The sequence below is a fragment of the Nerophis lumbriciformis genome, linkage group LG18 (genome assembly GCF_033978685.3).
Source record: "Nerophis lumbriciformis linkage group LG18, RoL_Nlum_v2.1, whole genome shotgun sequence".
In the NCBI taxonomy this organism is placed as follows: Eukaryota; Metazoa; Chordata; class Actinopteri; order Syngnathiformes; family Syngnathidae; genus Nerophis; species Nerophis lumbriciformis.
The window spans coordinates 2,220,732-2,292,820 of record NC_084565.2 but is presented as its reverse complement, the minus strand read 5'-3'; the positions used below and the strand labels follow the sequence as shown (position 1 = coordinate 2,292,820).

The 72,089-nt window shown below is 37.5% G+C and overlaps 1 protein-coding gene across 15 annotated transcripts; it reads left to right on the top strand.

The window, feature by feature from the left end:
• The first annotated feature begins 12,765 nt into the window (after positions 1 to 12,765).
• hs2st1b (heparan sulfate 2-O-sulfotransferase 1b) lies at positions 12,766 to 61,107 on the top strand. 15 transcript variants are annotated; one of them, XR_012050933.1, is made up of 10 exons: positions 12,766 to 13,265; positions 17,878 to 18,125; positions 20,166 to 20,251; positions 20,316 to 20,454; positions 20,516 to 20,613; positions 26,438 to 26,595; positions 54,835 to 56,094; positions 56,542 to 57,031; positions 57,440 to 57,849; positions 60,135 to 61,105. XR_012050933.1 is itself a non-coding variant. In XM_072915057.1 (7 exons), exons 1-7 carry the CDS (start codon positions 13,142 to 13,144, stop codon positions 55,059 to 55,061), a joined length of 1,080 nt encoding a protein of 359 aa, XP_072771158.1. In that variant the 5' UTR covers positions 12,766 to 13,141; the 3' UTR covers positions 55,062 to 56,529. The 15 variants fall into 15 exon arrangements, 1 of the variants encoding a protein (XP_072771158.1); XR_012050936.1 differs by having other exon boundaries at positions 57,440 to 57,767; positions 60,135 to 60,167; XR_012050935.1 differs by lacking the exon at positions 60,135 to 61,105 and adding an exon at positions 57,892 to 58,145 and having other exon boundaries at positions 57,440 to 57,767.
• The last annotated feature ends 10,982 nt before the right edge of the window (positions 61,108 to 72,089 follow it).

Genomic DNA, 72,089 nt, shown 5'->3' with positions numbered 1-72,089 from the left:
TTGATCAAATCCGCCCATAAAATTTTGAGCTATGTTGCTAATTGACCGCTCGACCGACCCACCCATCCCAGTTTTCTGAACGTTTGATTAAAATCCGACCATAAAATTTTGAACTACGTTGCAAACTGGCTGACGAACTAACTGACCGACCGAGCCAACCCACCACTCGACTGACCCACCCAATCCAGTTTTCTGAACTTTTTATCAAAACCCACCCATAACATTTTGAGCTATTTTGCTAACTAACTGACGAACTAACTAACTGACCGACCGAACCCACCGACTGACCAACCGACCGAACCCACCGACTGACCGACCCACCCCAGTTGTTCTGAACGTTTTATCAAATCCGCCCATACACTTTTGAGCTACGTTGCTAACTGACCGCTCGACCAACCCACCCACCCAAGTTTTCTGAAGGTTTTATCAAAACCTGCCCAAAAGATTTTGAGCTATCTTGCTAACTAACTGACAAAATACAGTAACGGACCGATCAAACCCACCGACTGACCGACCCACCCCAGTTGTTCTGAAGGTTTTATCAAGATCCGCCCATAGAATGTTGAGCTTCGTTACTAACTGACCGCTCGACCCACCCACCCACCCCAGTTTTGTGAACGTTTGATTAAAATCCAACCATAACATTTTGAGCTACCATGTAAACTGACTGACAAACTAACGACCGACCGAGCCAACCCACCACTCGACTGACCCACCAAATACAGTTTTCTGAACTTTTTATCAAAACCCACCCATAACATTTTGAGCTATCTTGCTAACTAACTGACGAACTAACTAACTGACCGACCGAACCCACCGACTGACCGACTCACCCCAGTTGTTCTGAACGTTTTATCAAAACCCGCCCATAAAATTTTGAGCTACGTTGCTAACTGACCGCTCGACCGACCCACCCACCCCAGTTTTCTGAACGTTTGATTAAAATTCGACCATAAAATTTTGAGCTACGTTGCAAACTGACTGACGAACTAACTGACCGACCAAGCCAACCCACCACTCGATTGACTCACCCAACCCTGTTTTCTGAACTTTTTATCAAAATCCACCCATAACCTTTTGAGCTATCTTGCTAACTTACTGACGAACTAACTAACTGACCGACCGAACCCACCGACTGATTGACCCACCCCAGTTGTTCTGAACGTTTTATCAAAATCTGCCCATAAAATTTTGAGCTACGTTGCTAACTGACCGCTCGACCGACCCACCCACCCCAGTTTTCTGAACGTTTGATTAAAATTCGACCATAAAATTTTGAGCTACGTTGCAAACTGACTGACGAACAAACTGACCGACCGAGCCAACCCACCACTCAACTTACCTACCCAACCCAGTTTTCTGAACTGTTCATCAAAATCCACCCATAAAATTTTGAGCTATCTTGCTAACTAACTGACTAACTAACTGCCCGGCCGAGCCAACCCACCGACTGACCGACCCACCCAACCCAGTTTTCTGATTTTTTTAAATCAAAATACACCCATAACATTTTGAGCTATCTTGCTAACTAACTGACGAACTAACTAACTGACTGACCGAACCCACCGACTTACCGACGCACCCCAGTTGTTCTGAACGCTTTATCAAAATCCGCCCATAACATTTTGAGCTACGTTGCTAACTGACCGCTCCACCAACCCACCAACCCCAGTTTTCTGAACATTCGATTAAAATCCGACCATAACATTTTGAGCTATGTTGCAAACTGACTGACGAACTAACTGACCGACCGAGCCAACCCACCACTCCACTCACCCACCCAATCCAGTTTTCTGAACTTTTTATCAAAACCCACCCATAACATTTTGAGCTATCTTGCTAACTAACTGACAAACTAACTAACCGACCGACCGAACCCACCGACTGACCGACCGACTGAACCCACCGACTGACCGACCCTCCCCAGTTGTTCTGAACGTTTGATCAAAATCCACCCATACAATTTTGAGCTACGTTGCTAACTGACCACTCGATGGACCCACCCAATCCAGTTTTCTGAACTTTTTATCAAAATCCATCCATAACATTTTGAGCTATCTTGCTAACTAACTGACTAACTAACTAACTGACCGACCGCGCCAACCCACTGACTGACCGACCCACCCAACCCAGTTTTCTGAACTTTTTATCAAAATCCACCCATAACATTTTGAGCTATCTTGCTAACTACGAACTAACTAACTGACCGACCGTACCTACCAACTGACCGACCCACCCCAGTTGTTCTGAAAGTTTTATCAAAATCTACCCATAACATTTTGAGCTACGTTGCTAACTGACCGCTCGACCAACCCACCCACCCCAGTTTTCTGAACGTTTGATTAAAATCCGACCATAAAATTTTGAGCTATGTTGCAAACTGACTGACGAACTAACTGACCGACCGAGCCAACCCACCACTCGACTGACCCACCCAACACAGTTTTCTGAACTGTTATCAAAAGCCACCCATAACATTTTAAACTATCTTGCTAACTAACTGACAAACTAACTAACTGACCGACCGAACCCACCGACTGACCGACCCACCCCAGTTGTTCTGAACGTTTGAGTAAAACCCGACCATAAAAGCTAGCAAGTGAACTGGAAGCTAGCTAGTGAACTGGAAACTAGCTAGTCAGCTGGAAGCTAGCTAGTGAACTGGAAGTTAGCCAGTGAGCTGGAAGCTAGCTAGGGAGCTGAAAGCTAGCTATCCAGCTGGAAGCTAGCTAGTGAGCTGGAAGCTAGCTATGAAGCTGGAAGCTAGCTACGGAGCTGGAAGCTAGCTAGCCAGCTGCAAGCTAGCTAGTCAGCTGGAAGCTAGTTAGTGAGCTGGAAGCTAGCTACGGAGCTGGAAGCTAGCTAGCCAGCTGCAAGCTAGCTAGTCAGCTGGAAGCTAGTTAGTGAGCTGGAAGCTAGCTAGTCAGCTGGAAGCTAGCTAGTGAGCTGGAAGCTAGCTAGTGAACTGGAAGTTAGCCAGTGAGCTGGAAGCTAGCTAGTGAGCTGGAAGATAGCTAGTCAGCTGGAAGCTAGCTAGGGAGCTGAAAGCTAGCTAGTCAGCTGGAAGCTAGCTATGAAGCTGGAAGCTAGCCACGGAGCTGGAAGCTAGCTAGTCAGCTGCAAGCTAGATAGTCAGCTGGAAGCTAGATAGTCAGCTGGAAGCTAGTTAGTGAGCTGGAAGCTAGCTAGTCAGCTGGAAGCTAGCTAGTGAGCTGGAAGCTAGCTAGTGAACTGGAAGTTAGCCAGAGAGCTGGAAGCTAGCCAGTGAGCTGGAAGCTAGCTAGTGAGCTGGAAGATAGCTCGTGAGCTGGAAGATAGCTAGTCAGCTGGAAGCTAGCTAGGGAGCTGAAAGCTAGCTAGTCAGCTGGAAGCTAGCTAGTGAGCTGGAAGCTAGCTAGTAAGCTGGAAGCTAGCTAGTAAGCTGGAAGCTAGTTAGTCAGCTGCAAGCTAGCTAGTCAGCTGGAAGCTAGTTAGTGAGCTGGAAGCTAGCTAGTCAGCTGGAAGCTAGCTAGTGAGCTGGAAGCTAGCTAGTTAACTGGAAGTTAGCCAGTGAGCTGGAAGCTAGCTAGTGAGCTGGAAGATAGCTTGTGAGCTGGAAGCTAGCTCGTGAGCTGGAAGCTAGCTAGTCAGCTGGAAGCTAGCTAGGGAGCTGAAAGCTAGCTAGTCAGCTGGAAGCTAGCTAGTGAGCTGGAAGCTAGCTAGTAAGCTGGAAGCTAGCTAGTAAGCTGGAAGCTAGTTAGTCAGCTGCAAGCTAACTAGTCAGCTGGAAGCTAGTTAGTGAGCTGGAAGCAAGCTAGTCAGCTGGAAGCTAGCTAGGGAGCTGAAAGCTAGCTAGTGAGCTGAAAGCTAGCTAGTGAGCTGCAATCTAGCTAGTCAGCTGGAAGCTAGTTAGTGAGCTGCAAGCTAGCTAGTCAGCTGGAAGCTAGTCAGCTGGAAGCTAGTTAGTGAGCTGCAAGCTAGCTAGTCAGCTGGACGCTAGTTAGTCAGCTGGAAGCTAGCTAGTGAGCTGGAAGATAGCTAGTCAGCTGGAAGCTAGCTAGGGAGCTGAAAGCTAGCTAGTCAGCTGGAAGCTAGCTATGAAGCTGGAAGCTAGCCACAGAGCTGGAAGTTAGCTAGTCAGCTGCAAGCTAGCTAGTCAGCTGGAAGCTAGTTAGTGAGCTGGAAGCTAGCTAGTCAGCTGGAAGCTAGCTAGTGAGCTGGAAGCTAGCTAGTGAACTGGAAGTTAGCCAGTGAGCTGGAAGCTAGCTAGTGAGCTGGAAGATAGCTCGTGAGCTGGAAGCTAGCTAGTCAGCTGGAAGCTAGCTAGGGAGCTGAAAGCTAGCTAGTCAGCTGGAAGCTAGCTAGTGAGCTGGAAGCTAGCTAGTAAGCTGGAAGCTAGCTAGTAAGCTGGAAGATAGTTAGTCAGCTGCAAGCTAGCTAGTCAGCTGGAAGCTAGTTAGTGAGCTGGAAGCTAGCTAGTCAGCTGGAAGCTAGCTAGTGAGCTGGAAGCTAGCTAGTGAGCTGGAAGATAGCTCGTGAGCTGGAAGCTAGCTCGTGAGCTGGAAGCTAGCTAGTCAGCTGGAAGCTAGCTAGGGAGCTGAAAGCTAGCTAGTCAGCTGGAAGCTAGCTAGTGAGCTGGAAGCTAGCTAGTAAGCTGGAAGCTAGCTAGTCAGCTGGAAGCTAGTTAGTCAGCTGCAAGCTAGCTAGTCAGCTGGAAGCTAGTTAGTGAGCTGGAAGCTAGCTAGTCAGCTGGAAGCTAGCTAGTGAGCTGGAAGCCAGCTAGTGAACTGGAAGTTAGCCAGTGAGCTGGAAGCTAGCTCGTGAGCTGGAAGCTAGCTCGTGAGCTGGAAGCTAGCTAGTCAGCTGGAAGCTAGCTAGGGAGCTGAAAGCTAGCTAGTCAGCTGGAAGCTAGCTAGTGAGCTGGAAGCTAGCTAGTAAGCTGGAAGCTAGTTAGTCAGCTGCAAGCTAACTAGTCAGCTGGAAGCTAATTAGTGAGCTGGAAGCTAGCTAGTCAGCTGGAAGCTAGCTAGGGAGCTGAAAGCTAGCTAGTGAGCTGGAAGCTAGCTAGTGAGCTGCAATCTAGCTAGTCAGCTGGAAGCTAGTTAGTGAGCTGCAAGCTAGCTAGTCAGCTGGAAGCTAGTCAGCTGGAAGCTAGTTAGTGAGCTGCAAGCTAGCTAGTCAGCTGGACGCTAGTTAGTCAGCTGGAAGCTAGTTAGTGAGGTGGAAGCTAGCTAGTCAGCTGGAAGCTAGTCAGCTGGAAGCTAGTTAGTGAGCTGGAAGATAGCTAGTCAGCTGGACGCTAGTTAGTCAGCTGGAAGCTAGTTAGTGAGGTGGAAGCTAGCTAGTGAGCTGGAAGCTAGCTAGTGAGCTGGAAGCTAGCTAGCTAGCGGCTTCTCAATCATTCCCACTTCTGTTTACCTTTTATTCCAAACTGCTCCACTTCCTGTGCGTTACTCTCGATCACAAGAGTTGAACAATAAAAATGTGTTCTCAGGGGTCGCTACGGTGGATGTAAACAGAGCGCGTGGCAGCGGGAATCAAATGATAATTGAATACGTGGTGAGTGCTATCGTGCCAGAGATGATCAAAGCATCTCGGGACAAACAAGTGTGTTAAATATTGTGTTGTTTATCCTATTAGTGTTATCGTGAGAAAAGGCAGTGGTCACGGGTTTACCCGCGCTACGTTCCACGTTATCTGCCGCCCTCCGGCGCCGCGCCGCCACTGAAATAATTGCCACCTTGTTTCTGGACAATTGATTCCGTCGAGCGCCCTCAGATCGTCGTGCCGTTTTATTCCCCGTCATGAAGGCTCTGGGTCAGCTGCTAAAGTGCGAGTGTGACGAGGCTCCCACTCCGGGCCCCCAGGGAGGGTCTTTATTCCCACCGGGGGAGGGGTCTTTACTTCCCAGGGAGGGTCTTTACTTCCACAGGGAAGGGCTTAAAAGGCTTGAAATAATGTGCGCGAAATCACAATTCTTGACGCCACAATTAACGTGAGTATGACGTGTGCAAGGACAAGTGATTCCTGCCTTCTTTTCATTAGTCTCGCCATTTTGGAGTAGGTAAATACGTGGAAAGTAACTGTAACTTCAAGTAATGTAACTGCAAGTAATGGAACTATAAGTAATGTCACTGCAAGTAATGGAACTGCAAGTAATGGAACTTCAAGTAATGGAACTTCAAGTAATGTAACTGCAAGTAATGTAACTGCAAGTAACTGGAGCTACAAGTAATGGAACTACAAGTAATGGAACTGCAAGTAATGCAACTGCAAGTAACTGGAACTACAAGTAATGGAACTGTAAGTAATGGAACTGCAAGTAACTGGAACTACAAGTAATGTAACTGCAAGTAATGTAACTGCAAGTAACTGGAGCTACAAGTAATGGAGCTACAAGTAATGGAACTGCAAGTAATGGAACTGCAAGTAATGCAACTGCAAGTAACTGGAACTACAAGTAATGGAACTGTAAGTAATGGAACTGCAAGTAACTGGAACTACAAGTAATGTAACTGCAAGTAATGTAACTGCAAGTAACTGGAACTACAAGTAATGGAACTTCAAGTAATGTAACTGCAAGTAATGTAACTGCAAGTAACTGGAACTACAAGTAATGGAACTGCAAGTAACTGGAACTACAAGTAATGGAACTGTAAGTAATGGAACTGCAAGTAGCTGGAACTACAAGTAATGTAACTGCAAGTAATGTAACTGCAAGTAACTGGAACTACAAGTAATGGAACTACAAGTAATGGAACTGCAAGTAATGTGACTGCAAGTAACTGGAACTACAAGTAATGGAACTGCAAGTAATGCAACTGCAAGTAACTGGAACTACAAGTAATGGAACTGCAAGTAATGGAACTGCAAGTAACTGGAACTACAAGTAATGGAACTGCAAGTAATGGAACTGCAAATAATGGAACTGCAAGTAACTGGAACTATAAGTAATGTCACTGCAAGTAATGGAACTGCAAGTAACTGGAACTGCAAGTAATGGAACTTCAAGTAATGGAACTGCAAGTAACTGGAACTACAAGTAATGGAACTGCAATTAATGGAACTGCAAGTAACTGGAACTACAAGTAATGGAACTGCAAGTAATGTAACTGCAAGTAACTGGAACTACAAGTAATGGAACTGCAAGTAATGCAACTGCAAGTAACTGGAACTACAAGTAATGGAACTGCAAGTAACTGGAACTACAAGTAATGGAACTACAAGTAATGTAACTGCAAGTAACTGGAACTGCAAGTAATGGAACTGCAAGTAATGCAACTGCAAGTAACTGGAACTACAAGTAATGGAACTGCAAGTAATGGAACTGCAAGTAACTGGAACTACAAGTAATGGAACTGCAAGTAATGGAACTGCAAATAATGGAACTGCAAGTAACTGGAACTATAAGTAATGTCACTGCAAGTAATGGAACTGCAAGTAACTGGAACTGCAAGTAATGGAACTTCAAGTAATGGAACTGCAAGTAACTGGAACTACAAGTAATGGAACTGCAATTAATGGAACTGCAAGTAACTGGAACTACAAGTAATGGAACTGCAAGTAATGTAACTGCAAGTAACTGGAACTACAAGTAATGGAACTGCAAGTAATGCAACTGCAAGTAACTGGAACTACAAGTAATGGAACTGCAAGTAACTGGAACTACAAGTAATGGAACTGCAAGTAATGGAACTGCAAATAATGGAACTGCAAGTAACTGGAACTATAAGTAATGTCACTGCAAGTAATGAAACTGCAAGTAACTGGAACTGCAAGTAATGGAACTTCAAGTAATGTAACTGCAAGTAACTGGTACTACAAGTAATGTAACTGCAAGTAACTAACTACAAGTAATGTAACTGTAAGTAATGGAACTGCAAGTAACTGGAACTACAAGTAATGGAACTGCAAGTAACTGGAACTATAAGTAATGTAACTGCAAGTAATGTAACTGCAAGTAACTGGAACTACAAGTAATGGAACTGCAAGTAATGGAACTTCAAGTAATGGAACTTCAAGTAAAGGAACTTCAAGTAATGGAACTGAAAGTAAAGGAACTTCAAGTAATGGAACTGAAAGTAATGTAACTGCAAGTAACTGGAACTACAAGTAATGGAACTGCAAGTAATGCAACTGCAAGTAACTGGAACTACAAGTAATGGAACTGCAAGTAATGGAACTTCAAGTAATGGAACTTCAAGTAAAGGAACTTCAAGTTATGGAACTGAAAGTAATGGAACGACAAGTAATGGAACTGCAAGTAATGCAACTGCAAGTACCTGGAACTACAAGTAATGGAACTGCAAGTAATGGAACTGCAAGTAACTGGAACTATAAGTAATGTCACTGCAAGTAATGGAACTTCAAGTATTGTAACTGTAACTAATGTAACTGCAAGTAACTGGAACTACAAGTAATGGAATTGCAAGTAATGGAACTTCAAGTAATGGAACTTCAAGTACCGTAAAGGAACTTCAAGTTATGGAACTGAAAGTAATGGAACTACAAGTAATGGAACTGCAAATAATGGAACTGCAAGTAACTGGAACTATAAGTAATGTCACTACAAGTAATGGAACTTCATGTATTGTAACTGTAAGTAATGTAACTGCAAGTAACTGGAACTACAAGTAATGAAACTGCCAGTAATGGAATTACAAGTAATGTAACTGCAAGTAATGTAACTGCAAGTAACTTGAACTACAAACGTACAAGTAATGTAACTGCAAGTAATGTAACTGCAAGTAATGTCACTGCAAGTAACTGGAACTGCAAGTAATGGAACTGCAAGTAATGTAACTACAATTAACTGGAACTACAATTAACTGGAACTACAAGTAATGTAACTGCAAGTAACTGGAACTGCAAGTCATGTAACTGGAAATGTGTTGTGACTGCGGGGTGTGGCTGTGTTGTAAAGTTGTACCATGTACCGTTACTAATTAAGTACGTAAAGCATTTAAAAAATACCATATTGCCTTTAAAAAAATACACACAGAGCACTTGCAAGCAGAAACAGTGTGGAGACGGATGAGGGAGAATGGACGTATTTTGTTCTTAAAACTAACAATAAAGTTGAAACTATAAACCACTATCCCATTTATTCTTCTCTTCTTTGATATTTTACATTAGTTTTGGATGATACCACACATTTAGGTATGGATGCGATACCAAGTAGTTACAGGATCATACATTGGTCATATTCAAAGTCCTCATGTGTCCAGGGACATATTTACTGACTTTATAAACATAATATAATAATAATAATAATAATAATAATAATAATAAAAGATTTTGTAATGATAAAAAATATCGATGTAATCATAGTAGTATCGACTAGATACGCTCCTGTACTTGGTATCATTACAGTGGATGTCAGGTGTAGATCCACCCATGGCGTTTGTTTACATTGTGACGCCGGTGAGCTAGAGTAGTGAAGCATGTTTAGCTATTCCTCGTCCTCCAGTGATAATGATACATGTAAGAAACTCACTTTATTTGTTGCCATGGAGGCCGGGATTAGTGATTTAGAAGTAGCTAAAACACTGTGGATGGACGTGAGCCGCTAACTAGCTAGCCATGTCTTAATGCACCTCTTCCTGAGGGCGTTTCAGCATTATATTTTCACCTCTAGGAGACAGGTCTGGACTACAGGCAGGCCAGTCTAGTACCCACACTCTCTTACACTGTTGTAACACGTGGCTTGGCATCGTCTTGCTGAAATAAGCAGGGGCGTCCATGATAACGTTGCTTGGATTGCTCCAAAACCTGTATATACCTTTCAACATTAATGGCGCCTTCACAGATGTGTAAGTTACCCATGTCTTGGGCACTAATACACCCCCATACCATCACACATGCTGCCTTTTACACTTTGTGCCTAGAACAGTCCGGATGGTTCTTTTCCTCTTTGGTCCGAATGACACGATGTCCACAGTTTGCAAAAACAATTTGAAATGTGGACTCGTCAGACCACAGAACACTTTTCCATTTTGTATCAGTCCATCTTAGATGAGCTCGGGCCCAGCGAAGCGTTTCTGGGTGTTGTTGATAAATGGCTTTGGCTTTGCATAGTAAAGTTTTAACTTGCACTTACAGATGTAGCGACCAACTGTAGTTACTGACAGTGGTTTTCTGAAGTGTTCCTGAGCCCATGTGGTGATATCCTTTACACACTGATGTGGCCTTTTGATGCAATACCGCCTGAGGGGTCCAAGGTGCGTAATATCATGGCTTACATGCAGTTATTTCCCCAGATTCTCCGAACCTTTTGATGATATCACAGAGCGGAGATGGTGAAATCCCTAAATTCCTTGCGACAGCTAGTCTATTATACAGCATTATTCACATGTGAATAACATAAATACAGTCTATTATACAGCATTATTCACATGTGAATAACATAAATACAGTCTATTATACAATATTATTCACATGTGAATAACATAAATACAGTCTATTATACAATATTATTCACATGTGAATAATATAAATACAGTCTATTATACAGCATTGTTCACATGTGAATAACATAAATACAGTATATTATACAATATTTTTCACATGTGAATAACATAAATACAGTTTGTTATACAGCATTATTCACATGTGAATATATAAATACAGTCTATTATACAGCATTATTCGCATGTGAATAACATAAATGCAATCTATTATACAGCATTATTCACATGTGAATAACATAAATACAGTCTATTATACAGCATTATTCACATGTCAATAACATAAATACAGTCTATTATACAATATTATTCACATGTGAATAACATAAATACAGTCTATTATACAATATTATTCACATGTGAATAATATAAATACAGTCTATTATACAATATTATTCACATGTGAATAACATAAATACAGTCTGTTATACAGCATTATTCACATGTGAATAATATAAATACAGTCTATTATACAGCATTGTTCACATGTGAATAACATAAATACAGTATATTATACAATATTTTTCACATGTGAATAACATAAATACAGTCTGTTATACAGCATTATTCACATGTGAATATATAAATACAGTCTATTATACAGCATTATTCACATGTGAATAACATAAATACAGTCTATTATACAATATTATTCACATGTGAATAACATAAATACAGTCTATTATACAATATTATTCACATGTGAATAACATAAATACAGTCTGTTATACAGCATTATTCACATGTGAATAATATAAATACAGTCTATTATACAGCATTGTTCACATGTGAATAACATAAATACAGTATATTATACAATATTTTTCACATGTGAATAACATAAATACAGTCTGTTATACAGCATTATTCACATGTGAATATATAAATACAGTCTATTATACAGCATTATTCGCATGTGAATAACATAAATACAGTCTATTATACAGCATTATTCGCATGTGAATAACATAAATACAGTCTATTATACAGCATTATTCACATGTTTAGAATATAAATACAGTCTATTATACAGCATTATTCACATGTGAATAATATAAATACAGTCTATTATACAGCATTATTCACATGTGAATAACATAAATACAGTATATTATACAATATTATTCACATGTGAATAACATAAATACAGTCTGTTGTACAGCATTATTCACATGTGAATAATATACATACAGTCTATTATACAGCATTATTCACATGTGAATAATATAAATACAGTCTATTATACAGCATTATTCACATGAGAATAACATAAATACAGTCTATTATACAGCATTATTCACATGTGAATAATATAAATACAGTATATTATACAGCATTATTTGCATGTGAATAACATAAATACAGTCTATTATACAGCATTATTCACATGTTTAGAATATAAATACAGTCTATTATATAGCATTATTCACATGTGAATAATATGAATACAGTCTATTATACAGCATTATTCACATGTGAATAACATAAATACAGTGTATTATACAATATTATTCACATGTGAATAACATAAATACAGTCTGTTGTACAGCATTATTCACATGTGAATATATAAATACAGTCTATTATACAGCATTATTCACATGTGAATAACATAAATACAGTCTATTATACAGCATTATTCACATGTGAATAACATAAATACATTACACATTTACAGTACATGTACTGTACATGTATTATTTATCCATCCATCCATCCATCCATTAATATAATGAATGCATTGCATGCTGTACAACGTTTTGCAGATTGGCGACCACATCTTTGAAACTGTGGCGCCATCTAGTGGCAGAAAATGCAAGCGCGTCTGCGAGTCCTCAAAACACTCGCCTTTGTCAAATAAATAGCGCAAAAATCATTGAACAACGTTTTGTTTTTAAACATTAATGTAGTTATTTGCATTGGTGTCGGCCTCAAAAGTGAATGAAATAAGTGAGTCATTCCTTTTTTCAGATATGCCAACGTGTCCATACATTCTCAAAAGGTTGGTGTAATTTATATTGAATATTGTGAATATTTAAATATGTGTGGTGCAGAAAGGAAAATAAAAGTTATATTTCGTGATCGACTTTTTTTTGGACTGTGCATGTGAGCTGTGTGCTTGGTATTTGTATGTATTTTTATCTATTTATCTGAGTACCATGATCTTATGTTTTTTTTAATGTGTTATTATGAATTTGCACTAAATAATTTTGCTCGCAATTTCGTTGTACAATGACAATAAAGATGTATTCTATTCTATTCTATTCCATTTTTCTCTCCAGTAAGTGGCGCTCTGCAGCTCCGACACGGCATCTTCTGCCTCTATTGCGCACGAAGAAGAACAATGCGGAAATGACGTCACGTCAGGTTAACGCGAGCTGGCTAACAACAAACAAACGCGTGAATTCTACAAACAAATATCGTGTGTACTCGCTTTTCTTCACTTTAGAGTCCAGCTCATTTAGTTTGGACACACTTTTGTTTACTTTAAGTAGTTGACTGAGCCCAGAAAGTGCTCATTCGCGCCCTGTATTTGTGGAGTTTAGCATGAGTTAGCATGGAAGCTAACAAGTTTAAAGTCACGGAGTTTTTGGTGATGACGTCATGTAGAAGTTTTTAATCCTGTCGTGGTCTGAAGGAATCCGTTCGGGTTGACTTAAGGTTCTGAGCCTCTTCTTGCCTGTCGGCGACGCTTGATGGGGTTCCTCAGGGTCATGATGCCGCTCAAGTTTCAGCTTTTGGCTTTTTTGACGTTCGGAGTCACGATGCTCTTCATCGAGAACCAGATCCAAAGACTGGACGAGTCCAGAGCAAAGTTAGGTAAGATGATCAACTCTGAAGTCGTTTGCTTTAACTTACTTTTGCGTCCGCCAGTCTGCAAGTATTTATTGCAGACTGCTTTTGATGTTGTTCAGTGACAGCTGACCCAACTTAGGCTAGTGCTAAAAGCAGACTAGACATAGTGGATCTAACATAATAGTGTGAGAGTCCAGTCCATAGTGGATCTAACATAATAGTGAGAGTCCAGTCCATAGTGGATCTAACATAATAATGTGAGAGTCCAGTCCATAGTGGATCTAACATAATAGTGAGAGTCCAGTCCATAGTGGATCTAATATGAGCTAGTGTGAGAGTCCAGTCCATAGTGGATCTAACATAATAGTGAGAGTCCAGTCCATAGTGGATCTAACATAATAGTGAGAGTCCAGTCCATAGTGGATCTAACATGAGCTAGTGTGAGAGTCCAGTCCATAGTGGATCTAACATAATAGTGTGAGAGTCCAGTCCATAGTGGATCTAACATAATAGTGAGAGTCCAGTCCATAGTGGATCTAACATAATAGTGAGAGTCCAGTCCATAGTGGATCTGACATGAGCTAGTGTGAGAGTCCAGTCCATAGTGGATCTAACATAATAGTGTGAGAGTCCAGTCCATAGTGGATCTAACATAATAGTGTGAGAGTCCAGTCCATAGTGGATCTAACATAAAAGTTTGAGAGTCCAGTCCATAGTGGATCTAACATAATAGTGTGAGAGTCCAGTCCATAGTGGATCTAACATAATAGTGTGAGAGTCCAGTCCATAGTGGATCTAACATAATAGTGTGAGAGTCCAGTCCATAGTGGATCTAACATGATAGTGTGAGAGTCCAGTCCTTAGTGGATCGAACATAATAGTGTGAGAGTCCAGTCCATAGCGGATCTAACATAATAGTGAGAGTCCAGTCCATAGCGGATCTAACATAATAGTGTGAGAGTCCAGTCCATAGTGAATCAAACATAAAAGTGTGAGAGTCCAGTCCATAGTGAATCAAACATAAAAGTGTGAGAGTCCAGTCCATAGTGGATCTAACATGAGATAGTGTGAGAGTCCAGTCCATAGTGGATCTAACATGAGCCAGTGTGAGAGTCCAGTCCATAGTGGATCTAACATAATAGTGTGAGAGTCCAGTCCATAGTGGATCTAACATAAAAGTGTGAGAGTCCAGTCCATAGTGGATCTAACATAATAATGTGAGAGTCCAGTCCATAGTGGATCTAACATAATAGTGAGAGTCCAGTCCATAGTGGATCTAACATAATAGTGTGAGAGTCCAGTCCATAGTGGATCTAACATAATAGTGTGAGAGTCCAGTCCATAGTGGATCTAACATGATAGTGTGAGAGTCCAGTCCTTAGTGGATCGAACATAATAGTGTGAGAGTCCAGTCCATAGCGGATCTAACATAATAGTGAGAGTCCAGTCCATAGCGGATCTAACATAATAGTGTGAGAGTCCAGTCCATAGTGGATCTAACATAATAATGTGAGAGTCCAGTCCATAGTGGATCTAACATAATAGTGAGAGTCCAGTCCATAGTGGATCTAATATGAGCTAGTGTGAGAGTCCAGTCCATAGTGGATCTAACATAATAGTGTGAGAGTCCAGTCCATAGTGAATCAAACATAAAAGTGTAAGAGTCCAGTCCATAGTGGATCTAACATGAGATAGTGTGAGAGTCCAGTCCATAGTGGATCTAACATGAGCCAGTGTGAGAGTCCAGTCCATAGTGGATCTAACATAATAGTGTGAGAGTCCAGTCCATAGTGGATCTAACATAAAAGTGTGAGAGTCCAGTCCATAGTGGATCTAACATAATAATGTGAGAGTCCAGTCCATAGTGGATCTAACATAATAGTGAGAGTCCAGTCCATAGTGGATCTAACATAATAGTGTGAGAGTCCGGTCCATAGCGGATCTAACATAATAGTGAGAGTCCAGTCCATAGTGAATGTAACATAATAGTGAGAGTCCAGTCCATAGTGAATCAAACATAAAAGTGTGAGAGTCCAGTCCATAGTGGATCTAACATGAGATAGTGTGAGAGTCCAGTCCATAGGGGATCTAACATAATAGTGAGAGTCCAGTCCATAGTGGATCTAACATAATAGTGTGAGAGTCCAGTCCATAGTGGATCTAACATAAAAGTTTGAGAGTCCAGTCCATAGTGGATCTAACATAATAGTGTGAGAGTCCAGTCCATAGTGGATCTAACATAATAGTGTGAGAGTCCAGTCCATAGTGGATCTAACATAAAAGTTTGAGAGTCCAGTCCATAGTGGATCTAACATAAAAGTTTGAGAGTCCAGTCCATAGTGGATCTAACATAAAAGTGTGAGAGTCCAGTCCATGGTGGATCTAACATAATAATGTGAGAGTCCAGTCCATAGTGGATCTAACATAATAGTGAGAGTCCAGTCCATAGTGGATCTAACATAATAGTGTGAGAGTCCGGTCCATAGCGGATCTAACATAATAGTGAGAGTCCAGTCCATAGTGAATGTAACATAATAGTGTGAGAGTCCAGTCCATAGTGAATCAAACATAAAAGTGTGAGAGTCCAGTCCATAGTGGATCTAACATGAGATAGTGTGAGAGTCCAGTCCATAGTGGATCTAACATGAGTTAGTGTGAGAGTCCAGTCCATAGTGGATCTAACATAATAGTGTGAGAGTCCAGTCCATAGTGGATCTAACATAATAGTGTGAGAGTCCAGTCCATAGTGGATCTAACATAATAGTGTGAGAGTCCAGTCCATAGTGGATCTAACATGATAGTGTGAGAGTCCAGTCCTTAGTGGATCGAACATAATAGTGTGAGAGTCCAGTCCATAGCGGATCTAACATAATAGTGTGAGAGTCCAGTCCATAGTGAATCAAACATAAAAGTGTGAGAGTCCAGTCCATAGTGGATCTAACATGAGATAGTGTGAGAGTCCAGTCCATAGTGGATCTAACATGAGCTAGTGTGAGAGTCCAGTCCATAGTGGATCTAACATAATAGTGTGAGAGTCCAGTCCATAGTGGATCTAACATAAAAGTGTGAGAGTCCAGTCCATAGTGGATCTAACATAATAATGTGAGAGTCTAGTCCATAGTGGATCTAACATAATAGTGAGAGTCCAGTCCATAGTGGATCTAACATAATAGTGTGAGAGTCCGGTCCATAGCGGATCTAACATAATAGTGAGAGTCCAGTCCATAGTGAATGTAACATAATAGTGTGAGAGTCCAGTCCATAGTGAATCTAACATAAAAGTGTGAGAGTCCAGTCCATAGTGGATCTAACATGAGATAGTGTGAGAGTCCAGTCCATAGTGGATCTAACATGAGTTAGTGTGAGAGTCCAGTCCATAGTGGATCTAACATAATAGTGTGAGAGTCCAGTCCATAGTGGATCTAACATAATAGTGTGAGAGTCCAGTCCATAGTGGATCTAACATAATAGTGTGAGAGTCCAGTCCATAGTGGATCTAACATAATAGTGTGAGAGTCCAGTCCATAGTGGATCTAACATAATAGTGAGAGTACAGTCTATAGTGGATCTAACATGATAGTGTGACAGTCCAGTCCATAGTGGATCTAACATAATAGTGTGAGAGTCCAGTCCATAGTGGATCTAGCATAATATTGTGAGAGTCCAGTCCATAGTGGATCTAACATACGTAATAGTGAGAGTCCAGTCCATAGTGGATCTAACATAACAGTGAGAGTCCAGTCCATAGTGGATCTAACATAATAGTGAGAGTCCAGTCCATAGTGGATCTAACATAATAGTGTGAGAGTCCAGTCCATAGTGGGTCCAGCAGGAGGTCACGCTGTCGAAGTGGAGGCACGTAAATAAGACCGCCCACAAAACGGCGCATCCTGAAGCGACTGTCAGAAAGTGACTTGAAGATGATGTGTAAAACATCATCTGTGCAATATTTTGAGCAAAGAACCACCATTACATGTTATGTAGACCACAAGGAAGTCTTTTACATTGAGAAAATAATCATAATAATATGACTCTTTTAATGCGCCCTATGAAAAAAGATTAAACATAGACCATCCATCGGCAGTGCGCCTTATAATCCGGTGCGCCCTACGGTCCGGAAAATACTGTATATTTCCGGGTCAAACTATTAATTATTTATTATTGATTGACTTCAAAGTAATGCACTTTCTGGTACAGTTTCTTCAATTTTGATTCGCAGAAAGTTTTATCGATGACAAATACTGCATTTGTTTTCTTTTGTATTATTTTTTTGAATGAATGAAGTAACGTTAATGACAACCTTTTTCCAAAACACAACATAGAATGTGAGATATAACAGGGTAGTGCATACATTTGTTTTCAAAACGCTTACAAAAAAGTGGGACCCCAAATATTTACTGTGGGACCCCATTTTTATGACTTGATGGGACCCCATTTGGAAGATTCCGAGCGCCAACACTGTTATTTCATGTACTTACAGCTTGCAGTATGATACAGTACACAGTTCACAACATTGCAAACTACCCCCACACAAAAAAAAAAGTGTTTTTTCACAGTATCTTCTTCCAGCTGCTCCTCCGTCAAACACACCATCAGCAGCTTTAACTTTAAATGTGCTGATTCTCTTTCCCCGCAGAGCGCGCCATGGCCAGACACGAGCTGGCGGCGGTGGAGCCGCGTCACGGCGAGGAAGGCACTCACGACCTCTCCTCGCCGGCGGCGGACGAAGGCAACGACGACGCGGTGGTCATCTACAACAGGGTGCCGAAGACGGCCAGCACGTCCTTCACCAACATCGCCTACGACCTTTGCGCCAAGAACCGCTTCCACGTGCTGCACATCAACACCACCAAGAACAACCCCGTCATGTCTCTGCAGGACCAGGTCAGACTTGCCGCTCAGTCAGGAGAGTCTGGAAATGATCCAGATATGTGAAAATGCAGCATATGAACTCTGTTACGCTTAAAATAGAAAGTTTTTGTAGTTCTATCAGCATCAGTGTTTAGTGTTCCTCACGCGGTCTTTTCCCAATGCGTTAAAATTTGGACTTATGCTGCCTTTAAATTGGAGTGGAGTGGTAATTGATTTTGGGGACACTTAGTGGTCACAATAATTCATGTAGTTAAGCTCATGGTGCAGTAAATTGAGTGATGCGGACACGTTTGTTAATGGATACTTTCTAATTCACTGCTCCCTTGGAGACTAAAAGCACTCACCACTAGCTGGTTCCATCTTGTTTGTGAATTTTTTTAAAGACAACAACAAAAGCATATAATTATATATGTACTCTTAAGACATTTTCGTGAAAAAGACAACCAAAGAAGCATATTTAATTTGTACATCTAGGCATGTTCGTGAAATGTAAAAAAAGACAAGAAAACAAATTATATCATTGAAATTGTACTTCTAGGCACGTCATTTAGTTTGTATTTTTGGGGAAGGTTTGGGAAATATTTTAAAAGACAGCAAAAGAAGCATATCATTTAATCTGTACGTTTGGGCATGTTTGTGAAATTTAAAAAAAAGACAACAAAAGAAGCATTTGATTTAATTTGTACGTTTGGGTATGTTTGTGAAATTAAAAAAAAAGACAACAAAAGAAGCATTTGATTTAATTTGTACGTTTGGGCATGTTCGTGAAATTTAAAAAAAGACATCAAAAGAAGCATGTAATTTAAATTGTACTTCTAGGCATGTTCCAGAGTTTTTTTTAATAAAAAGACAACAAAAGAAGCATATCATTTAATTCGTACATCTAGTCATGTTCGTGAAATGTTAAAAAATAAAATAAAGCATATCATTTAAATTGTACTTCTAGGCATGTTCCTGCATTTTTTTAAAAGACAACAAAAGAAGCATATTTAATTTGTACGTTTGGGCATGTTTGAGAAATTTTTAAAAAGACAATGTAATGATTATATGATTTAAATATGTACATTTGGGTATGTTTGTGAACATTTTAAAAAGACAACAAAATAATTATATGATTTGAATATGTACATTTGGGCATGTTTGTGAAATTTTTAAAAAGACAACAAAAAAAGCATATTTCATTTGTACGTTTGGACATGTTATAAAGCATATGATTATCTGTTTAAAAAATACAGCAAAACAAGCATAAAATGTAATTTGTACTTCTAGGCATGTTTGTGAAATTTTAAAGAAGACAACACAATAAGCATGTAATTTAATTTGTACTCCTTAGCATCCATCCATCCATTTTCTACCGCTTGTCCCTTTTGGGGTCGCGGGGGGTGCTGGAGCCTATCTCAGCTGCAATCGGGCGTAAGGCGGGGTACACCCTGGACAAGGAGCCACCTCATCGCACTCCTTGGCATGTTTGTGAAATTTAAAAGAAGACAACACAAGAAGCATGTAATTTAATTTGTACTTCTAGGCATAATCCGGATATTTTTTTTTTTAAAAGACAAAAAATGCATATCATTTAATTTGTACATTTGGGCATGTTCGTGAAATTTTAAAAAGACAACTAAAGAAGCATATTTGATTTGTAAATTTGGGCATGTTTAAAATTTTTAAAAAGACAACAAAAAAACCATATCATATAATTTGTATGTTTGGGCATGTTAAGAAGCATATGATTACATTTTAAAAGAGGTCAACAAAACAAGCATACCATTTAATTTGTGCTTCTAGGCATGTTTGTCAAATTTTAAAGAAGACAACAAAAGAAGCATGTAATTTAATATGTACTTCTAGGCATTCATATAGTGTTTATTACAATTGCATGCAAGTGTGCTTGTGTACCTTTTGGAGTTTTCTTTTACTTAGAAAATATGTTGGGTGTATGGAATGGAATTGTTCCATTCTGACTAAAAGCACATTTAAAAAGTATATGAATAAGAAAACATAATTGACCATTTTGAGGCAGGCGTGTAACGTGACTTCCTCTTATGAACGCAGGTGCGCTTTGTACGCAACGTCACCTCCTGGCGAGAGATGAAGCCCGGCTTCTACCACGGCCACGTCGCCTACATCGACTTCTCCAAGTAAGACCCGGCACAGAGCGCGGGCGCAGGAAGTAAACGTGCTAATTGGACTCTCGGTGTTCAGGCACGGCGTGAAGGGCCAGCCGTTCTACATCAACGTGGTGCGAGACCCCATCGAGCGCCTGGTGTCGTATTACTACTTCCTGCGCTTTGGCGACGACTACCGGCCCGGCCTGCGGCGAAGGAAGCAAGGCGACAAGAAGGTCGTCTTTTCATTCTTCCTCACCTCGGTTCAGCAAACTTTATTTCTTTCATGTCTGGCAGACCTTTGACGAGTGTGTGGCGTCAGGTGGCTCAGACTGCGCCCCTGAGAAGCTGTGGCTGCAGATCCCCTTCTTTTGTGGTCACCATTCAGAGTGCTGGTAAGCAAGCCCCGCCCTAAACCTGTCTGTCATGCCTCATACAACTTCCTGTTACTGCCAGGGGCGCCCCGACTCTATGTTGATATCTGATATCGCTCCGATATCAGCAAAAAGGATGGTGTTGTCTTTTTAGTCGATTTATTTACAAAAGGTAAACATGGTAGACTAGGCTGCTAGGAGCTAGCAGCTACACTTACGTAGTTTCAACAACAAAAACATTAGGTAACAGGACTGATGGTAGTTTCAACAACAAAAAACATTAGGCAACAGGACTGATAGTAGTTTCAACAACAAAAAACATTAGGTAACAGGACTGATAGTAGTTTCAACAACAAAAACATTAGGTAACAGGACTGATAGTAGTTTCAACAACAAAAACATTAGGTAACAGGACTGATAGTAGTTTCAACAACAAAAACATTAGGTAACAGGACTGATAGTCGTTTCAACAGCAAAAACATTAGGTAACAGGACTGATAGTAGTTTCAATAACAAAAAACATTAGGTAACAGGACTGATAGTAGCTTCAACAACAAAAACATTAGGTAACAGGACTGATAGTAGTTTCAACAACAAAAAACATTAGGTAACAGGACTGATAGTAGTTTCAACAACAAAAAACATTAGGTAACAGGACTGATAGTAGTTTCAACAACAAAAAACATTAGGTAACAGGACTGATAGTAGTTTCAAAGACAAAAACATTAGGTAACAGGACTGATAGTAGTTTCAACAACAAAAAACATTCGGTAACAGGACTGATAGTAGTTTCAACAACAAAAAACATTAGGTAACAGGACTGATAGTAGTTTCAAAGACAAAAACATTAGGTAACAGGACTGATAGTAGTTTCAACAACAAAAAACATTCGGTAACAGGACTGATAGTAGTTTCAACAATAAAAAACATTAGGTAACAGAACTGATAGTAGTTTCAACAACAAAAAACATTATGTCACAGGACTGATAGTAGTTTCAACGACAAAACACATTAGGTAACAGGACTGATAGTAGTTTCAACGACAAAACACATTAGGTAACAGGACTGATAGTAGCTTCAACAACAAAAACATTAGGTAACAGGACTGATAGTAGTTTCAACAACAAAAAACATTAGGTAACAGGACTGATAGTAGTTTCAACAACAAAAAACATTAGGTAACAGGACTGATAGTAGTTTCAACAACAAAAAACATTAGGTAACAGGACTGATAGTAGTTTCAACAACAAAAAACATTAGGTAACAGGACTGATAGTAGTTTCAACAACAAAAAACATTAGGTAACAGGACTGATAGTAATTTCAAAGACAAAAACATTAGGTAACAGGACTGATAGTAGTTTCAACAACAAAAAACATTCGGTAACAGGACTGATAGTAGTTTCAACAACAAAAAACATTAGGTAACAGGACTGATAGTAGTTTCAAAGACAAAAACATTAGGTAACAGGACTGATAGTAGTTTCAACAACAAAAAACATTCGGTAACAGGACTGATAGTAGTTTCAACAATAAAAAACATTAGGTAACAGAACTGATAGTAGTTTCAACAACAAAAAACATTATGTCACAGGACTGATAGTAGTTTCAACGACAAAACACATTAGGTAACAGGACTGATAGTAGTTTCAACGACAAAACACATTAGGTAACAGGACTGATAGTAGTTTCAACAACAAAAAACATTAGGTAACATGACTGATAGTAGTTTCAACAACAAAAAACATTAGGTAACAGGACTGATAGTAGTTTCAACAACAAAACACATTAGGTTACAGGACTGATAGTAGTTTCAACAACAAAACACATTAGGTAACAAGAATGATAGTAGTTTCAACAACAAAAACATTAGGTAACATGACTGATAGTAGTTTCAACAACAAAAAACATTAGGTAACAGGACTGATAGTAGTTTCTGCGCTCTGACGAAAGATTGTACGCCTCCTCTTTTATTTGGACTTTCCCTGATTACATGGCAACAGCTGTTTCTAAGGGGGGGGGGGTCGTAAACAGCCATCGCCTTTGGTTACAAAACAGTTCAAAGAAAAGGTCGTGAACAGCTGTTGCCCTCGGTCACAAAACAGTTCAACGAAAAGGTGCCTGGAGGGAGGTCAGGCCCTGCCTCCTCTCCGCTATGTAGATCTCGGGTCAAAAAAAAAATCTTCCTGTCGATTACAATACATCAAAGAAACCGACACCTTCATGTCGCTTCCCATCCTACACAGTGGAGTTTTACAAGCCTTTTGATTGGTAGGATCGAGGACAGCTTTTGTCTGCTTGCTGGCAACTCATTGAAACACAAAGTTTTGTGATAACCAGTGTTGGGTTAGTTACTGAAAAGCAGTAACTAGTTACAGTTACTAGTTACTTCATTTCAAAAGTAACTCAGTTACTAACTCAGTTACTTTCACCAAAAAGTAATGCATTACTGTGAAAAGTAACTATTTAGTTACTTCTTTTTCTTCTTTTTTTTTAAAGCTCCCATTAATGCCCTTTTAGCCTTCATTTCAGTACTGTTATTGCACTGGAGAATAATACAATCTGTTGATGAAATTGACATACATTTGCATCACTGAACTCCGCTAAGCAATGTAGTCTACATACAACACACAAACAATGTGGTCTATATACAACACACAAAGACAAAGATAAAGGCCAATTTGTTTCTGGCCAGAACAAATTGACAAAACTATTTTAAATAGTTGCAACATAACATACATAAGTAACAAACAGCATAATAACAGCATAGCTGTAAAGCAAGAAAGGCACACACTACATACACAAAGTCTAACCAGGCATTTTCTTTACTGAGCAAAACTCTTTATTGTCGGCCATAAACACATCACCAAAACATTAGTAAAAAAATGATATCTCGCAAAAGTGGTAATTTTCTGCAGTACAAACCAGACCAAAAGCAACTTTGTTATATCAACAGCAGCCGCTCGCTCTTTCTCACTTACGCCAACACATGCACATATGGCACTTAGCCAGTGATGCGTTTACAGACACACAAAAAGTCGGACAACTCCAACACCACACATAAAGTGTCATTCCAGGTCGTTACTCTATGATTTACCAATCAAATGTGTGCTTATTCTAGTGTCATTTATTAGGAATCTTAATTTATATATATTAATCATTAAATGCTGTTAGTATATTAAATAAATACTAATAAAAATATATTTTTTACAAACAGGAAGTTGCAGGAATGTACACATGATCCCCTGCTTACATCTCATTGTGCAACATGTGAATGTTTTAATGGGAACTAAATGCAATGTCTGAAAGGGGTACAAATTATTTCCAAAGCAGGACCTCCACCCAGACGAACAATACAAGTACACAGTTCATGAAAAACAATATTTGTTGTTATTGTCATTGTAAGTGGGCCTAAACACTTATATTAGAAATGGAAATGACTGCTGTCATTTGATTATAATAATAAGAGAATGTTGTCTGTCTATCTGTGTTGGCCCTGCGATGAGGTGGGGACTTGTCCAGGGTGTACACCGCCTTCCGCCCGAATGCAGCTGAGATAGGCTCCAGCACCCCCCGTGACCCCGAAAGGGACAAGCGGTAGAAAATGGATGGATGGATGGAGATGTAAGTTGTTATTTAGTGAGGTTTGGGACAGGTGTGCTGCTGGTGTAGCCACAGTGTGCACGTCTGATGTTGCTCACATGGGCTCCACTCAATGCTCAGGGAGTTTTTGCGTTTGCTCACACACATGAACAATTAGAGGGAACATTGATTGACAGAGTGTGTGTACCTTCAGTGCTGAATGATGAGCAGAGGCAGAGTTAATCCTTAAGTGGTGGTGGTGGAGGTAAAGTGTCATTGGAGTCTCTATCTCTCTTTACTAGCTTCGTCAAAGCATGTTGCTTATGTAGCTTGTTTCAGCAGATTTGAATTGCTGTTTTGGGCAGTAGATGGGATCTTTGATCCAAAGCACAATTTACATTTAACTAAAATGTAATTTTTTTTGTGCTCGACAAAAGAAAAGTAGTGAAAATATCTCCATGTTAGCAGTGCTCGACAAAAGAAAAGTAGTGGAAATATCTCCACGTTAGCAAACTCGACTTCTGGCTCCGCCATGATCAGACACGCCCCCCTCCCCCCCCACACTCACACTCACACCCATACACACACACAGAGCGCGTGTCTCTCTTCTCCGGCTTGTGACACAAGAAGAATCAGAATGATGACACAGCAGCGCTCCGATAAAACACACTTTATACTACATAAAAAGTAACGTAACATAACGCAGTAACGCATCATGTAGTAACGGTAACTGAGTTACTGAATATAAAAAATAACGCGTTAGATTACTAGTTACCGCCGAAACTAACTAACTTTGTAACGCGTTAGTCCCAACACTGGTGATAACTTACCGGTAGATGCAATTATTCTGACATAGCAGTTCTAGAATGGCTCTTTCAGGATGCTCTGTACTTTCCTATTAAAAGCTCTATCGTCAGCAAAATTGATATCATTTGTATGGTATCAGTTATAGCTGCTTATTACTTCCACATACTAAAGTCTCCCAAGGCAGAAGGGTATTAAGAAAATGATCCAGTAACAAACGTGTCCGCACCATTCAATTTACTACGTCATGAGCTTAATCTTCATGAAAAAAATTCCACTCCACTTCAACCTAAAGAGAGTTAATAATTACTGTATTTTCCGCACCATTAGCCGCACCTAAAAACCACGAATTTACTCAAAAGCTGACAGTGCGGCTTTTAACCCGGTGCGCTTTATATATGGATAAATATTAAGATTCATTTTCATAAAGTTTCGATCTCGCAACTACGGTAAACAGCCGCCATCTTTTTTCCCGGTAGAACAGGAAGCGCTTCTTCTTCTACGCAAGCAACCGCCAAGGTAAGCACCCGCCCCCATAGAACAGGAAGCGCTTCTTCTTCTACTGTAAGCAACCACCCGCCCCCGGAAGAAGAAGAAAAAACGCGCGGATATCACCGTACGTTTCATTTCCTGTTTACATCTGTAAAGACCACAAAATGGCTCCTACTAAGCGACAAGGATCCGGTTCATGAAAAGACGCAATCTCTCCATCCGCACACGGATTACTACCGTATTTCACAGCAACTGATATTCCTGTGAACCGCACTGTGGAACGGGAGCACGTACGGTGAATATTAGCACCACAGGGAATGAGAAGTCATCCTTCACTGTGGTTCTAGCTTGCCATGCTAATGGCCAGAAACTTCCACCCATGGTGATATTCAAAAGGAAGACCTTGCCAAAAGAGACCTTTCCAGCCGGCGTCATCATAAAAGCTAACTCGAAGGGATGGATGAAGAAAAGATGAGCGAGTGGTTAAGGTAAGTTTAAGTTTACGCGAAGAGGCCGGGTGGCTTTTTTCACGCAGCTCTGTCCATGTTGATATACGTATGTTTGTGATTGCACATTTGCGTACATTTTGGGAGTGAACAGAGTTGTTAGAACGCTGGTTTTTAATATATTATTAAAGTTTGACTGACCTATCTGACAGTTTTTTTGACATTCCTTTAGCGCAGTTAGATGCGGCTTACAACACGGCGCGGCTTATTGGTGGACAAAGTTTTGAAATATGCCGTTCATTGAAGGCGCGGCTTTTAACCCAGGGCGCCTTATGGTGCGGAAAATACGGTAATAGGTTGGTGTTTTCCATTGTTCTCTGACTCTTTTCACTCCATCTAACCTTTTCCAACATTCATCAAAGGATGTGTGAGTCCTGCTGATGGCTCATGAGGTCAATGTCGATATCAGCCAGGGTTCAAGGACTGGCGTACGTTGTCATGACGCCCTGCTTGTGTGTCCAGGAACGTGGGCAGCCGGTGGGCGCTGGAGCAGGCCAAGTTCAACCTGGTCGAGCGGTACCTGCTGGTGGGCGTGACCGAGGAGCTGGAGGACTTCATCATGATCCTGGAAGCCACTCTGCCGCGCTTCTTCAAGGGAGCCTCCGCACTCTATAAGACAGGTGCCCACTCAAACTCTCCTTTCCAATACTTAGTCTCCGAGTGCGGTGGAAAAAAATCACAAATATTATATATGTGTGCTGAAATAAACGTCATAATTAGGCACCTCCTTTTGACAGGAAAGTAACCGGAGTTGCCACTAGATGTCAGTAATACCCTTTCAAAGTTGTCTTTTCCACAACAGCACTGCAAAGCTGCTTTAAAGGGGAAGTATTTATGTTCATGTTGAGTATTGTATTTATTACACTTCTTAAGAAATTATATTATATAGTCATTTAGTTTATCTGTGGGGTAAAAACACATTTTGTACTATAAAGCAGGGGTCCCCAACCTTTTTTGCACCACCGATTGGTTTAATGTAGCCATTATTTTCAGGGACCGGCTTCCTCACTGAAATCTAGGTAAGATTAAGTATCTCAAATAAGGGTGATGTTTGCTTATTTTCTGTCTGATAAGATCATTCTTCTCACTAAGCAGATTCTATGTTAGAGCAGTGGTTCTTAACCTGAGTTCGATGTAACCCTCGGGCAGGGGTCGGCAACCCAAAATGTTGAAAGAGCCATATTGGACCAAAAATACAAAAACAAATCTGTCTGGAGCCGCAAAAAATTTAAAGCCATATTACATACAGATAGTGTGTCATGAGATATAAATTGAATCAAGAGGACTTAAAGGAAACTAAATGACCTCGAATATAGCTACAAATGAGGCATAATGATGCAATATATACATATAGCTAGCCTAAATAGCATGTTAGCATCGATTAGCTTGCAGTCATGCAGTGACCAAATATGTCTGATTAGCACTCCACACAAGTCAATAACATCAACAAAACTCACCTTTCATGCACAACGTTAAAGGTTTTGTGGACAAAATGAGACAGAAAAAGAAGTGGCATAAAACATGTCCTAGAAAGTCGGAGAATTTAAGTTATACATGTAAACAAACTACGGTGAGTTCAAAGACCGCCAAAATTAGTAGGACAAAGCGGCGCTCGCCAAATACTCGAATCAGTGAAGCATGTTTAATATAAACAGTGTGCTTTGTAACAATTAGGTAGGCTTGTGTCATGTTTGTCCTCCTACAGAAACCATATTAAAACAAAAAATAGATTTTTTCTTTTCTTTTTCCATTTTTCATACATTTTTTAAAAAGCTCCAAAGAGCCACTAGGGCGGCGCTAAAGAGCCGCATGCGGCTCTAGAGCCGCGGGTTGCCGACCCCTGCCCTAGGGGTACGGTGAGTCGGGCTCAGGGTTTCGGCGAAGGTCAAAACACACCCGACTCATCGTGTAAATAAAAACTTCTCCCTATCGGCGTATTACGTATACGACAACAGCAGAAGTCAGACTGATTTGCAGGTGTGTAATTTGTTGTGAGTTTATGCACTGTGTTGGTTTTGTTGTTTGAACAAGGTGATGTTCATGCACGCTTCATTTTGTGTACCAGTAAAAAAACATGGTAACACTTTAGTATGGGGAACATATTCACCATTAATTAGTTGCTTATTAACATGCAAATTAGTAACATATTGGCTCTTAACTAATCATTATTAAGTACTTATTAATGCCTTATTCGGCATGGCCTTATTATAACCCTAACCCTCTAACCCTGGCCCTAACCAAATAACTCTAAATTAATTGATTGATTAATTGATTGAAACTTTTATTCAGTGCGACTTATTTATGTTTTTTTTCCTTCTTTATTATGCATTTTCGACCGGTGCTACTTATACTCCGGAGCGACCCATATATGTTTTTTTCCTTCTTTATTATGCATTTTCAACCGGTGCGACTTATACTCCAGTGCGACTTATACCGTATTTTCCGCACTATAAGGCGCACCGGATTATTAGCCGCACCTTCTATGAATTACATATTTCATAATTTTGTCCACCAATAAGCCGCCCCGGACTAAAAGCCGCGCCTACGCTGCGCTAAAGTGAATGTCAAAAAAACGCTGCGCTAAAGTGAATGTCAAAAAAACAGTCAGATAGTTCAGTCAAACTTTAATAATATATTGAAAACCAGCGTTCTAACAACTCTGTCCCAAAATGTACAAATGTGCAATCACAAACATAGTAAAATTCAAAATGGTGTAGAGCAATAGCAACATACCGGTAATGTTGCTCGAACGTTAATGTCACAACACACAAAATAAACATAGCGCTCACCTTCTGAAGTTATTCTTCATTCGTAAATCCTTCGAATTCTTCGTCTTCGGTGTCCGAATTGAAAAGTTGCGCTAGCGTGGGATCCAAAATGGCCGGTTCCGTCTCGTAGAAGTCATCGGGAGTCAGTGTCGCTGTTGTTCTGTGAATCCTGCCTTCCGGAAAGCTCGGACCACAGTTGTGACCGAAATATCTGCCCAAGCATTTACGATCCACTGGCAGATGTTGGCGTATGTCGTCCGAGGCTGTCTGCCCGTCTTAGTGAAGGTGTGTTCGCCTTCGGAGCTGTGTGAAAAAAGCCACCCGGCCTCTTCGCGTAAACTTCCCTTAACCACTCGCTCATCTTTTCTTCATCCATCCATCCCTTCGAGTTAGCTTTTATGATGACGCCGGCTGGAAAGGTCTCTTTTGGCAAGGTCTTCCTTTTGAATATCACCATGAGTGGAAGTTAGCATGGCAAGCTAGAACCACAGTGAAGGATGACTTCTCATTCCCTGTGGAGCGAATATTCACCGTACGTGCTCCCGTTCCACAGTGCGGTTCAGTTGCTGTGAAATACGGTAGTAATCCGTGTGCGGATGGAGAGATTGCGTCTTTTTATGACCCGGATCGTTTAGTAGGAGCCATTTTGTGGTCTTTACAGATGTAAACAGGAAATGAAACGTACGGTGATATCCGCGCGTTTTTTCTTCTTCTTCCGGGGGCGGGTGAAGCGCTTCCTGTTCTATGGGGGCGGGTGAAGCGCTTCCTGTTCTATGGGGGCGGGTGCTTTCCTTGGCGGTTGCTTGCGTAGAAGAAGAAGCGCTTCCTGTTCTACCGGGAAAAAAGATGGCGGCTGTTTACCGAAGTTGCGAGACCGAAACTTTATGAAAATGAATCGTAATAAAGCGCACCGGGTTATTAGGCGCACTGTCAGCTTTTGAGAAAAATTGTGGTTTTTAGGTGCGCCTTATAGTGCGGAAAATACGGTATATGTTTTTTTTTCCTTCTTTATTATGCATTTTCGACCAAAGCGACTCATATATGTTTTTTTTCCTTCTTTGTTATGCATTTTCAACCGGTGCGACTTATACTCCAGTGCGACTTATACTCCAGTGCAATTTATATATGTTTTTTTCCTTCTTTATTATGCATTTTCGACCGGTGCGACTTATACTCCGGAGCGACTCATATATGTTTTCTTCCTTCTTTATTATACATTTTCAACCGGTGCGACTTATACTCCAGTGCGACTTATTTATGGTTTTTTTCCTTCTTTATTATGCATTTTCAACCGGTGCGACTTATACTCCGGAGCGACCCATATATGTTTTTTTTCCTTCTTTATTATGCATTTTCAACCGGTGCGACTTATACTCCGGTGCGACTTATACTCCGGTGCGACTTATATATGTTTTTTTTTTCTTCTTTATTATGCATTTTCGACCGAAGCGACTCATATATGTTTTTTTCCTTCTTTATTATGCATTTTCAACCGGTGCGACTTATACTCCAGTGCGACTTATACTCCAGTGCGGCTTATATATGTTTTTTTCCTTCTTTATTATGCATTTTCGACCGGTGCGACTTATGCTCTGGAGCGACTCATATATGTTTTTTTCCTTCTTTATTATGCATTTTCAACCGGTGCGGCTTATACTCCAGTGCGACTTATTTATGTTTTTTTTCCTTCTTTATTATGCATTTTCAACCGGTGCGACTTATACTCCAGTGCGACTTATATCTGTTTTTTTCCCTTCTTTATTATGCATTTTCGACCGGTGCGACTTATACTCCAGTGCGACTTATATCTGGTTTTTTCCCTTCTTTATTATGCATTTTCGACCGGTGCGACTTATACTCCGGAGTGACTTATACTCCGAAAAATACGGTAGTCATTTAGTTTATCTGTGGGGTAAAAACACATTTTGTACTATAAAGCAGGGTCCCCAACCTTTTTTGCACCACCGACCGGTTTAATGTAGCCATTATTTTCAGGGACCGGCTTCCTCACTGAAATCTAAGTAAGATGAAATATCTCAACTAAGGGTGATGTTTGCTTATTTTCTGTCTGATAAGATCATTCTTCTCACTAAGCAGATTTTATGTTACAGCAGTGGTTCTTAACCTGGGTTCGATGGAACCCTAGGGGTATGGTGAGTCGGGCTCAGGGGTTCGGCGAAGGTCAAGACACACCGACTCATCGTGTAAATAAAAACTTCTCCCTATCGCCGTATTACGTATACGACAACAGCAGAAGTCAGACTGATTTGCAGATGTGTAATTTGTTGTGAGTTTATACACTGTGTTGGTTTTGTTCTTTGAACAAGGTGATGTTCATGCACGCTTCATTTTGTGCACCAGTAAAAAAACATGGTAACACTTTAGTATGGGGAACATATTCACCATTAATTAGTTGCTTATTAACATGCAAATTAGTAACATATTGGCTCTTAACTAATCATTATTAAGTACTTATTAATGCCTTATTCGGCATGGCCTTATTATAACCCTTACCCTCTAACTCTGGCCCTAACCAAATAACTCTAAATTAATTGATTGATTAATTGATTGAAACTTTTATTAGTAGATTGCACAGTACAGTACATATTCCGTACAATTGATCACTAAATGGTAACATCCCAATAAGTTTTTCAACTTGTTTAAGTCGGGGTCCACGTAAATCAATTCATGGTAGTTATTGGTAGTAGTTAGTAATTAAGTCTTTGTTACTTACAAACCCTGTTTCCATATGAATTGGGAAATCGTGTTAGATGTAAATATAAACGGAATACAATGATTTGCAAATCCTTTTCAACCCATATTCAATTGAATGCACTACAAACACAACATATTTGATGTTCAATCTCATAAACTTTGTTTTTTTTTGCAAATAATAATTAACTTAGAATTTCATGGCTGCAACACATGCCAAAGTAGTTGGGAAAGGGCATGTTCACCACTGTGTTACATGGCCTTTCCTTTTAACAACACTCAGTAAAGGTTTGGGAACTGAGGAGACACATTTTTGAAGCTTCTCAGGTGGAATTCTTTCCCATTCTTGCTTGATGTACAGCTTAAGTTGTTCTCCGTTGTGCTATTTTAGGCTTCATGATGCGCCACACATTTTCAATGGGAGACAGGTCTGGACTACAGGCAGGCCAGTCTAGTACCCGCACTCTTTTACTATGAAGCCACGTTGATGTAACACATGGCTTGGCATTGACTTGCTGAAATAAGCAGGGGCGTCCATGGTAACGTTGCTTGGATGGCAACATATGTTGCTCCAAAACCTGTATGTACCTTTCAGTATTAATGGCACCTTCACAGATGTGTAGGTTACCCATGTCTTGGGCACTAATACGCCCCCATACCATCACACATGCTGGCTTTTACACTTTGCGCCTATAACAATCCGGATGGTTCTTTTCCTCTTTGGTCCGGAGGACACGACGTCCACAGTGTCCAAAAACAATTTGAAATGTGGACTCTTCAGACCACAGAACACTTTTCCACTTTGTATCAGTCCATCTTAGATGAGCTCAGGCCCAGCGAAGCCGACGGCGTTTCTGGGTGTTGTTGATAAACGGTTTTCGCCTTGCACAGGAGAGTTTTAACTTGCACTTACAGATGTAGCGACCAACTGTAGTTACTGACAGTGGGTTTCTGAAGTGTTCCTGAGCACATGTGGTGATATCCTTTACACACTGATGTCACTTTTTGATGCAGTACAGCCTGAGGGATGGAAGGTCACGGGCTTAGCTGCTTACGTGCAGTGATTTCTCCAGATTATCTGAACCCTTTGATGATATTACGGACCGTTGATTGTGAAATCCCTAAATTCCTTGCAATAGCTGGTTGAGAAAGGTTTTTCTTAAACTGTTCAACAATTTGTTCACGCATTTGTTGACAAAGTGGTGACCCTCGCCCCATCCTTGTTTGTGAATGACTGAGCATTTAAATGGAATCTACTTTTATACCCAATCATGGCACCCACCTGTTCCCAATTAGCCTGTTCACCTGTGGGATGTTCCAAATAAGTGTTTGATGAGCATTCCTCAACTTTATCAGTATTTATTGCCACCTTTCCCAACTTCTTTGTCACGTGTTGCTGGCATCAAATTCTAAAGTTAATGATTATTTGCAAAAAAAAAAAAAAAAAAAGTTTATGAGTTTGAACATCAAATATGTTGTCTTTGTAGCATATTCAACTGAATATGGCTTGAAAATTATTTGCAAATCATTGTATTCCGTTTATATTTACATCTAACACAATTTCCCAACTCATATGGAAACAAGGTTTGTAGAATATGTTCCCCTAGTGTCCCAAAAACTCTTAAGTGAAGTCTTTGTTACTTAGAATATGTTCCTCATACTAAAGTATATATAACTTTGTCTTGAATTTGAAAAAAAACAACATTTTATTTTTCACTAAAGAAGGTGAATGCACATATGAAACTGGTGGGGTTCGGTACCTCCAACAAGGTTAAGAACCACTGACTGTGTTAGAGTCTTTTACTTGTTTTAAGGGTTTTGCTCCTAAATGATCTCAGTAAGATATTACAACTATTAGCTGAGATGTGATGACCTATATTGAGTAAAACATGCTTGAAACTAGAATATCAAGTGTTGCAAAGCTGTGTCATCAACACTCACAAGTATAAAACTACTTTTTTAAAGTACCGTATTTTTCGGACTATAAGTGGCAGTTTTTTTCATAGTTTGGCCGGCCGGGGGTGCGACTTATACTCAGGAGTGACTTATGTGTGAAATTATTAACACATTAGCGTAAAATATCAAATAATATTATTTATCTCATTCACGTAAGAGACTAGACGTATAAGATTTCATGGGATTTAGCGATTAGGAGTGACAGATTGTTTGGTTAACGTATAGCATGTTCTATATGTTATAGTTATTTGAATGACTCTTACCATAATATGTTACGTTAACATACTAGTTGGTTATTTATGCCTCATATAACGTACACTTATTCAGCCTGTTGTTCACTATTCTTCATTTATTTTAAAATGCCTTTCAAATGTCTATTCTTGCTGTTGGCTTTTATCAAATACATTTCCCCCGACTTATACTCCAGTGCAACTTATATATGTTTTTTTCCTTCTTTATTATGCATTTTCGACCGGTGCGACTTATACTCCGGAGCGACTCATATATGTTTTTTTCCTTCTTTATTATGCATTTTCAACCGGTGCGACTTATACTCCAGTGCGACTTATATATGTTTTTTTCCTTCTTTATTATGCATTTTCGACCTGTGCGACTTATACTCCAGTGCGACTTATACTCCAGTGCGGCTTATTTATGCTTTTTTTTTTCTTCTTTATTATGCATTTTTACGACCGGTGTGACTTATACTCCGGAGCGACCCATATATGTTTTTTTCCTTCTTTATTATGCATTTTCAACCGGTGCGACTTATACTCCGGTGCGACTTATACTCCGGTGCGACTTATATATGTTTTTTTTCCCTTCTTTGTTATGCATTTTCAACCGAAGCGACTCATATATGTTTTTTTCCCTTCTTTATTATGCATTTTCAACCGGTGCGACTTATACTCCAGTGCGACTTATACTCCAGTGCGGCTTATATATGTTTTTTTCCTTCTTTATTATGCATTTTCGACCGGTGCGACTTATACTCCGGAGCGACTCATATATGTTTTTTTCCTTCTTTATTATGCATTTTCAACCGGTGCGACTTATACTCCAGTGCGACTTATACTCCAGTGCGACTTATATATGTTTTTTTCCTTCTTTATTATGCATTTTCGACCGGTGCGACTTATACTCCGGAGCGACTCATATATGTTTTTTCCCTTCTTTATTATGCATTTTCAACCGGTGCGACTTATACTCCAGTGCGACTTATACTCCAGTGCGACTTATATATGTTTTTTTCCTTCTTTATTATGCATTTTCGACCGGTGCGACTTATACTCCAGTGCGACTTATACTCCAGTGCGACTTATTTATGCTTTTTTTTTTTTTCTTTATTATGCATTTTCGACCGGTGTGACTTATACTCCGGAGCGACCCATATATGTTTTTTTCCTTCTTTATTATGCATTTTCAACCGGTGCGACTTATACTCCGGTGCGACTTATACTCCGGTGCGACTTATATATGTTTTTTTTTCCTTCTTTATTATGCATTTTCGACCGAAGCGACTCATATATGTTTTTTTCCCTTCTTTATTATGCATTTTCAACCGGTGCGACTTATACTCCAGTGCGACTTATACTCCAGTGCGGCTTATATATGTTTTTTTCCTTCTTTATTATGGATTTTCGACCGGTGCGACTTATACTCCGGAGCAACTCATATATGTTTTTTTCCTTCTTTATTATGTATTTTCAACCGGTGCGACTTATACTCCAGTGCGACTTTTACTCCAGTGCGACTTATATATGTTTTTTTTTCCCTTCTTTATTATGCATTTTCGACCGGTGCGACTTGTGCTCCGGAGCGACTTATATATGTTTTTTTCCTTCATTATGCATTTTCAACCGGTGCGACTTATACTCCAGTGCGACTTACCGTATTTTCCGCACTATAAGCCGCCCCGGGTTATTAGCCGCACCTTCAATGAATGGCATATTTCAAAACTTTGTCCACCTATAAGCCGCCCCGGACTATAAGCCGCGCCTACGCTGCGCTAAAGGGAATGTCAAAAAAACAGTCAGATAGGTCAGTCAAACTTTAATAATATATTAAAAACCAGCGTTCTAACAACTCTGTCCCAAAATGTACGCAAATGTGCAATCACAAACATAGTAAAATTCAAAATAGTGCAGAGCAATAGCAACATAATGTTGCTCGAACGTTAATGTCACAACACACAAAATAAACATAACGCTCACTTTCTGAAGTTATTCTTCATTCGTAAATCCTTCGTCTTCGGTGTCCGAATTGAAAAGTTGGGCAAATGTGGGATCCAAAATGGCCGGTTCCGTCTCGTCGAAGTCATCGGAGTCAGTGTCACTGTTCAGCAGTTCTGTGAATCCTGCCTTCCGGAAAGCTCGGACCACAGTTGTGACCGAAATATCTGCCCAGGCATTTACGATCCACTGGCAGATGTTGGCGTATGTCGTCCGGCGCTGTCTGCCTGTCTTAGTGAAGGTGTGTTCGGCTTCGGTCATCCATTGTTCCCACGCCGTTCGCAGTCGTGATTTGAATGCCCTGTTGACACCAATATCCAGCGGCTGGAGGTCTTTTGTCAATCCACCCGGAATGACGGCGAGTATTGAATTAAGCGCGTAAGCGCGTCTCTTAATGTGATGTTATGAGCTAGCAAATATAACAACTACACTACCCAGCATGCAACGATAGTGACGAGCATGCGCGGTAGCCCTGAGAAGCGTAGTTGTATGCTGGGAGTTAGAATGTGGTTATGAGCACGCTGTGAGTAAACGTTGAGAACTCAGTTAACACGCCTCGTCTGCATTATTTATAATTAGACAGACAACACACTTAATAGGAGCCATTTTGGGGTCTTTACATAAACACACAAATGGAAATGAAACGTCACATATCCCAGCATGCACCGCGCGCTTCTTCTACGGGGAAAAAAGATGGCGGCTGTTTACCGTAGTTGCGAGACCTAAACTTTATGAAAATTAATATTAATATTAACCCATATATAAGGCGCACCGGATTATAAGGCGCACTGTCAGCTTTTGAGAAAATTTGTGGTTTTTAGGTGCGCCTTATAGTGCGGAAAATACGGTATATATGTTTTTTTTCCTTCTTTATTATGCATTTTCAACCGGTGCGACTTATACTCCGGTGCGACTTATACTCCAGTGCGACTTATATATGTTTTTTTTTTCCCTTCTTTATTATGCATTTTCGACCGGTGCGACTTATACTCCAGTGCGACTTATACTCCAGTGCGACTTATATATGTGTTTTTCCTTCTTTATTATGCATTTTCGACCGGTGCGACTTATACTCCGGAGCGGCTCGTATATGTTTTTTTCCTTCTTTATTATGCATTTTCGACCGGTGCGGCTTATACTCCAGTGCGGCTTATACTCCAGTGCGACTTATACTCCAGTGCGACTTATATATGTTTTTTTTCTTCTTTATTATGCATTTTCGCCCGGTGCGACTTGTACTCCAGTGCGACTTATACTCCAGTGCGACTTATATATGTTTTTTCCCTTCTTTATTATGCATTTTCGACCGGTGCGACTTATACTCCGGAGCGACTCATATATGTTTTTTCCTTCTTTATTATGCATTTTCAACCGGTGCGGCTTATACTCCAGTGCGACTTATTTATGCTTTTTTTTCCTTCTTTATTATGCATTTTCGACCGGTGCGACTTATACTCCGGAGCGACTCATATGTTTTTTTCCTTTGTTATGCATTTTCGACCGGTGCGACTTATACTCCGGAGCGACTCATATATGTTTTTTCCTTCTTTATTATGCATTTTCGACCGGTGCGACTTATACTCCAGTGCGACTTATACTCCAGTGCGGCTTATTTATGCTTTTTTTTTTCTTCTTTATTATGCATTTTCGACCGGTGTGACTTATACTCCGGAGCGACCCATATATGTTTTTTTCCTTCTTTATTTTGCATTTTCAACCGGTGCGACTTATACTCCGGTGCGACTTATACTCCAGTGCGACTTATATATGTTTTTTTTCCTTCTTTATTATGCACTTTCGACCGAAGCGACTCATATATGTTTTTTTCCTTCTTTATTATGCGTTTTCAACCGGTGCGACTTATACTCCAGTGAGGCTTATATATGTTTTTTTCCTTCTTTATTATGGATTTTCGGCCGGTGCGACTTATACTCCGGAGCAACTCATATATGTTTTTTTCCTTCTTTATTATGTATTTTCAACCGGTGCGACTTATACTCCAGTGCGACTTATACTCCAGTGCGACTTATATATGTTTTTTTTTCTCCCTTCTTTATTATGCATTTTCGACCGGTGCGACTTGTGCTCCGGAGCGACTTATATATGTTTTTTTCCTTCTTTATTATGCATTTTCAACCAGTGCGACTTATACTCCAGTGCGACTTATATATGTTTTTTTTCCTTCTTTGTTATGCATTTTCAACCGGTGCGACTTATACTCCAGTGCGACTTATATATGTTTTCTTTTCCTTCTTTATTATGCATTTTCGACCGGTGCGACTTATACTCCAGTGCGACTTATACTCCAGTGCGACTTATATATGTTTTTCTTTTCTTCTTTATTATGCATTTTCAACCGGTGCGACTTATACTCCAGTGCGACTTATACTCCAGTGCGGCTTATATATGTTTTTTTTTCCTTCTTTATTATGGATTTTCGACCGGTGTGACTTATACTCCGGAGCAACTCATATATGTTTTTTTCCTTCTTTATTATGTATTTTCAACCGGTGCGACTTATACTCCAGTGCGACTTATATGTTTTTTTTCCCCTTCTTTATTATGCATTTTCGACCGGTGCGACTTGTGCTCCGGAGCGACTTATATATGTTTTTTTCCTTCTTTATTATGCATTTTCAACCGGTGCGACTTATACTCCAGTGCGACTTATATATGTTTTTTTTCCTTCTTTATTATGCATTTTCAGCCGGTGCGACTTATACTCCAGTGCGACTTATATATGTTTTTTTTTCCTTCTTTATTATGCATTTTCGACCGGTGCGACTTATACTCCAGTGCGACTTATACTCCAGTGCGGCTTATGCTCCAGTGCGACTTATATATGTCTTTTTTTTCCTTCTTTATTATGCATTTCCGACCGGTGCGACTTATACTCCAGTGCGACTTATACTCCAGTGCGACTTATATATGGTTTTTTCCCCTTCTTTATTATGCATTTTCAACCGGTGCGACTTATACTCCAGTGCGACTTATACTCCAGTGCGGCTTATATATGTTTTTTTTCCTTCTTTATTATGTATTTTCAACCGGTGCGACTTATACTCCAGTGCGACTTATATATGTTTTTTTTCCCCTTCTTTATTATGCATTTTCGACCGGTGCGACTTGTGCTCCGGAGCGACTTATATATGTTTTTTTCCTTCTTTATTATGCATTTTCAACCGGTGCGACTTATACTCCAGTGCGACTTATATATGTTTTTTTCCTTCTTTATTATGCATTTTCAACCGGTGCGACTTATACTCCGGTGCGACTTATACTCCAGTGCGACTTATATATGTTTTTTTTTCCCTTCTTTATTATGCATTTTCGACCGGTGCGACTTATACTCCAGTGCGACTTATACTCCAGTGCGACTTATACTCCAGTGCGACTTATATATGTTTTTCTTTCCTTCTTTATTATGCATTTTCAACCGGTGCGGCTTATACTCCAGTGCGACTTATACTCCAATGCGGCTTATATATGTTTTTTTCCTTCTTTATTATGGATTTTCGACCGGTCTGACTTATACTCCGGAGCAACTCATATATGTTTTTTTCCTTCTTTATTATGTATTTTCAACCGGTGCGACTTATACTCCAGTGCGACTTATACTCCAGTGCGACTTATATATGGTTTTTTTCCCTTCTTTATTATGCATTTTCGACCGGTGCGACTTGTGCTCCGGAGCGACTTATATATGTTTTTTTCCTTCTTTATTATGTATTTTCAACCGGTGCGACTTATACTCCAGTGCGACTTATACTCCAGTGCGACTTATATATGTTTTTTTCCCCCTTCTTTATTATGCATTTTCGACCGGTGCGACTTGTGCTCCGGAGCGACTTGTATATGTTTTTTTCCTTCTTTATTATGCATTTTCAACCGGTGCGACTTATACTCCAGTGCGACTTATATATGTTTTTTTCCTTCTTTATTATGCATTTTCAACCGGTGCGACTTATACTCCGGTGCGACTTATACTCCAGTGCGACTTATATATGTTTTTTTTCCCTTCTTTATTATGCATTTTCGACCGGTGCGACTTATACTCCAGTGCGACTTATATATGTTTTTCTTTCCTTCTTTATTATGCATTTTCAATCGGTGCGACTTATACTCCAGTGCGACTTATACTCCAATGCGGCTTATATATGTTTTTTTCCTTCTTTATTATGGATTTTCGACCGGTGTGACTTATACTCCGGAGCAACTCATATATGTTTTTTTCCTTCTTTATTATGTATTTTCAACCGGTGCGACTTATACTCCAGTGCGACTTATACTCCAGTGCGACTTATATATGGTTTTTTTCCCTTCTTTATTATGCATTTTCGACCGGTGCGACTTGTGCTCCGGAGCGACTTATATATGTTTTTTTCCTTCTTTATTATGCATTTTCAACCGGTGCGACTTATACTCCAGTGCGACTTATGTATGTTTTTTTCCCTTCTTTATTATGCATTTTCAACCGGTGCGACTTATACTCCAGTGCGACTTATACATGTTTTTTTTTTCCTTCTCTATTATGCATTTTCGACCGGTGCGACTTATACTCCAGTGCGACTTACACTCCAGTGCGACTTATATATGTTTTTTTTTCCTTCTTTATTATGCATTTTCAACCGGTGCGACTTATACTCCAGTGCGACTTATATATGTTTTTCTTTCCTTCTTTATTATGCATTTTCAACCGGTGCGACTTATACTCCAGTGCGACTTATATATGTTTTTCTTTCCTTCTTTATTATGCATTTTCAACCGGTGCGACTTATACTCCAGTGCGACTTATACTCCAATGCGGCTTATATATGTTTTTTCCCTTCTTTATTATGCATTTTCGGCCGGTGCGACTTATACTCCGGAGCGACTCATATATGTTTTTTTCCTTCTTTATTATGCATTTTCAACTGGTGCGACTTATACTCCAGTGTGACTTATATATGTTTTTTTTCCTTCTTTATTATGCATTTTCGACCGGTGCGACTTATACTCCGGAGTGACTTATACTCCGAAAAATACGGTAGTCATTTAGTTTATCTGTGGGGTAAAAACACATTTTGTACTATAAAGCAGGGGTCCCCAACCTTTTTTGCACCACCGACCGGTTTAATGTAGCCATTATTTTCAGGGACCGGCTTCCTCACTGAAACCTAAGTAAGATGAAATATCTCAAATAAGGGTGATATTTGCTTATTTTCTGTCTGATAAGATCATTCTTCTCACTAAGCAGATTTTATGTTAGAGTGTTTTACTTGTTTTAAAGGGGAACATTATCACCAGACCTATGTAAGCGTCAATTTGTACCTTGATGTTGCAGAAAAAAGACCATATATTTTTTTAACCGATTTCCGAACTCTAAATGGGTGAATTTTGGCGAATTAAACGCCTTTCTATTATTCGCTCTCGGAGCGATGACGTCACAACGTGACGTCGCATCGGGAAGCAATCCGCCATTTTCTCAAACACCGAGTCAAATCAGCTCTGTTATTTTCCGTTTTTTTCTATTGTTTTCCGTACCTTGGAGACATCATGCCTCGTCGGTGTGTTGTCGGAGGGTGTAACAACACCAACAGGGACGGATTCAAGTTGCACCAGTGGCCCAAAGATGCCAAAGTGGCAAGAAATTGGACGTTTGTTCCGCACACTTTACCCACGAAAGCTATGCTACGACAGAGATGGCAAGAATGTGTGGATATCCTGCGACACTCACAGCAGATGCATTTCCAACTGGACTGGACAGATCAGCTTTCAGGAAAAGAGAGCGGATGAGGGTATGTCTACAGAATATATTAATTGATGAAAATTGAGCTGTCTGCACTCTCAAAGTGCATGTTGTTGCCAAATGTATTTCATATGCTGTAAACCTAGTTCATAGTTGTTAGTTTCCTTTAATGCCAAACAAACACATACCAATCGTTGGTTAGAAGGCGATCGCCGAATTCGTCCTGGCTTTCTCCCGTGTCGCTGCCTGTCGTGTCGTTTGTCGGTTTCGCTTGCATACGGTTCAAACCGATATGGCTCAATAGCTTCAGTTTCTTCTTCGCTACCTGCCTCCACACTACAACCATCCGTTTCAATACATGCGTAATCTGTTGAATCGCTTAAGCCGCTGAAATCCGAGTCTGAATCCGAGCTAATGTCGCTATAGCTTGCTGTTCTATGCGCCATGTTTGTTTGTGTTGGCTTCACTATGTGATGTCACAGGAAAATGGACGGGTGTATATAACGATGGTTAAAATCAGGCACTTTGAAGCTTTTTTTAGGGATATTGCGTGATGGTTAAAATTTTGAAAAAAACTTCGATTTAACCGATAACCGATTTCCGAACTCTAAATGGGTGAATTTTGGCGAATTAAACGCCTTTCTATTATTCGCTCTCGGAGCGAACGATGTGACGTCACATCGGGAAGCAATCCGCCATTTTCTCACTTTCGTCGGTGTGTTGTCGGAGGGTGTAACAACAAGAACAGGGACGGATTCAAGTTGCACCAGTGGCCCAAAGATGCGAAAGTGGCAAGAAATTGGACGAAATTTGTTCAAAATACGAGGGTGTGGGGAAAGCCGAAGAAATGGTCAGTCGTTTGTTCCGCACACTTTACCGACGAAAGCTATGCTACGACAGAGATGGCAAGAATGTGTGGATATCCTGCGACACTCAAAGCAGATGCTGACATCAACTCCAAAACTGGACAGATCAGCTTTCAGGAAAAGAGAGCGGATGAGGGTATGTCTACAGAATATATTAATTGATGAAAACTTTATTCATTACTCGCTGTTTTACGTAAATTATTATACATAAACTGTGTTTACCAATAATTTAGCTTAAAAACTTTTTTTTTTTTCAATCATTCGAGTACATTCGGGTAGTCTTGTGTAATGCAGTATTTTGTGTCTATTTAGGTATGGTTAACCTGAGTGCTGAAATCGTGGAAAAATATATGTTCTTAGCGCGCCTGAAATGGGCTGTCTGCACTCTCAAAGTGCATGTTGTTGCCAAATGTATTTCATATGCTGTAAACCTAGTTCATAGTTGTTAGTTTCCTTTAATGCCAAACAAACACATACCAATCGTTGGTTAGAAGGCGATCGCCGAATTCGTCCTCGCTTTCTCTCGTTTCGCTTGCATACGGTTCAAACCGATATGGCTCAATAGCTTCAGTTTCTTCTTCAATTTCATTTTCGCTACCTGCCGCCACACTACAACCATCCGTTTCAATACATGCGTAATCTGTTGAATCGCTTAAGCCGCTGAAATCCGAGTCTGAATCCGAGCTAATGTCGCTATAATTTGCTGTTCTATCCGCCATGTTTGTTTGTGTTGGCTTCACTGTGTGACGTCACAGGAAAATGGACGTGTGTATATAACGATGGTTAAAATCAGGCACTTTGAAGCTTTTTTTAGGGATATTGCGTGATGGGTAAAATTTTGAAAAAAACTTCGAAAAATAAAATAAGCCACTGGGAACTGATTTTTAATGGTTTTAACCCTTCTGAAATTGTGATAATGTTCCCCTTTAAGGGTTTTGCTCCTAAATGATCTCAGTTAGATATTACAGCTTGTTGCTGAGATTTGATGACCTATATTGTAGGGCTGGGCGATATGGCCTTTTTTTAATATCTGGATATGTTTAGGCCATGTCGCGATACACCATATATATGTGAATATGTTGCCTTAGCCTTGAATGAACACTTGATGCAAATAATCACAGCAGTATGATGATTCTATGTGTCTACATTAAAACATTCTTCTTCATACTGCATTAATATATGCTACCGTATTTTCCGCACTATAAGGCGCACCGGATTATTAGCCGCACCTTCAATGAATTACATATTTCATAACTTTGTCCACCAATAAGCCGCCCCGGATTATAAGCCGCGCCTACGCTGCGCTAAAGGGAATGTCAAAAAAACAGTCAGATAGTTCAGTCAAACTTTAATAATATATTGAAAACCAGCGTTCTAACAACTCTGTCCCAAAATGTACGCAAATGTGCAATCACAAACATAGTAAAATTCAAAATGGTGTAGAACAATAGCAACATAATGTTGCTCGAACGTTAATGTCACAACACACAAAATAAACATAGCGCTCACCTTCTGAAGTTATTCTTCATTCGTAAATCCTTCGAATTCTTCGTCTTCGGTGTCCGAATTGAAAAGTTGGGCGAATACGGGATCCAAAATGGCCGGTTCCGTCTCGTCGAAGTCACCGGAGTCAGTGTCACTGTTGTCCAGCAGTTCTGTGAATCCTGCCTTCCGGAAAGCTCGGACCACAGTTGTGACCGAAATATCTGCCCAGGCATTTACGATCCACTGGCAAATGTTGGCGTATGTCGTCCGGCGCTGTCTGCCCGTCTTAGTGAAGGTGTGTTCGCCTTCGGAGCTGTGTGAAAAAAGCCACCCGGCCTCTTCGCGTAAACTTCCCTTAACCACTCGCTCATCTTTTCTTCATCCATCCATCCCTTCGAGTTAGCTTTTATGATGACGCCGGCTGGAAAGGTCTCTTTTGGCAAGGTCTTCCTTTTGAATATCACCATGGGTGGAAGTTAGCATGGCAAGCTAGAACCACAGTGAAGGATGACTTCTCATTCCCTGTGGTGCGAATATTCACCGTACGTGCTCCCGTTCCACAGTGCGGTTCACAGGAATATCAGTTGCTGTGAAATACGGTAGTAATCCGTGTGCGGATGGAGAGATTGCGTCTTTTTATGAACCGGATCGCTTAGTAGGAGCCATTTTGTGGTCTTTACAGATGTAAACAGGAAATGAAACGTACGGTGATATCCGCGCGTTTTTTCTTCTTCTTCCGGGGGCGGGTGGTTGCTTACAGTAGAAGAAGAAGCGCTTCCTGTTCTATGGGGGCGGGTGCTTTCCTTGGCGGTTGCTTGCGTAGAAGAAGAAGCGCTTCCTGTTCTACCGGGAAAAAAGATGGCGGCTGTTTACCGAAGTTGCGAGATCGAAACTTTATGAAAATGAATCGTAATAAAGCGCACCGGGTTATAAGGCGCACTGTCAGCTTTTGAGAAAAATTGTGGTTTTTAGGTGCGCCTTATAGTGCGGAAAATACGGTACTTTTAAACGTTCATGCAGAGAGGGAAATCACAACTAAAAGTGTATTTATTAAACAGTTATTAAGCAGTGGCACAAACATTCATGTCATTTCCAAAACAAAGTGCAAGATTGTCAGAGACATTTTTAAAACAAATAAAGTGCACTTTTGTGCATGATGTCACTAAGATGACATATCAAAACAACACTAAATTAAAGTCCACTTTTTGTTACAGAATGCCACTACAATAGTTTAAAACAAATAAAGTGCACTTTTGTGCATGATGTCACTAAGATAACATATCAAAACAACACTAAATTAAAGTGCACTTTTTGTACAGAACGCCACTACAATAGTTTAAAACAAATAAAGTGCACTTTTGTGCATGATGTCACACAAGATATTTCTATAAGTGTCAAATAAAAATGAGCTGCATAATAGGAAATCACATAGTGTATGTCCTTCACTATGTGGTAGGTTCCTGCGGACGTTAACTCCTTCTGTTGTTGACTATTTGTTTCATACGGTGTTGATGTGGAAATGGTTGCTTGGGCATTTTGTGGGTGTGGCACAGCACGGAGATGTTGACATGCAGAGTTTCAAGCACTCTTCATTCTCGAGCGAGTGACTTTTTAAATGATGCTACATATTAGCAGTAATTGTTGTAAGTAACTCGCTGGAATAAAAAAGACAATATAACATACATCCATAAACGTGGACGCGTGTGAAAAAGTGCAATATATTTATCTGTACAGTAATCTATTTATTTATTTATATATATTTATTTATTTTATATATTTATATATTATTTATATGTATTTATTTATTTATATATGCACCGTATTGCTTTTTTATCCTGCACTACCATGAGCTTATGTAACGAAATTTCGTTCTTATCTGTGCTGTAAAGTTCAAATTTGAATGACAATAAAAAGGAAGTCTAAGTCTAATGCTACTTTTTGTAGCAACGCTTTTGCCCCACACTTGTCATATTACGGTTTTCTGTTCGACATCTTCCCGCTTGAAGCCAAACCACCGCCAGACGATGGACCCCCTGCTGTTTTTTCTTGGGAATTAATTCTTCCTTCATTTGTTACCAGATTGGCACCTTCTTTCTCTCGTATTACCACTCGCACCGCAGCTAACGTTACCCATGCCGCTACCTTTCTGCTCCGCGAGGGCGTATACGTATGTGAGGTATGTAAGAAGGTGCGCTTGTTTTATGTCTCTGTGAGAAGGAGAGACTAGAAAGAGTGATAAGAGCATGCAGTGTAATGCCCGCAGCTAAAAGCAACTGCGTGCGTGAGAACGTATACTCCAATATCACCATATAGTCATTTTCTATATCGCACAGAGACAATATATCCAGTATATTCCATATATCGCCCAGCCCTACTATATGGAGTAAAACATGCTTGAAACTAGAATATCAAGTGTTGCAAAGCTGTGTCATCAACACTCACAAGTATAAAACTACTTTTTTTAAAGTAATCATTTCTTATTTCAAGCATGTAAAAAAAAAAATCATGACTTTGACACAATTGTGTCTGATAATCAAAACAGATGACAGCCAAATGGACTTTGCTGTTTTATTTCCAGTGAAACAATAGAAAATACGTACTCATATACTAGTACACTTGTTATTAATGAGAATATACTTATTTTAAGTATTTTTGGGTTCATTGAGGTTAGCTAATTTGACTTGTTTTGGAAAGTCTTGACTAGGGATGTCCCGATCCGATATTTGCCAAAAAAATGCGTATCGGCAAGGCATGGGAAAATGCCGATCCAGATCCAGTTTAAAAAAAAAACTCCGGTCCGTGTTTTCCAACTAACCGATTTAAATAATACATTCCACTTTTCTGCTGCTCCCTAATTTCCGTTCCGCATTTTCCAGCACACCTTCAACACATCCACAGGTCTGTGGATTCTCACGCAGTTGCTTTTAGCTGCTGGCATTACACGACAGGCTCTTCTCACTCTTTCCTGTGTCTCCCTCTTACAGACAGCAAGCGCACCTTCTTAAACACGTCACATACTGTCACGTCATACGTCACATACTGTCACGTCATACGTCACATACTGTCACGTCATACGTCACATACTGTCACGTCATACGTCACATACTGTCACGTCATACGTCACATACTGTCACGTCATACGTCACATACGTATACGTCCTCCCCGAGCAGAGAGGTAGCAGCATGGCTAACGTTAGCTGTGATGCTAGCGCAGCCGTGTGACCAACGTTCCCTCTAAGGTGCGCGCCTGTGCAATTGCGCGCTGCTCAAGCGTCCTCTGCGCACGGCAAATCTATGCCACGCACAAAATCAAATAAAAAAATAAGCGCATAACAATTTTCGACATACGGACACGACAGAGAAAACAGTTTTCGTCATCATTGTTCAAATATTGTAGCGTCTGTTGAGACGCTTATCTCCATTCGGTGCCACACGTCCACACCGTCAAAATGCCGAGGCAAAAATTTCCACATCAACACCGTATGAAAAAATTTGTGATTTTTTTTAGTTGTGATTTCCTTCTCTGCATGAAAGTTTAAAAGTAGCATATATTAATGCAGTATGAAGAAGAATGTTTTAATGTAGACATGCAAGCCTTGAAAGAAAATGTTGAAAATCAAGACTACATTTCCTGCAAATGGGTGCATTTCTACCCTATATTTTAACTTTAGATTTATTCTCATATCAAACTCTTTTGGATGTCTTTTTGACACTTACATCCGGCGCCCCCCTCCACACCCTGGATTATAAATAATGTAAATAATTAAATGTGATTATCTTGTGTGATGACTGTATTATGATGATAGTATATATCTGTATCATTAATCAATTTAAGTGGACCCCGACTTAAACAAGTTGAAAAACTTATTGGGGTGTTACCATTTAGTGGTCAATTGTACGGAATATGTACTTCACTGTGCAACCTACTAATAAAAGTCTCAATCAATCAATCAAAACACATAGAATCATCATACTGCTGTGATTATATGCATCAAGTGTTCATTCAAGGCGAAGGCAAAATATCGAGATATATATTGTGTATCGCAATATGGCCTTAAAATATCGCAATATTAAAAAAAGGCCATATCACCCAGCCCTAGTTCAATGATGCCATTTCTGTTTGTCATGTATAATTGTGTCTATTTTGTGTTTATCCTTGAATAAACAGGTCAGTTTCTTGTTACCAACCATTGTGTATTATTCAAACTCCCCTAATTCAGCTGGCTAGTTGTCATCAAGAGTACTAAAACCCTTTTCAACATGATTCTGACAACTAAGTAGGCTAAATAACTTTGAACTTTAATACATGCTCGGATAGGCCAGTATCGGATCGGAAGTGCAAAAACAATATCGGTATCGGATCGGAAGTGCAAAAACCTGGATCGGGACATCCCTAGTCTTGACAAGCCAAATGTTCTTGTTGTATTGGCAGATCATTTTGCTTAGTTCAAATAAAATACACCTCATTTCTGGATGTTTTTTTCTTGTTTTTGAACACTGACTTTTTGCAGTGCACTTGTGAAAAATACAAGTCACTATAATGCTGAATTAGTGGGAGTCCTGGGCTTGTTTCTTTGCAATTAAAAATGCAGATGGCAATCAGCCTTTGGCTAGAATCTTGTCACATTATGTTCATTAATGTGCATTGTATCATGTCACAAATATAGCAACTTCCTATGAGGAGCGTTATTGTACATTTATAAACAAGCCCATTGCTGTGGTCTAGTGCACAGGTGTCAAACTCAACTCAGATCTGGCCCTCTACATCATTCTATATGGCCCGCAAAAGCCTGGAAATAATATATATTTTCTTTCTTTAACTTTCTTATTTTCTTACTAAAGGTATTAGGGTGTTTTTTCCTAGTTTGACGGGGGGTAGTGTCCAGAATTGCAACAAGTACCAACATATGACATAAAATAATTAGCTAAGAAAAAGCTAGCATGTTAACAGTGCTTTGTTGACATGCTAACAATAGCATGCTTACATTTAGCATTATTGAAATACCAAAATATACGACACTGGTGTATAGCTGCTAAATTAGCTACACAATCTAGCATGCTAATGTTAGCATGCATCAAGTACCAACATATGACTGAGGTGTATACCAAAATAACGAGCTAAAAAAAGCTAGCATGCTAACAGTGCTATGTTGACATGCTAACAATAGCATGCTTACATTTAGCATTATTGAAATGCAAAAAAATATACGACCATGGTGTATAGCTGCTAAATTAGCTACACAATCTGGCAAGCTAATATTAGCATGCATCAAGTACCAAAATAACCAGCTAAAAAAAAGCTAGCATGCTAACAGTGCTATGTTGACATGCTAACAATAGCATGCTTACATTTAGCATTATTGAAATACCAAAATATACGACACTGGTGTATAGCTGCTGAATTAGCTACACAATCTAGCATGCTAATGTTAGCATGCATCAAGTACCAACATATGACTGAGGTGTATACCAAAATAACGAGCTAAAAAAAGCTAGCATGCTAACAGTGCTATGTTGACATGCTAACAATAGCATGCTTACATTTAGCATTATTGAAATGCAAAAAAATATACGACCATGGTGTATAGCTGCTAAATTAGCTACACAATCTGGCAAGCTAATATTAGCATGCATCAAGTACCAAAATAACCAGCTAAAAAAAAGCTAGCATGCTAACAGTGCTATGTTGACATGCTAACAATAGCATGCTTACATTTAGCATTATTGAAATACCAAAATATACGACACTGGTGTATAGCTGCTGAATTAGCTACACAATCTAGCATGCTAATGTTAGCATGCATCAAGTACCAACATATGACTGAGTTGTATACCAAAATAACGAGCTAAAAAAAGCTAGCATGCTAACAGTGCTATGTTGACATGCTAACAATAGCATGCGTACATTTAGCATTATTGAAATACCAAAATATACGACACTGGTGTATAGCTGCTAAATTAGCTACACAATCTAGCATGCTAATGTTAGCATGCATCAAGTACCAACATATGACTGAGGTGTATACCAAAATAACGAGCTAAAAAAAGCTAGCATGCTAACAGTGCTATGTTGACATGCTAACAATAGCATGCTTACATTTAGCATTATTGAAATGCAAAAAAATATACGACCATGGTGTATAGCTTCTAAATTAGCTACACAATCTGGCAAGCTAATATTAGCATGCATCAAGTACCAAAATAACCAGCTAAAAAAAAGCTAGCATGCTAACAGTGCTATGTTGACATGCTAACAATAGCATGCTTACATTTAGCATTATTGAAATACCAAAATATACGACACTGGTGTATAGCTGCTGAATTAGCTACACAATCTAGCATGCTAATGTTAGCATGCATCAAGTACCAACATATGACTGAGTTGTATACCAAAATAACGAGCTAAAAAAAGCTAGCATGCTAACAGTGCTATGTTGACATGCTAACAATAGCATGCGTACATTTAGCATTATTAAAATACCAAAATATACGACACTGGTGTATAGCTGCTAAATTAGCTACACAATCTGGCAAGCTAATATTAGCATGCATCAAGTACCAAAATAACCAGCTAAAAAAAAGCTAGCATGCTAACAGTGCTATGTTGACATGCTAACAATAGCATGCTTACATTTAGCATTATTGAAATAACAAAATATACGACGCTGGTGTATAGCTGCTGAATTAGCTACACAATCTAGCATGCTAATGTTAGCATGCATCAAGTACCAACATATGACTGAGGTGTATACCAAAATAACGAGCTAAAAAAAGCTAGCATGCTAACAGTGCTATGTTGACATGCTAACAATAGCATGCTTACATTTAGCATTATTGAAATGCAAAAAAATATACGACCATGGTGTATAGCTGCTAAATTAGCTACACAATCTGGCAAGCTAATATTAGCATGCATCAAGTACCAAAATAACCAGCTAAAAAAAAGCTAGCATGCTAACAGTGCTATGTTGACATGCTAACAATAGCATGCTTACATTTAGCATTATTGAAATACCAAAATATACGACACTGGTGTATAGCTGCTGAATTAGCTACACAATCTAGCATGCTAATGTTAGCATGCATCAAGTACCAACATATGACTGAGTTGTATACCAAAATAACGAGCTAAAAAAAGCTAGCATGCTAACAGTGCTATGTTGACATGCTAACAATAGCATGCGTACATTTAGCATTATTGAAATACCAAAATATACGACACTGGTGTATAGCTGCTAAATTAGCTACACAATCTAGCATGCTAATGTTAGCATGCATCAAGTACCAACATATGACTGAGGTGTATACCAAAATAACGAGCTAAAAAAAGCTAGCATGCTAACAGTGCTATGTTGACATGCTAACAATAGCATGCTTACATTTAGCATTATTGAAATGCAAAAAAATATACGACCATGGTGTATATCTGCTAAATTAGCTACACAATCTGGCAAGCTAATATTAGCATGCATCAAGTACCAAAATAACCAGCTAAAAAAAAGCTAGCATGCTAACAGTGCTATGTTGACATGCTAACAATAGCATGCTTACATTTAGCATTATTGAAATACCAAAATATACGACACTGGTGTATAGCTGCTGAATTAGCTACACAATCTAGCATGCTAATGTTAGCATGCATCAAGTACCAACATATGACTGAGTTGTATACCAAAATAACGAGCTAAAAAAAGCTAGCATGCTAACAGTGCTATGTTGACATGCTAACAATAGCATGCTTACATTTAGCATTATTGAAATACCAAAATATACGACACTGGTGTATAGCTGCTGAATTAGCTACACAATCTAGCATGCTAATGTTAGCATGCATCAAGTACCAACATATGACTGAGTTGTATACCAAAATAACGAGCTAAAAAAAGCTAGCATGCTAACAGTGCTATGTTGACATGCTAACAATAGCATGCTTACATTTAGCATTATTGAAATACCAAAATATACGACACTGGTGTATAGCTGCTAAATTAGCTACACAATCTAGCATGCTAATGTTAGCATGCATCAAGTACCAACATATGACTGAGGTGTATACCAAAATAACGAGCTAAAAAAAGCTAGCATGCTAACAGTGCTATGTTGACATGCTAACAATAGCATGCTTACATTTAGCATTATTGAAATGCAAAAAAATATACGACCATGGTGTATAGCTGCTAAATTAGCTACACAATCTGGCAAGCTAATATTAGCATGCATCAAGTACCAAAATAACCAGCTAAAAAAAAGCTAGCATGCTAACAGTGCTATGTTGACATGCTAACAATAGCATGCTTACATTTAGCATTATTGAAATACCAAAATATACGACACTGGTGTATAGCTGCTGAATTAGCTACACAATCTAGCATGCTAATGTTAGCATGCAACAAGTACCAACATATGACATAAAATAATTAGCTAAGAAAAAGCTAGCATGTTAACAGTGCTTTGTTGACATGCTAACAATAGCATGCTTACATTTAGCATTATTGAAATACCAAAATATACGACACTGGTGTATAGCTGCTAAATTAGCTACACAATCTAGCATGCTAATGTTAGCATGCATCAAGTACCAACATATGACTGAGGTGTATACCAAACTAACGAGCTAAAAAAAGCTAGCATGCTAACAGTGCTATGTTGACATGCTAACAATAGCATGCTTACATTTAGCATTATTGAAATGCAAAAAAATATACGACCATGGTGTATAGCTGCTAAATTAGCTACACAATCTGGCAAGCTAATATCAGCATGCATCAAGTACCAAAATAACCAGCTAAAAAAAAGCTAGCATGCTAACAGTGCTATGTTGACATGCTAACAATAGCATGCTTACATTTAGCATTATTGAAATACCAAAATATACGACACTGGTGTATAGCTGCTGAATTAGCTACACAATCTAGCATGCTAATGTTAGCATGCATCAAGTACCAACATATGACTGAGTTGTATACCAAAATAACGAGCTAAAAAAAGCTAGCATGCTAACAGTGCTATGTTGACATGCTAACAATAGCATGCGTACATTTAGCATTATTGAAATACCAAAATATACGACACTGGTGTATAGCTGCTAAATTAGCTACACAATCTAGCATGCTAATGTTAGCATGCATCAAGTACCAACATATGACTGAGGTGTATACCAAAATAACGAGCTAAAAAAAGCTAGCATGCTAACAGTGCTATGTTGACATGCTAACAATAGCATGCTTACATTTAGCATTATTGAAATGCAAAAAAATATACGACCATGGTGTATAGCTGCTAAATTAGCTACACAATCTAGCAAGCTAATGTTAGCATGCATCAAGTACCAATGTAAGCATGCTATTGTTAGCATGTCAACATAGCACTGTTAGCATGCTAGCTTCTTTTAGCTTGTTATTTTGGTATGCACCTCTGTCATATGTTGGTACTTGATGCATGCTAACATTAGCATGCGAGATTGTGTAGCTAATTTAGCAGCTATACACCAGTGTCGTATATTTTGGTATTTCAATCATGCTAAATGTAAGCATGCTATTGTTAGCATGTCAACATAGCACTGTTAACATGTTAGCTTCTTTTAGCTCGTTATTTTGGTATACACCTCAGTCATATGTTGGTACTTGATGCATGCTAGCATTAGCATGCTAGATTGTGTAGCTAATTTAGCAGCTATACACCATGGTCGTGTATTTTGGCATTTCAATAAAGCTAAATATAAGCATGCTATTGTTAGCATGTCAACATAGCACTGTTAACATGCTAGCTTCTTTTAGCTCGTTATTTTGGTATACACCTCTGTCATATGTTGGTACTTGATGCATGCTAACATTAGCATGCTAGATTGTGTAGCTAATTTAGCAGCTATACACCAGTGTCGTATATTTTGGTATTTCAATAATGCTAATTGTAAGCATGCTATTGTTAGCATGTCAACATAGCACTGTTAGCATCCTAGCTTTTTTTTAGGTAATTATTTTGGTATGCACCTCTGTCATATGTTGATACTTGATGCATGCTAACATTAGCATGCTAGATTGTGTAGCTAATTTAGCAGCTATACACCAGTGTCGTATATTTTGGTATTTCAATAATGCTAAATGTAAGCATGCTATTGTTAGCATGTCAACATAACACTGTTAGCATGCTAGCTTTTTTTTTTAGCTAATTATTTAGATATACACCTCTGTCATATGTTGGTACTTGATGCATGCTAACATTAGCATGCTAGATTGTGTAGCTAATTTAGCAGCTATACACCATGGTCGTGTATTTTGGCATTTCAATATTGCTAAATGTAAGCATGCTATTGTTAGCATGTCAACATAGCACTGTTAACATGCTAGCTTCTTTTAGCTCGTTATTTTGGTATACACCTCAGTCATATGTTGGTACTTGATGCATGCTAGCATTAGCATGCTAGATTGTGTAGCTAATATAGCAGCTATACACCATGGTCGTGTATTTTGGCATTTCAATAAAGCTAAATATAAGCATGCTATTGTTAGCATGTCAACATAGCACTGTTAGCATGCTAGCTTCTTTTAGCTCGTTATTTTGGTACTTGATGCATGCTAACATTAGCATGCTAGCATTTTACATAATATTTTCAGGTGCACACCTCAGTAATATATCCCGGTACCTGACGCCTGTTACAGTTAGCATGTTGGAATGCTAGCTATTTTAGCAGCTTTAGTGGTATATATTTTGGTATTTCACTAATGCTAGCTGTGGCTAGCATGTTAGCTTTTTTTTCCCGCTCATTTTGCTCTTATCTATTGTTACTTGACGCTATCTGGCCAGTGTGCCAAGTGTTAGTTTTTCAGTTCTTCAACAGTCTTAACGAAAATAACGAAATTTCATATCGTAGCGAAATTTTCACCGAAATGTTCTAGTTCTTTGGAAAAAAACAACTATTTGTTGTACTGGTTTTAAAGGTGAAAACCACCAAAATGCTCTGATTTGTCAGTGTGTGGCCCTCAGTAGAAAAGGTTTGGGCAGCCCTTCCCTGGCACTCTCTGCTGTTGAGTAGTCCACCATGTGAGCAAAGGCCATACTTTCATCCTGGATCCATTCTGCTTGGTGGCCATCAACGCCTCTTGTGTCGCCCCAGGCAAGAAGTCCCACCTGCGTAAGACCACGGAGAAGAAGCCCCCCGCCCAGGAGACCACCGCCAAGCTGCAGCAGTCCAAAGCCTGGAAGCTGGAGAACGAGTTCTACGAGTTTGCGCTGGAGCACTTCCAGTTTGTGCGCGCCCACGCCGTCCGGGAGAAGGACGGCGAACTATTGGCGCTTGCCCAGAGCTTCTTCTACGAGAAGATCTACCCCAAAGCCAGTTGAGGAGCAGCAGACTGAAACTGAAACTGAAACTCTCTGGCTGGAAACTCTTCATGCCTTGTTGCGCTTCCACAGGATCACTCAAGACACTTTTGAAAATGGCTAAAAAATCTCATGCTGGGGACTTTTGTACGCATTCTATTTCTAGTGCTTGTTTACACCGGGACCAAATATCACTGCAGCCCCTTAGTGCTGAGCTAGCACCTCATGCCACTCAATAGGTGCCATTTGTTACCTTTCTCAATCATATTCAACCATCTCTATCTGCTTGTTGACCAGGTTCCTTAGATTGTGACTCATTTGACAGGACTGATAGTAGTTTCAACAACAAAAACATTAGGTAACAGGACTGAAAGTAGTTTCATCAACAAAAAACATTAGGTAACAGGACTGATAGTAGTTTGAACAACAAAAAACATTAGGTAACAGGACTGATACTAGTTTCAACAACAAAAAACATTAGGTAACAGGACTGAAAGTAGTTTCAACAACAAAAAACATGAAGTAACAGTACTGATAGTAGTTTTTACAACAAAAAACATTAGGTAACAGGACTGATAGTAGTTTCAACAACAATAAACATTAGGTAACAGGACTCATAGTAGTTTCAACAACAAAAAACATTAGGTAAAAGGACTGATGGTAGTTTCGACAGCAAAAAACATTAGGTAACAGGACTGATAGTAGTTTCAATAACAAAAAACCATTAGGTAACAGGACTGATAATAGTTTCAACAACAAAAAACATTAGGTAACAGGACTGATAGTAGTTTCAACAACAAAAAACATTAGGTAACAGGACTGATAGTAGTTTCAACAACAAAAAACATTAGGTAACAGGACTGATAGTAGTTTCAACAACAATAAACATTAGGTAACAGGACTCATAGTAGTTTCAACAACAAAAAACATTAGGTAAAAGGACTGATAGTAGTTTCAACAACAAAAACATTAGGTAACAGGACTGATAGTAGTTTCAACAACAAAAAACATTAGGTAACAGGACTGATAGTAGTTTCAACAACAAAAACATTAGGTTACATGACTGATTGTAGTTTCGACAACAAAAAACATTAGGTAACAGGACTGATAGTAGTTTCAACAACAAAAAACTTTGGGTAGCAGGACTGATAGTAGTTTTAACAACAAAAAACATTAGGTAACAGGACTGAAAGTAGTTTCAACAAAAAACATTAGGGAACAGGACTGATAGTAGTTTTAACAACAAAAAACATTAGGTAACAGAACTGATGGTAGTATTAACAACAAAAAACATTAGGTAACAGGACTGATAGTAGTTTCAACAACAATAAACATTAGGTAACAGGACTTATAGTAGTTTCAACAACAAAAAACATTAGGTAGCAGGACTGATAGTAGTTTCAACAACAAAAAACTTTAGGTAACAGGACTGATAGTAGTTTCAACAACAAAAACATGAAGTAACAGGACTGATAGTAGTTTCAACAACAAAAAACATTAGGTAACAGGACTGAAAGTAGTTTCAACAACAAAAAACATTAGGTAACAGGACTGATAGTAGTTTCAACAACAAAAAACATTAGGTAACAGGACTGATACTAGTTTCAACAACAAAAAACATTAGGTAACAGGACTGAAAGTAGTTTCAACAACAAAAAACATGAAGTAACAGGACTGATAGTAGTTTTTACAACAAAAAACATTAGGTAACAGGACTGATAGTAGTTTCAACAACAAAAAACATTAGGTAACAGGACTCATAGTAGTTTCAACAACAAAAAACATTAGGTACCAGGACTGATAGTAGTTTGAACAACAAAAAACATTAGGTAGCAGTACTGAAAGTAGTTTCAACGACAAAAACATGAAGTAACAGGACTGATAGTAGTTTCAACAACAAAAAACATTAGGTAACAGGACTGAAAGTAGTTTCAACAACAAAAAACATTAGGTAACAGGACTGATAGTAGTTTCAACAACAAAAACATTAGGTAACAGGACTGATAGTAGTATTAACAACAAAAAACATTAGGTAACACGACAGAGTAGTTTCAACAACAATAAACATTAGGTAACAGGACTTATAGTAGTTTCAACAACAAAAAACATTAGGTAACATAACTGATAGTAGTTTCAACAACAAAAAACATTAGGTAACAGGACTGAAAGTAGTTTCAACAACAAAAAACATGAAGTAACAGGACTGATAGTAGTTTTTACAACAAAAAACATTAGGTAACAGGACTGATAGTAGTTTCAACAACAAAAAACATTAGGTAACAGGAGTCATAGTAGTTTCAACAACAAAAAACATTAGGTACCAGGACTGATAGTAGTTTGAACAACAAAAAACATTAGGTAGCAGTACTGAAAGTAGTTTCAACAACAAAATACATTAGGTAACAGGACTGAAAGTAGTTTCATCAACAAAAAACATTAGGTAACAGGACTGATAGTAGTTTGAACAACAAAAAACATTAGGTAACAGGACTGATACTAGTTTCAACAACAAAAAACATTAGGTAACAGGACTGAAAGTAGTTTCAACAACAAAAAACATGAAGTAACAGTACTGATAGTAGTTTTTACAACAAAAAACATTAGGTAACAGGACTGATAGTAGTTTCAACAACAATAAACATTAGGTAACAGGACTCATAGTAGTTTCAACAACAAAAAACATTAGGTAAAAGGACTGATGGTAGTTTCGACAGCAAAAAACATTAGGTAACAGGACTGATAGTAGTTTCAACAACAAAAAACATTAGGTAAAAGGACTGATGGTAGTTTCGACAGCAAAAAACATTAGGTAACAGGACTGATAGTAGTTTCAATAACAAAAAAACATTAGGTAACAGGACTGAAAGTAGTTTCAACAAAAAAAACATTAGGTAACAGGACTGATAATAGTTTCAACAACAAAAAACATTAGGTAACAGGACTGAAAGTAGTTTCAACAACAAAAAACATGAAGTAACAGTACTGATAGTAGTTTTTACAACAAAAAACATTAGGTAACAGGACTGATAGTAGTTTCAACAACAATAAACATTAGGTAGCAGGACTCATAGTAGTTTCAACAACAAAAAACATTAGGTAAAAGGACTGATAGTAGTTTCGACAGCAAAAAAACATTAGGTAACAGGACTGATAGTAGTTTCAATAACAAAAAAACATTAGGTAACAGGACTGAAAGTAGTTTCAACAAAAAACCATTAGGTAACAGGACTGATAATAGTTTCAACAACAAAAAACATTAGGTAACAGGACTGATAGTAGTTTCAACAACAAAAAACATTAGGTAACAGGACTGATAGTAGTTTCAACAACAAAAAACATTAGGTAACAGGACTGATAGTAGTTTCAACAACAAAAAACATTAGGTAACAGGACTGATAGTAGTTTCAACAACAATAAACATTAGGTAACAGGACTCATAGTAGTTTCAACAACAAAAAACATTAGGTAAAAGGACTGATAGTAGTTTCAACAACAAAAACATTAGGTAACAGGACTGATAGTAGTTTCAACAACAAAAAACTTTAGGTAAAAGGACTGATAGTAGTTTCAACAACAAAAACATTAGGTAACAGGACTGATAGTAGTTTCAACAACAAAAAACATTAGGTAACAGGACTGATAGTAGTTTCAACAACAAAAACATTAGGTTACATGACTGATTGTAGTTTCGACAACAAAAAACATTAGGTAACAGGACTGATAGTAGTTTTAACAACAAAAAACATTAGGTAACAGGACTGAAAGTAGTTTCAACAAAAAACATTAGGGAACAGGACTGATAGTAGTTTTAACAACAAAAAACATTAGGTAACACGACTGAGAGTAGTTTCAACAACAATAAACATTAGGTAACAGGACTTATAGTAGTTTCAACAACAAAAAACATTAGGTAGCAGGACTGATAGTAGTTTCAACAACAAAAAACTTTAGGTAACAGGACTGATAGTAGTTTCAACAACAAAAACATGAAGTAACAGGACTGATAGTAGTTTCAACAACAAAAAACATTAGGTAACAGGACTGAAAGTAGTTTCAACAACAAAAAACATTAGGTAACAGGACTGATAGTAGTTTCAACAACAAAAAACATTAGGTAACAGGACTGATACTAGTTTCAACAACAAAAAACATTAGGTAACAGGACTGAAAGTAGTTTCAACAACAAAAAACATGAAGTAACAGGACTGATAGTAGTTTTTACAACAAAAAACATTAGGTAACAGGACTGATAGTAGTTTCAACAACAAAAAACATTAGGTAACAGGACTCATAGTAGTTTCAACAACAAAAAACATTAGGTACCAGGACTGATAGTAGTTTGAACAACAAAAAACATTAGGTAGCAGTACTGAAAGTAGTTTCAACGACAAAAACATGAAGTAACAGGACTGATAGTAGTTTCAACAACAAAAAACATTAGGTAACAGGACTGAAAGTAGTTTCAACAACAAAAAACATTAGGTAACAGGACTGATAGTAGTTTCAACAACAAAAACATTAGGTAACAGGACTGATAGTAGTATTAACAACAAAAAACATTAGGTAACACGACAGAGTAGTTTCAACAACAATAAACATTAGGTAACAGGACTTATAGTAGTTTCAACAACAAAAAACATTAGGTAACAGGACTGATACTAGTTTCAACAACAAAAAACATTAGGTAACAGGACTGAAAGTAGTTTCAACAACAAAAAACATGAAGTAACAGGACTGATAGTAGTTTTTACAACAAAAAACATTAGGTAACAGGACTGATAGTAGTTTCAACAACAAAAAACATTAGGTAACCGGAGTCATAGTAGTTTCAACAACAAAAAACATTAGGTACCAGGACTGATAGTAGTTTGAACAACAAAAAACATTAGGTAGCAGTACTGAAAGTAGTTTCAACAACAAAATACATTAGGTAACAGGACTGATAGTAGTTTCAACAACAAAAAACTTTAGGTAACAGGACTGATAGTAGTATTAACAACAAAAAACATTAGGTAACACGACTGAGAGTAGTTTCAATAACAAAAAACATTAGGTAACAGGACTGATAGTGGTTTTAACAACAAAAAACATTAGGTAACAGGACTGAAAGTAGTTTCAACAAAAAAAAACATTAGGTAACAGGACTGATAGTAGTTTCAACAACAAAAAACATAAGGTAACAGGACTGATAGTAGTTTCAGCAACAAAAAAACATTAGGTAACAGGACTGAAAGTAGTTTCAACAAAAAACATTAGGCAACATGACTGATAGTAGTTTTAACAACAAAAAACATTAGGTAACAGGACTGATAGTAATTTAAACAACAAAATATTTGGTAACAAGACTGAAAGTAACAGGAGTGAGTTATTAAGCATAAAATTAGTAAATACACTGAATATCGACAGATGACATTTATGCTAATAGCATGTAAACACTCAGTACATGAAATTGTTCCAACAAAAACACTATTAGGTAACAGGACTGAAAGTAATGCGAGTGAGTTATTATGCATAGAATTTGAAAATGCGATGGCATTTATGCTAATAACATGTTGATACTAAAACGTTACATTGTTTCAACACAAAATTATAGGTAACAGGACTGAAATTTACATGAGTAAGATTGTAAGCATATCATTTAAAAATGCATTCAATATTGTGATGGCATTTATGCTAACAACATGTTGACACTAAAAACTTTACGTTGCCCATCCATCCATTTTCTACCGCTTGTCCCTTACGTGGTGGCGGGGGGTCGCTGGAGCCTATCTCAGCTGCATTCGGGCGGTATAGCATGTAAACACTAGTGTTTCAACAACAAATAATTTAGGTAACAGGAGTGAGTTTTTAGCAAATAAAATATAGCCACAGGGCATTTATGCTCATAACATGTTGACACTAAAAACATTACATTGTTTCAACAAAAAATAATAGGTAACAGGACTGAAAGTAACAGGAGTGAAATTTTAAGCATAGCATTTGAAAATGCATTAAATATTGTGATGGCATTCATGCTAATAAAATGTTGACACTAAATTATTTCCATTGTTACAACGAAAACAACTATTATGTAACAGGACTGAAAGTAACAGGAGTGAGTTATTAAGCATAGAACGAGCAAATATTGACGGATAACATTTAACGCTAATAGCATGTAAACACTAGTGTTTCAACTGAAAGTAATTTAGGTAACAGGAGTGAGTTTTTAGAAAATAAAATACAGCTACAGGGCATTTATGACACTAAAAACATTACATTGTTTCAACAAAAAATAATAGGTAACAGGACTGAAAGTAACAGGAGTAAAATTTTAAGCACAGCATTTGAAAATGCATTAAATATTGTGATGGCATTTATGCTAATAAATTGTTGACACTAAATCCTAATTTTGCTTGTTCTATGCTTAATAACTCACTCCTGTTACTTACAGTCCTGTTACCTAATAGTTTTTTTGTTGTAACAATGGAAAGGACTCAATGTTTACTTGTACTAATAAATAAACATGCTTAATAACTCACTCCTGTTTCTTACGGTCCTGTTACCTAATAGTTTTTTTGTTGTAACAATGGAAAGGATTCAATGTTTACTTATACTAATAAATAAACATTGAAATCCTTCCATTGTTACAACAAAAAAACTATTATGTAACAGGACTGAAAGTAGCAGGAGTGAGTTATTAAGCATAGAACGAGCAAATACACCAAATATTGACGGATAACGTTAATGCTAATAGCATGTAAACACTAGTGTTTCAACTGAAAGTAATTTAGGTAACAGGAGTGAGTTTTTGGCAAATAAAATATAGCCACAGGGCATTTATGCTCATAACATGTTGACACTAAAAACATTACATTGTTTCAACAAAAAATAATAGGTAACAGGACTGAAAGTAACAGGAGTGAAATTTTAAGCATAGCATTTGAAAATGCATTAAATATTGTGATGGCATTCATGCTAATAAAATGTTGACACCAAATCCTTTCCAATGTTACAACAAAAATAACTATTATGTAACAGGACTGAAAGTAACAGGAGTGAGTTATTAAGCATAGAACCAGCAAATACACCAAATATTGACGGATAACATTAACGCTAATAGCATGTAAACACTAGTGTTTCAATAAAAAGTAATTTAGGTAACAGGAGTGAGTTTTTAGAAAATAAAATACAGCTATAGGGCATTTATGACACTAAAAACATTACATTGTTTCAACAAAAAAATAATAGGTAACAGGACTGAAAGTAACAGGAGTGAAATTTTAAGCACATCATTTGAAAATGCATTAAATATTGTGATGGTATTTATGCTAATAAATTGACACTAAATCCTAATTTTGCTCGTTCTATGCTTAATAACTCACTCCTGTTACTTACAGTCCTGTTACCTAATAGTTTTTTTGTTGTAACAATGGAAATGATTCAATGTTTACTTATACTAATAAATAAACATTGAATCCTTTCCATTGTTACAACAAAAAGACTATTAGGTAACAGGACTGAAAGTAACAGGAGTGAGTTATTAAGCATAGTGTTTACATCCTATTAGCATTAACGTTATCTGTCAATATTTGGTGTATTTGCTCGTTCTATGCTTAATAACTCACTCCTGTTACTTACGGTCCTGTTACCTAATAGTTTTTTTTGTAACAATGGAAATGATTCAATGTTTACTTATACTAATAAATAAACATTGAATCCTTTCCATTGTTACAACAAAAAGACTATTAGGTAACAGGACTGAAAGTAGCAGGAGTGAGTTATTAAGCATAGAACGAGCAAATACACCAAATATTGACGGATAACGTTAATGCTAATAGCATGTAAACACTAGTGTTTCAACTGAAAGTAATTTAGGTAACAGGAGTGAGTTTTTGGCAAATAAAATATAGCCACAGGGCATTTATGCTCATAACATGTTGACACTAAAAACATTACATCGTTTCAACAAAAAATAATAAGTAACAGGACTGAAAGTAACAGGAGTGAAATTTTAAGCATAGCATTTGAAAATGCATTAAATATTGTGATGGCATTCATGCTAATAAAATGTTGACACCAAATCCTTTCCAATGTTACAACAAAAATAACTATTATGTAACAGGACTGAAAGTAACAGGAGTGAGTTATTAAGCATAGAACGAGCAAATACACCAAATATTGACGGATAACATTAACGCTAATAGCATGTAAACACTAGTGTTTCAACTGAAAGTAATTTAGGTAACAGGAGTGAGTTTTTAGAAAATAAAATACAGCTATAGGGCATTTATGACACTAAAAACATTACATTGTTTCAACAAAAAAATAATAGGTAACAGGACTGAAAGTAACAGGAGTGAAATTTTAAGCACATCATTTGAAAATGCATTAAATATTGTGATGGCATTTATGCTAATAAATTGTTGACACTAAATCCTAATTTTGCTTGTTCTATGCTTAATAACTCACTCCTGTTACTTACAGTCCTGTTACCTAATAGTTTTTTTGTTGTAACAATGGAAATGACTCAATGTTTACTTGTACTAATAAATAAACATGCTTAATAACTCACTCCTGTTTCTTACGGTCCTGTTACCTAATAGTTTTTTTGTTGTAACAATGGAAGGATTTCAATGTTTATTTATTAGTATAAGTAAACATTGAATCCTTTCCAGGATTCAATGTTTACTTATACTAATAAATAAACATTGAAATCCTTCCATTGTTACAACAAAAAAACTATTAGGTAACAGGACTGAAAGTAGCAGGAGTGAGTTATTAAGCATAGAACGAGCAAATACACCAAATATTGACGGATAACATTAATGCTAATAGCATGTAAACACTAGTGTTTCAACTGAAAGTAATTTAGGTAACAGGAGTGAGTTTTTGGCAAATAAAATATAGCCACAGGGCATTTATGCTCATAACATGTTGACACTAAAAACATTACATTGTTTCAACAAAAAATAATAGGTAACAGGACTGAAAGTAACATGAGTGAAATTTTAAGCATAGCATTTGAAAATGCATTAAATATTGTGATGGCATTCATGCTAATAAAATGTTGACACTAAATTATTTCCATTGTTACAACGAAAACAACTATTATGTAACAGGACTGAAAGTAACAGGAGTGAGTTATTAAGCATAGAACGAGCAAATATTGACGGATAACATTTAACGCTAATAGCATGTAAACACTAGTGTTTCAACTGAAAGTCATTTAGGTAATAGGAGAGAGTTTTTAGAAAATAAAATACAGCTACAGGGCATTTATGATACTAAAAACATTACATTGTTTCAACAAAAAATAATAGGTAACAGGACTGAAAGTAACAGGAGTGAAATTTTAAGCATAGCATTTGAAAATGCATTAAATGTTGTGATGGCATTTATGCTAATAAATTGTTGACACTAAATCCTAATTTTGCTTGTTCTATGCTTAATAACTCACTCCTGTTACTTACAGTCCTGTTACCTAATAGTTTTTTTGTTGTAACAATGGAAAGGACTCAATGTTTACTTGTACTAATAAATAAACATGCTTAATAACTCACTCCTGTTTCTTACGGTCCTGTTACCTAATAGTTTTTTTGTTGTAACAATGGAAAGGATTCAATGTTTACTTATACTAATAAATAAACATTGAAATCCTTCCATTGTTACAACAAAAAAACTATTAGGTAACAGGACTGAAAGTAGCAGGAGTGAGTTATTAAGCATAGAACGAGCAAATACACCAAATATTGACGGATAACGTTAATGCTAATAGCATGTAAACACTAGTGTTTCAACTGAAAGTAATTTAGGTAACAGGAGTGAGTTTTTGGCAAATAAAATATAGCCACAGGGCATTTATGCTCCTAACATGTTGACACTAAAAACATTACATTGTTTCAACAAAAAATAAGTAACAGGACTGAAAGTAACAGGAGTGAAATTTTAAGCATAGCATTTGAAAATGCATTAAATGTTGTGATGGCATTCATGCTAATAAAATGTTGACACTAAATTATTTCCATTGTTACAACGAAAACAACTATTATGTAACAGGACTGAAAGTAACAGGAGTGAGTTATTAAGCATAGAACGAGCAAATATTGACGGATAACATTTAACGCTAATAGCATGTAAACACTAGTGTTTCAACTGAAAGTCATTTAGGTAACAGGAGAGAGTTTTTAGAAAATAAAATACAGCTACAGGGCATTTATGATACTAAAAACATTACATTGTTTCAACAAAAAATAATAGGTAACAGGACTGAAAGTAACAGGAGTGAAATTTTAAGCACAGCATTTGAAAATGCATTAAATGTTGTGATGGCATTTATGCTAATAAATTGTTGACACGAAATCCTAATTTTGCTCGTTCTATGCTTAATAACTCACTCCTGTTACTTACAGTCCTGTTACCTAATAGTTTTATTGTTGTAACAATGGAAAGGATTCAATGTTTACTTATACTAATAAATAAACATTGAATAATTTCCATTGTTACAACAAAAAAACTATTAGGTAACAGGACTGAAAGTAGCAGGAGTGAGTTATTAAGCATAGAACGAGCAAATACACCAAATATTGACGGATAACGTTAATGCTAATAGCATGTAAACACTAGTGTTTCAACTGAAAGTAATTTAGGTAACAGGAGTGAGTTTTTGGCAAATAAAATATAGCCACAGGGCATTTATGCTCATAACATGTTGACACTAAAAACATTACATTGTTTCAACAAAAAATAATAGGTAACAGGACTGAAAGTAACAGGAGTGAAATTTTAAGCATAGCATTTGAAAATGCATTAAATATTGTGATGGCATTCATGCTAATAAAATGATGACACTAAATTTCCATTGTTACAACAAAAACAATTATTATGTAACAGGACTGAAAGTAACAGGAGTGAGTTATTAAGCATAGAACCAGCAAATACACCAAATATTGACGGATAACATTAACGTTAATAGCATGTAAACACTAGTGTTTCAATTATAACATGTTGACACTAAAAACATTACATTGTTTCAACAAAAAATAATAGGTAACAGGACTGAAAGTAACAGGAGTGAAATTTTAAGCACAGCATTTGAAAATGCATTAAATATTGTGATGGCATTTATGCTAATAAAATGTTGACACCAAATTCTAGTTTTGCTCGTTTTATGCTTAATAACTCACTCCTGTTACTTACAGTCCTGTTACCTAATAGTTTTTTTGTTGTAACAATTGAAAGGATTCAATGTTTACTTAAACTAATAAATAAACATTGACTCATTTCCATTGTTACAACAAAAAAACTATTATGTAACAAGACTGAAAGTAGCAGGAGTGAGTTATTAAGCATAGAACGAGCAAATACACCAAATATTGACAGATAACGTTAATGCTAATAGCATGTAAACACTAGTGTTTCAACTGAAAGTAATTTAGGTAACAGGAGTGAGTTTTTGGCAAATAAAATATAGCCACAGGGCATTTATGCTCATAACATGTTGACACTAAAAACATTACATTGTTTCAACAAAAAATAATAAGTAACAGGACTGAAAGTAACAGGAGTGAAATTTTAAGCATAGCATTTGAAAATGCATTAAATATTGTGATGGCATTCATGCTAATAAAATGTTGACACCAAATCCTTTCCAATGTTACAACAAAAATAACTATTATGTAACAGGACTGAAAGTAACAGGAGTGAGTTATTAAGCATAGAACGAGCAAATACACCAAATATTGACGGATAACATTAACGCTAATAGCATGTAAACACTAGTGTTTCAATAAAAAGTAATTTAGGTAACAGGAGTGAGTTTTTAGAAAATAAAATACAGCTATAGGGCATTTATGACACTAAAAACATTACATTGTTTCAACAAAAAAATAATAGGTTAAAGGACTGAAAGTAACAGGAGTAAAATTTTAAGCACATCATTTGAAAATGCATTAAATATTGTGATGGTATTTATGCTAATAAATTGACACTAAATCCTAATTTTGCTCGTTCTATGCTTAATAACTCACTCCTGTTACTTACAGTCCTATTACCTAATAGTTTTTTTGTTGTAACAATGGAAATGACTCAATGTTTACTTATACTAATAAATAAACATTGAATCCTTTCCATTGTTACAACAAAAAAACTATTGGGTAACATGACTGAAAGTAGCAGGAGTGAGTTGTTAAGCATAGAACGAGCAAATACACCAAATATTGACGGATAACATTAATGCTAATAGCATGTAAACACTAGTGTTTCAACAACAAATAATTTAGGTAACAGGAGTGAGTTTTTAGCAAATAAAATATAGCCACAGGGCATTTATGCTCATAACATGTTGACACTAAAAACATTACATTGTTTCAACAAAAAATAATAGGTAACAGGACTGAAAGTAACAGGAGTGAAATTTTAAGCATAGCATTTGAAAATGCATTAAATATTGTGATGGCATTCATGCTAATAAAATGATGACACTAAATTTCCATTGTTACAACAAAAACAATTATTATGTAACAGGACTGAAAGTAACAGGAGTGAGTTATTAAGCATAGAACCAGCAAATACACCAAATATTGACGGATAACATTAACGTTAATAGCATGTAAACACTAGTGTTTCAACTGAAAGTAATTTAGGTAACAGGAGAGAGTTTTTAGAAAATAAAATACAGCCACAGGGCATTTATGACACTAAAAACATTACATTGTTTCAACAAAAAATAATAGGTAACAGGACTGAAAGTAACAGGAGTGAAATTTTAAGCACAGCATTTGAAAATGCATTAAATGTTGTGATGGCATTTATGCTAATAAATTGTTGACACTAAATCCTAATTTTGCTCGTTCTATGCTTAATAACTCACTCCTGTTTCTTACGGTCCTGTTACCTAATAGTTTTTTTGTTGTAACAATGGAAAGGATTCAATGTTTACTTATACTAATAAATAAACATTGAAATCCTTCCATTGTTACAACAAAAAAACTATTAGGTAACAGGACTGAAAGTAACAGGAGTGAGTTATTAAGCATAGAACGAGCAAATACACCAAATATTGACGGATAACATTAATGCTAATAGCATGTAAACACTAGTGTTTCAACTGAAAGTAATTTAGGTAACAGGAGTGAGTTTTTGGCAAATAAAATATAGCCACAGGGCATTTATGCTCATAACATGTTGACACTAAAAACATTACATTGTTTCAACAACAAATAATAAGTAACAGGACTGAAAGTAACAGGAGTGAAATTTTAAGCATAGCATTTGAAAATGCATTAAATATTGTGATGGCATTCATGCTAATAAAATGTTGACACCAAATCCTTTCCAATGTTACAACAAAAATAACTATTATGTAACAGGACTGAAAGTAACAGGAGTGAGTTATTAAGCATAGAACCAGCAAATACACCAAATATTGACGGATAACATTAACGCTAATAGCATGTAAACACTAGTGTTTCAATTATAACATGTTGACACTAAAAACATTACATTGTTTCAACAAAAAATAATAGGTAACAGGACTGAAAGTAACAGGAGTGAAATTTTAAGCACAGCATTTGAAAATGCATTAAATATTGTGATGGCATTTATGCTAATAAAATGTTGACACCAAATCCTAGTTTTGCTCGTTTTATGCTTAATAACTCACTCCTGTTACTTACAGTCCTGTTACCTAATAGTTTTTTTGTTGTAACAATTGAAAGGATTCAATGTTTACTTAAACTAATAAATAAACATTGAATCATTTCCATTGTTACAACAAAAAAACTATTATGTAACAAGACTGAAAGTAGCAGGAGTGAGTTATTAAGCATAGAACGAGCAAATACACCAAATATTGACGGATAACGTAAATGCTAATAGCATGTAAACACTAGTGTTTCAATTAAAAGTAATTTAGGTAACAGGAGTGAATTTTTAGCAAATAAAATATAGCCACAGGGCATTTATGCTCATAACATGTTGACACTAAAAACATTACATTGTTTCAACAAAAAATAATAGGTAACAGGACTGAAAGTAACAGGAGTGAAATTTTAAGCATAGCATTTGAAAATGCATTAAATATTGTGATGGCATTCATGCTAATAAAATGATGACACTAAATTTCCATTGTTACAACAAAAACAATTATTATGTAACAGGACTGAAAGTAACAGGAGTGAGTTATTAAGCATAGAACGAGCAAATATTGACGGATAACATTTAACGCTAATAGCATGTAAACACTAGTGTTTCAACTGAAAGTAATTTAGGTAACAGGAGTGAGTTTTTAGAAAATAAAATACAGCTACAGGGCATTTATGACACTAAAAACATTACATTGTTTCAACAAAAAATAATAGGTAACAGGACTGAAAGTAACAGGAGTAAAATTTTAAACACAGCGTTTGAAAATGCATTAAATATTGTGATGGCGTTCATGCTAATAAAATGTTGACACTAAATCCTAATTTTGCTCGTTCTATGCTTAATAACTCACTCCTGTTACTTACAGTCCTGTTACCTAATAGTTTTTTTGTTGTAACAATGGAAATGACTCAATGTTTACTTATACTAATAAATAAACATTGAATCCTTTCCATTGTTACAACAAAAAAACTATTGGGTAACATGACTGAAAGTAACTGGAGTGAGTTATTAAGCATAGAACGAGCAAATACACCAAATATTGACGGATAACATTAATGCTAATAGCATGTAAACACTAGTGTTTCAACAACAAGTAATTTAGGTAACAGGAGTGAGTTTTTAGCAAATAAAATATAGCCACAGGGCATTTATGCTCATAACATGTTGACACTAAAAACATTACATTGTTTCAACAAAAAATAATAGGTAACAGGACTGAAAGTAACAGGAGTGAAATTTTAAGCATAGCATTTGAAAATGCATTAAATATTGTGATGGCATTCATGCTAATAAAATGATGACACTAAATTTCCATTGTTACAACAAAAACAATTATTATGTAACAGGACTGAAAGTAACAGGAGTGAGTTATTAAGCATAGAACCAGCAAATACACCAAATATTGACGGATAACATTAACGTTAATAGCATGTAAACACTAGTGTTTCAATTATAACATGTTGACACTAAAAACATTACATTGTTTCAACAAAAAATAATAGGTAACAGGACTGAAAGTAACAGGAGTGAAATTTTAAGCACAGCATTTGAAAATGCATTAAATATTGTGATGGCATTTATGCTAATAAAATGTTGACACCAAATCCTAGTTTTGCTCGTTTTATGCTTAATAACTCACTCCTGTTACTTACAGTCCTATTACCTAATAGTTTTTTTGTTGTAACAATGGAAATGATTCAATGTTTACTTATACTAATAAATAAACATTGAATCCTTTCCATTGTTACAACAAAAGACTATTAGGTAACAGGACTGAAAGTAGCAGGAGTGAGTTATTAAGCATAGAACGAGCAAATACACCAAATATTGACAGATAACGTTAATGCTAATAGCATGTAAACACTAGTGTTTCAACTGAAAGTAATTTAGGTAACAGGAGTGAGTTTTTGGCAAATAAAATATAGCCACAGGGCATTTATGCTCATAACATGTTGACACTAAAAACATTACATTGTTTCAACAAAAAATAATAAGTAACAGGACTGAAAGTAACAGGAGTGAAATTTTAAGCATAGCATTTGAAAATGCATTAAATATTGTGATGGCATTCATGCTAATAAAATGTTGACACCAAATCCTTTCCAATGTTACAACAAAAATAACTATTATGTAACAGGACTGAAAGTAACAGGAGTGAGTTATTAAGCATAGAACCAGCAAATACACCAAATATTGACGGATAACATTAACGCTAATAGCATGTAAACACTAGTGTTTCAATAAAAAGTAATTTAGGTAACAGGAGTGAGTTTTTAGAAAATAAAATACAGCTATAGGGCATTTATGACACTAAAAACACTACATTGTTTCAACAAAAAAATAATAGGTAACAGGACTGAAAGTAACAGGAGTAAAATTTTAAGCACATCATTTGAAAATGCATTAAATATTGTGATGGTATTTATGCTAATAAATTGACACTAAATCCTAATTTTGCTCGTTCTATGCTTAATAACTCACTCCTGTTACTTACAGTCCTATTACCTAATAGTTTTTTTGTTGTAACAATGGAAATGATTCAATGTTTACTTATACTAATAAATAAACATTGAATCCTTTCCATTGTTACAACAAAAGACTATTAGGTAACAGGACTGAAAGTAACAGGAGTGAGTTATTAAGCATAGAACCAGCAAATACACCAAATATTGACAGATAACGTTAATGCTAATAGCATGTAAACACTAGTGTTTCAACTAAAAGTAATTTAGGTAACAGGAGTGAGTTTTTAGCAAATAAAATATAGCCACAGGGCATTTATGCTCATAACATGTTGACACTAAAAACATTACATTGTTTCAACAAAAAATAATAGGTAACAGGACTGAAAGTAACAGGAGTGAAATTTTAAGCATAGCATTTGAAAATGCATTAAATATTGTGATGGCATTCATACTAATAAAATGTTGACACTAAATTATTTCCATTGTTACAACGAAAACAACTATTATGTAACAGGACTGAAAGTAACAGGAGTGAGTTATTAAGCATAGAACGAGCAAATATTGATGGATAACATTTAACGCTAATAGCATGTAAACACTAGTGTTTCAACTGAAAGTCATTTAGGTAATAGGAGAGAGTTTTTAGAAAATAAAATACAGCTACAGGGCATTTATGACACTAAAAACATTACATTGTTTCAACAAAAAATAATAGGTAACAGGACTGAAAGTAACAGGAGTAAAATTTTAAGCACAGCATTTGAAAATGCATTAAATATTATGATGGCATTTATGCTAATAAATTGTTGACACTAAATCCTAATTTTGCTTGTTCTATGCTTAATAACTCACTCCTGTTACTTACAGTCCTGTTACCTAATAGTTTTTTTGTTGTAACAATGGAAAGGACTCAATGTTTACTTGTACTAATAAATAAACATGCTTAATAACTCACTCCTAT

Excerpts from the sequence above, each read along its gene's own strand:
- hs2st1b (XM_072915057.1), top strand. The coding sequence starts at position 13,142 with ATGGGGTTCCTCAGGGTCATGATGCCGCTCAAGTTTCAGCTTTTGGCT. Across the intron at positions 20,455-20,515 it reads GGAAGCAAGGCGACAAGAAG|ACCTTTGACGAGTGTGTGGC; the intron begins GTCGTCTTTTCA and ends CATGTCTGGCAG. Across the intron at positions 20,614-26,437 it reads GGTCACCATTCAGAGTGCTG|GAACGTGGGCAGCCGGTGGG; the intron begins GTAAGCAAGCCC and ends TTGTGTGTCCAG.